At 36.0% G+C, this 72,089-nt stretch overlaps 2 protein-coding genes across 3 annotated transcripts; both read right to left on the bottom strand.

Moving 5' to 3' along the window:
* Positions 1-19,479: 19,479 nt before the first annotated feature.
* Positions 19,480-40,256, bottom strand: LOC131159620 (putative pentatricopeptide repeat-containing protein At3g15130). Of its 2 annotated transcripts, XM_058114658.1 has the most exons (7): positions 40,111-40,256; positions 37,614-39,803; positions 36,558-36,613; positions 36,305-36,426; positions 36,188-36,229; positions 20,005-20,106; positions 19,480-19,848 (listed from the first exon to the last, which is right to left on the bottom strand). In XM_058114658.1, exon 2 carries the CDS (start codon positions 39,749-39,751, stop codon positions 37,928-37,930), a length of 1,824 nt encoding a protein of 607 aa, XP_057970641.1. In that variant the 5' UTR covers positions 39,752-39,803; positions 40,111-40,256; the 3' UTR covers positions 19,480-19,848; positions 20,005-20,106; positions 36,188-36,229; positions 36,305-36,426; positions 36,558-36,613; positions 37,614-37,927. The 2 variants fall into 2 exon arrangements, with proteins under 2 accessions (XP_057970641.1, XP_057970640.1); XM_058114657.1 differs by having other exon boundaries at positions 20,050-20,106; positions 37,614-40,237.
* A 29,222-nt stretch (positions 40,257-69,478) lies between these two features.
* On the bottom strand, positions 69,479-70,582 carry LOC131159619 (probable calcium-binding protein CML18). The gene has a single exon (XM_058114656.1). The coding sequence runs from the start codon at positions 70,351-70,353 to the stop codon at positions 69,736-69,738; it is 618 nt and encodes a 205-aa protein (XP_057970639.1). The 5' UTR covers positions 70,354-70,582; the 3' UTR covers positions 69,479-69,735.
* Between the last annotated feature and the right edge of the window lie 1,507 nt (positions 70,583-72,089).

Below are 72,089 nucleotides of genomic sequence, written 5' to 3'. Positions count from 1 at the left end.
TGGACTTATTGCCAAAACTAGTAAGAAAAGAATTAGTAAAAGACATGCCTAAAATGTCATTTGTAAAAGATAAAATTTGTGACGCATGTCAAATGGGTAAGCAAAAAAAATCAAGTTTTAAGAAAAAGAAATTCATATCTACCACTAGACCACTTGAAATGCTTCACTTGGATTTGTTTGGTCCTAATTCTGTGCAAAGACTTGGTGGTAAATCATATGCTTTTGTTATTGTTGATAACTTTTCTAGATTCACATAGGTGTTATTTCTTTCACATAAAAATGAATCATGTGAACAGTTTGCTAAGCTTTGTAAGAGAATTCAAAATGAAAAGGGCTATAGATAACTCATACAAGAAGTGATAGAGGCACGAAATTTAAAAATGAGGGCATAGAAAATTATTGTGACTTAGAGGGCATATCACATAACTTTTCTGCACCTAGGACACCTTAACAAAATGGTGTGGTAGAAAGAAAGAATATGTCACTACAAGAAATGGGTAGAACTCTGCTAAATGAACATAACTTATCTAATATTTTTGGGTTGAGGCCATAAATACTGCTTGTTATGTCATGAATAGGGTGTTGATTAGACCGTCTCTTAATAAAACCCCTTATGAATTGTGGAACAATCATAAACTTAATATTTCCTATTTTTATGTGTTTGGTTATATGAGCATGCATGTGTGTGTGATATGTTGAAATGCTAGTAGGAACGTGGTTTCGAAATTGTTCCAGATACTGAGAGTGTCCAACTCTATATTCGAGAGCATGTATTTTATCGCCTGCCATGTGGGCAAGAGTGTCCGACTCTATATCTGAGGGCGTGAGCCTATTCCGGCAGATCAGGCCGAAGGGTGTGGATCCACCAGTTATGTGCCGGTACGATGCCATGGGAGTCAGGGACTAGCCATGTGCCGGTGGCGCCGTGTTCGCAGGTTGGCTACGGGCCAACACCGTATGTCGTGGGCCGGCTTCAGGCCGAAGGGTGTGACAACACCGGGATTGCTGATCATGTGTATGTGTATGGGTGCGTGTATGCACTGTGGAAATTAGTACTGGAATGCATTTAATTGCATGTATGTTGTATCATGATAACACTCAAATGCCACACACCGATATAACCTGTATTCTTCCTTACTGAGAGGTGTCTCACCCCTTATGTACGTACATTTTTATAGGTCCTTCGAGTAATCGGAACTAGTGTTCTGGTGTAGGGAGCGTGGTGGTTGGTGTATTGCGTTTAGCGTTTGGGTAAGTGCTAGGATTGTATTTTTTATGGGTTGCCATTTTGAGATGTGTTTGGGCACCCGTTGTACGTTTTGATAGAGCCATGTTCTGCTCTTGTATAGACTCTGGTATTGTACTGCATATGTTGTTATAGAATGACCTTTTTCCGCTGCATATATGTTTGTGATTGGATGTGTTTAGGGTGCCTAGGAACCCCACGGGGTTGGACCCTCATCCATTGTACTGTATCTGTGAATGTTTTATCAGATACAGGGACATGTTAGATTACATTTTCACCTTTGAGTCCCAGTTCGGGGTTCGGGGCATGACAGCTTGGTATTAGAGCTAACCAGGTTACTAGATTTTGTAGACTTGGTTAGGCTTAGTTATGAGTACATACCAAAGTATAGGATGTGGATATGGGTAGAGTTGTTTGGGGGTTGTTCGGTTGCTAGACCTGGATTTGTTGATGGTATTCCATGTTTTTCTTGGGATGACGATTCCAGTAAAAGCAGGGCACATCATTGATGACTTTCATGTCGGTGTGATAGGACAAACCTAGACCTTGCAGGGAGTAGTTAACACGATTAGTGTAGATCATTGTGTTAACTGTATGTGTTGTAGGGATACTGATAGATTCCTATTGTGCTACAGAATGGAGCCCAAGGATAATAACCTAGGAAGTGGCTTCGAGGAGACTTCGAGTGATGAGTCTCCTTCTGTGCCTCAAGGTTTGACGAGGCAGGTATTGCGGGAGATCAGACGGAGTGTGAGGAGACCCGAGCGCTCTCCTATCGCTGCGGGGTGCACCATTGAGAGGTTCACATGCATGCATCCTCCGACGTTCTCTGGAGGACCTGGCCCGATGATAGTAGAGGATTGGGTGGAGAAGACTGAGAGGATATTGGAGGTCCTACACTGCACGGATAGGCAGCGAGTCCTCTATGCTACTTTTCAGCTGTCTAGGGAGGCGGGTCGATGGTGGACTGCAGTGAATCTGCTGGAGAAGCAGAGGGGTGGTCCTGAGGAGATGACGTGGAGCCGTTTCAAGGAGGTGTTCTTTGACAGATACTACTCGGCTTCAGTACGTGATACGAAGGCAGATGAGTTTTTTGCTCTGACGCAAGGGAATTTTACAGTGCAGGGGTATGCAGCTCAGTACTTAGAGCTGTCCCTCTTTGCACCATGTATGATCTTGAGTGAGTATGAGAAGACTCAGAGGTTCGAGAAGGGTTTGAGGAAGGATATCCACTGACTGGTGGGTATGCTTCAGATTCGCGAGTTCGGTGTTGGTGGATAAAGCCATGGTGATTGAGACCGGTATCTGAGAGGACGAGGTGGATCGAGAATCAAGGAAGAGGACAGTACCTTCTGGTTCTTAGACAGGATCTCGTCAAGGATCGTGGAAGAAAAGGAGCAAGAGCTCGGGTTATCGCCAAAATACCAAGCGCCAGGATTCTTAGATGAGCCAGACTGGTGGTCGTTGTACCAGATGTCACAGGTGGCACGAGGGTGAGTGTTGGTCATTTGGGGGTAACTGCTATAATTGTGACCGGCCATGCCACATGTCTCGTGATTGTCGTGCACTGAGGCGAGACGTACCTGCAGTTAGTAGGGACCGAGGGAGTAATCAGATACCTCGGGGAACCATTCAGACGAATACAGCTCCTGCCAGAGTATACTCTCGTACTCCAGCGGATGTTGAGCATGCAAGTAACGTGGTGACAGGTACCTTATTATTGCTTTTGAATAAAGCTTCTGTTTTGTTTGATTCGGGTGCAACTCATTCCTTTGTGTTTGTGAATTTTGTGGGACGATGTGGGGTTGATACTCGATACATGAATGAGGTGTTATCTGTTACTATGCTATCTGGGAGTGTATCTTTCTATAGGAAGATGTTGGTAGACTGCCCAGTGGACATTTAGGGAAAGTTGCTACCGGCGAATCTTGTGGTATACGACATGTCGGGGTTCGACGTCATTCTGGGGATGGATTGGTTGTTCTCCAGTTATGCTGTGATCGACTGTCATAGGAAGGTGGTAGTTTTCAGACCTCCTGGGGAGCAGGAGTATGAATTCGTGGGATCGTGTGTGCATCCAGTGCCACAGATTCTGTCGGCACTACATGCAAGGAGGCTACTCTTGGACAAATGTCAGGGGTACCTAGCTTGTATAAGGGAACCTCCGCGGGATGAGTTGAGACTCGAGGACATTTGGGTAGTCAGTGAATTTCCGAATGTGTTTCCAGATGAGTTACCCGATTTACCTTCGGATCGTGAGGTGGAGTTTGCACTAGAGTTGCTGCCTGGTAAGGCACCGATCTCTAAAGCTCTGTATTGGATGACTCCAGCAGAACTTCGGGAGTTGAAGGAGCAGTTGTAGGAATTACTGGATAGGGGATTCATTTGACCTAGTGTTTCGCCCTGGGGAGCTCCAGTATTGTTTGTGAACAAGAAGGACGAGTCGATGCGGATATGCATTGATTACCGTGAGATTGACAAGGTAACCGTGAAAAATCACTATCCATTACCGTGTATAGATGGTTTTTTGATCAGTTGCAGGGAACGCGGGCCTTTTCAAAGATTGATTTGCGGTTAGGATATCATTAGGTGAGGGTTATAGCGGAGGATGTAACGAAGACTGCTTTCCAAACCAGATATGGCCACTATGAGTTCTTAGTCATGCCTTTTGGGTTGACGAATGCTCCGGCGGTGTTCATGGATCTGATGAACAGGGTTTTCCATGAGTACCTGGATCAATTTGTGGTGGTGTTTGTTGATGACATTCTGGTATACTCGAGGAGTACGGAAGAGCATGTGGAACATTTGAGGTTAGTGTTACAAATTCTGCGGGAGAAGAAGCTGTATGCTAAGTTGAATAAGTGTGAATTATGGTTGAGTCAGATTGCGTTCTTAGGCCATGTGGTTATTGGGGATGATATATCAGTGGATCCTAGCAAGATTGAAACTATGGTCGACTAGGTAAGGCTGAAGAATGTGCATGAGGTTCAGAGTTTTCTAGGACTGGCGGGTTACTATTGTCGATTCATAGAGGGTTTATCCAAACTATCTAGGCCTCTGACTCGATTGACCAGGAAAGGAGTACAGTTTGACTGGACTAGTGATTGCGAGCAGTGTTTTCAGAAGTTGAAGCACCGGTTGGTTACTGCTCCAGTGTTGACCATTCCTTCGAGGGATGGTGGGTTTGTGATTTATAGCGACGTGTCTCTGAAGGGCTTGGGATGTGTGCTTATGCAACAGGGTAAGTTAGTAATGTATGCCTCTCAGCAATTGAAAGATTATGAGAAGAATTACCCTATGCATGATTTGGAATTGGCTGCTGTGGTATATGCATTGAAGATCTAACAACACTATCTGTCCGAGGTGCAGTGTGAGATCTTTACTAACAATAAGAGCCTTAGGTATTTCTTCACGCAGAAGGAATTGAACATGAGGCAGAGGCAGTGGCTAGAGTTGATTCAGGACTACGATTGCACGATCAGTTACCACCTAGGGAAGGCTAATGTGGTGGCTGATGCGTTAAGTCGGAAGTCAAGGCTTATGACTATGTCTGCGGTTGTAACTCAGTGTCACATCAGAAAGGATTTGGAAAGCTCAAGTGTAGAGTTGGTGGTTGGCGATATAAGGCTTATCTTGCGGGTTTGGTGATCCAACCGACCTTGTTTGAGCGTATAAAAGCCGTGCAGGCTAGTAAAGCAGAGTTGGCAGAGGTTAGGGAAAAGGTACAATAGGGACTAACTACGGAATATAACATCTCTAAGGGAGGTGTGTTGAGATTTGGGACCAAACTGTGTGTTCCGAATGATGAGGAGATCAGAAGGATGATTCTGGAGGAAGCGCATCATTCTATGTATACGGTATATCCTGGTAGTACAAAGATGTATCGGGACTTGTGCGAGACCTTCTAGTGGTCTGGTATGAAGAGGCAGATTGCTAGTTTGTGGAGCAGTGTCTGACGTGTCAGTAGGTGAAAGCTGAACATCAGAGGCCGGTAGGGCCGTTGCAGCCTTTGCCTATTCCAGTGTGGAAATGGGAGCATATTTGCATGGATTTTGTGACTATTTTGCTGCCAGCGCTTCACGGGCAGAATGCTATTTGGGTGATTGTGGATAGATTGACGAAATCTTCTCATTTCATACCGATGAGAGTTGGCTATCCTTTGAGTAGGCTAACAGATTTGTATATGCAGGAGATTGTGAGAATGCACGGGGTCCGGTGTTTCTAGTATCGGATCGGAATCTGAGGTTTACTTCTCGATTATAGATGAGCTTGCAGAAGGCATTGGGGATGAAGTTTACTTTCAGTACAACGTTCCACCCCCAGACTGATGGACAAATCGGAGAGAACGATTCAGATATTGGAAGATATGTTGCGAGCTTGCGTGTTAGACTTCGGTGGTAGTTGGATACAGTTTATGCCACTTGTAGAGTTCGCTTATAACAACAGCTTTCAGTCTAGTGTCGGGATGGCACCATTCGAGGCTTTGTATGGTCGGAGGTGTCGATCTCCTTTATGTTGGGGTGAGGTTGGTGAATGTCAGGTGTTAGGACTTGAACTTGTGCAGCAGGCGTCTGAGAAGGTGGGGATTTGATCTGGGAGAGAATTAGATCAGCTCAGAGTTGGCAGAAGAGTTATGTAGATGTTCACCACCGTGAGTTAGAGTTCGAAGTGGGAGGTAAGGTATTTCTGTGTATCACTCTGATGAAAGGGGTGATGAGATTTGGGAGGAAGGGCAAGTTAAGCTTGAGGTATATCGGACCATTTGAGGTACTTGAGCGAGTGGGTCTGGTAGCCTATAGAGTTGCATTACCTCCAGCACTTTCGAGGGTCTATGATGTGTTTCACGTATCTATGTCGAGGAGGTACATGTTGGATCTTTCACATGTTATTAGTTATGATGAGTTGGAAATTGGGGATACTTTAGCGTATTGAGGAGATACCTATTTAGGTTCTGGACCGTAAAGTTCAGACGCTTCATACCAAAGAGATACTGTTAGTGAAGGTATTGTAGCGGAACCACAAGGTTGAGGAAGCTTCTTGGGAACTGGAAACGGAAATACGCTCGAAGTATCCACAGATGTTTTTGAGCACTTGTACATGATCCTACTATGGGTTGGTATAGGTGGTTATTCTTCGGGAGTGTGTGTGTATTATGAACTCCTGAGAAAGTTGTATATATAACCACGATATTCCTCTGCCATAACTGAGGGTATGTATGTGTATGTGTATAATGGGACTACGCTGTAGTGGTTGCCAATTTGTCTCGAGAGTGGTATGTATGTGTTTGATTGTATGTATGTCTTGGTGAATGAGAGATGGCAAATTTCGAGGACGAAATTTTTGTAAGGAGGGGAGATTGTAAGAACCCGAAATGTGATAACTGGGTTTAAATAAAAAAGAGAGGGGCAAATTGGGAATTTGGCAGGTATCGTCGACGAAGCCAGATTTCGTCAACGAAGCCTTTGTTATTCTCGTCAATGAAATTCAGAGACTCGTCGACGAGGAGAAGCCGAAGAGTCTTCGAAAAATTGGTGATCTCAGATTCGTCGACGAGGCCACCGATTCGTCAACGAAGTCAGTGGAAGATTCGTCGACGAAGGCACCATTTCCTCGACAAATTGGACCGAGTCAAAGGGCTATAAATAGGATTTTTCATTACTTCCTCACTAAGAAACTAAAATTCTATCTCTCTCTCTCTCTCTCTCTCTAGATTTCTTCACTAATCGTTGATGGAATTGGAGATTTGAAGTTACCACGAGGATCGTGGAAGGATTCTCTACAATTTCTATGGATCAGAATCTCGTTTCGGAGATTTTTGGGTTTTGGCAGAAAATCGAGGTAAGGCTCAGTTTTCATTTCTGATCCGGTAGTTTTGTTGGTAACTGTCTTATGAGTATATTTTGTACTATGATTTGTAGGTTTGGAACTTGGTTCGCTGTTTAGGGACCTTGGAGTTCGGGATTTGCTTTCTAGGGAAAAAGGTAAGGGGAACTATGTTTATATTGGTTATTTTTGAAATTGGACTCGGTGGAACTGTGGTCCACAGTCCTGTGTGTGTTTTGGCTACTCATTTGGAGGGATCTAATGAGGAAAACTATGGATTTTTCATTATTACAGTTTTGGGAAAATGGGGCGACGGGCTGCATCCCTGGTTTTGTTGAAAACCGTGGGTATATGTTGATTTATACTGTGATATTGGAATGGTCGTGCTTAGACTTGTTTAAACTGTATTTTTTTGGAAAACCGTGATTTAGATTACCAGATGGGTGTGGTTTGTTTGGTTATATGAGCATGCATGTGTGTGTGATATGTTGAAATGCTAGTAGGAACGCGGTTCCGAAATTGTTCCAAGTACTAAGAGTGTTCGGCTCTATCCGGGGGCGTGTATTTTACCCCCTGCCATGTGGGCAAGAGTGTCCGACTCTATATCAGAGGGCGTGAGCCTATTTTGGCAGATCAGGCCAAAGGGTGTGGATCCACCAGTTATGCGCCGGTACGATGCCATGGGAGTCGGGGACTAGCCATGTGTCGGTGGCGCCATGCTTGTGGGTTGGCTATAGGCCAATGCCGTATGTCGCAGGCCGGCTTCGGGCTGAAGGGTGTGAGGACACTGGGATTGTTGATCATGTGTATGTGTATGGGTGCGTGTATGCACTGTGGAAATTAAACTGGAATGCATTTAACTGCTTGTATGTTGTATCATGATAAAACTCAAATGCCACACACTGATATAACCTGTGTTCTTCCTTACTGAGAGGTGTCTCACCCCTGTTGTATGTACATTTTTACAGGTCCTTCGAGTAACCGGAACTAGCGTCTTGGTGTAGGGAGCGTAGTGGTTGGTGTATTGCGTTTAGTGCTTGGGTAAGTGTTAGGACTGTATTTTTGATGGGTTGTCATTTTGAGATGTGTTTGGACACCCGCTTGTACATTTTGATAGAGCCATGTTCTGCTCTTGTATAGACTCTGGTATGGTATTGCATATGTTGTCATAGAATGACCTTTTTTCGCTGTGTATATGTTTGTGATTGGATGTGTTTAGGGTGCTTGGGAACCCCACGGGGTCGGACCCTCATCCATTGTACTATATCTTTGGATGTTTTATCGGATATAGGGACAGGTTAGATTACATTTTCACCCTTGGGTCCTAGTTCGGGGTTCAGGGCGTGACAGGAGGGGTAGTTTGAGAATCATTTTTGCTTCAGGTTTATACAAACAGAGAGAATAGGTTAGGGTTCCATTTTCGTTAGATAGGTGAGTGAGAGTAGGAAAGAGGGAGTTCCCCGCAAGAGTAGAGAAGGAGAAAAGAGGAAAGAAACAGAGAAGAGCTGGAGTTGACGACGAGACCTTCAGAACAAGCTGCCGGACAAGATCGCCAACGATGAAGATGCCACTCGATGTGGAGTTTAAAGAAGTTCTTTTTCAAAGCCGAAGATCTGAGGTTAGGAAGGGTGACTCGCAGGGAGAAGAGAAAGAGAGTAGAGGAGAAGGAGAAAGAGTGCTGCGGGACTGGGAGAGCAAAAATAAGGAAGAAACAAAAAAAGGGGGGTGGGTTTGGCTTTGAACCAATGTTGACACGTGGGTTGCTCCTCATCCACACGTGCAGAGGGAGGCATGTTACTCCCTGAGCCCTTCGATCAGTGCCTCCGATCAATGGCCGTGATCAAACCACGTCCTCGATCCCCTTTAAATGCTCTTACCCACTCCGGACCTGACACTTGTCAATGTTCTTGACCATATTATTATTATTTTTATTGAAGTTATTTAAAAAGTTTGAATTTTAAATATTATTTAGAGTGTTTTATTATCATTACAGCTTTTATTTATTTATTTTATCAAGTAGTTTTATAGGTAGATTTAATTAGCAGTTCAGTGTCTAATTAGCTTGGTAAAGCCCGATTTGATTCTAAAAAAAAAAGAAAGAATAAAATACAAAAAGAAAAAAATTGTTTTATTAAATCAGTTGTCTCTCTTTCTTAAAATTTGATTTTTGGTTGAAGCTTGATTTAGTTTAGGGTCCCTTTTATTAAAGTTCGTATTTTTATCGTGTTTGGTTATTGTTTAAGTTTTTAAGGTATTAAATTTTTGCCTGAGTTCTTGGTTGCCTTTTAATTTGGATTTTGGTTTAAGTTTTCAATTTTGTTAAAGATCCGGTTTTTATTGTTCGTGTATGTGTTTGTGTGAGTTCCATTATTGCATGTTTTAATTACATGTTTAAAGTTACCGTCTTTAGTTAATGTGTGTTTCGATGTTTGCCTGATTAGGTGTAGGGTTTCCATTTTTACTATTTAATTCAGTGCATGCTAGGATTAGGGTTTAAATTGCATGTTCATTTAATTTGTCAAAGTAATCTCAATCAATCTTGAAAACCTCGAATCTGAACTGAGTTTAATAACTTTTTAATTTTGATTGGAAAAATGTAAAACTTGAGATTAAAATGCATTCCCTGAGGAGACGATCTAGCCTTTGGGCTGAATATTACACGACGTAACTCCTATACTTGGGATAGCTTCCGAGCTGCTCATTTTTCGAGTAAGTCACTCGGGTGGACCTGAGTGAGTTTTTGCGCAGTGTGACAAAACGCATGTGGGGTGAGTGTGTTAGCGGGTTTTGGTCTGTTTTTGGGCTTAAGGTCATTTAGGCCTCGGGTTGAAATTAGACACTGGGCCAGTTTCTTTTAAGAAATGAACTAGGTTGGGATATTTTAAAATTTGAGTTGGATTGATTTTTAAGGAACAGATGGGCCGGTTGGGTTGATTTTTAAGAAATGGGCTGGAGGTCAATTTTAAAATGGGCTGGCGTGTATTTTTGAAAGTGGAGTTGGGCCTCAATTTTAAAATATTTGGATGGGCTTTTGCTTTAAAATGTTAGAGGTCGGGTGTTTTTCCAATAACAGGATTTGGGCTCTAAGTTTAAAGGGTTGGTTTAAAATTAAAAACGGGTCAGTTTCATTTTAAAACAAATGGGCTTGTGGTGAGGATGCGAACGGGCCAGGGGTTAAATGACTTTGAACTTGAGCATAGGTTTGGGTCAAGGGAGGGTCAGGTCTTCGGGTTATGGGTTCGAGTTTAAGCTCAGGAGCGGGGGTTTAAATTCGAACTTGGACTCGGGTTCGGGGAAGTAAGTTTGGGTCCAAACTCAGGTTCAGAACTTGAGAAAGAGGGAGAACACCTACATTCCTACTTACACACACATAGATTGAACAATTTTAAGAGTAGAGTTTTAGATATTTACCCTCTTACTTTCCTCCTTCGGTCTTCTTTTCCAACTCTCTGGGTCTGTCTATGCATGAGTCTAAGTGTGAACTGTTGCTCTATTGCTTCCCCTCTACTCTTCTAGTATGTCTGTTCCACTGGGGATTTATGAATTTAGCCTCTTTGCCCCTCTGGATTTTAGTTCTTTCTGCTCTCAATTTGGCAGAATCGTCCCCTCTTTCTCTTTGATTTTCTCTCTTAAATTCTACAGAATCTCCATATCTTTCTTTCCACTTTTTTTTTTTTTTTTCTGTCTATTGTTATGGGGTGTTCTTATGCTTTTTCCTGTGTTTGCTACAGTGTGGGAATACCCTATTTATAGGGAGCTAGGGTGGCCTCTTGGCGCCAAAACTTGCTCCCTCTCAACAGAATTCCCTGCACTGGCAGGGAATAATTTTGTTAACCAATTTCCCTTTTCTACACATGTGATTTTGTTTTTGATTTATTTTATTTTTTTGAATTTCTGTTAACTAACTATGTGCTTCCTGTGCGCAGATGAACCTGGTGATCCAGGTGGTAGCTATGGAATGGAGGACATGGCATCTTTCCCCCTGTTATTTCATTTTTTTTACTTTTGTATTTTTCTTTTTGCTATATTGTGATGTACTCCTGAGTTGCTTCACCCTGTAACTCTTATTTGTACCAGTATTTCATTTTCATTTCCCTGTGCTTGGTACTTTATTTTCGTATACTTTGTATGTACCCCCGTGTAGCTTTCCCCTGCAACTATAATTTGTACACCTTTTCTTTTCTATCTTGAAACATTCTATTTTCTGTACTTTCTTACTTCCCTTATGATATTTCTTGTATACGCACATTCCTCACCTTGAATAAAATTGTGATGTGGGCTCTTTTAATTTTGACTTTGGGAGTTGACTAATTTTCACCAAAACAAACATGGTTAATAGAATATGACCTTAATCCCCAAACAAAACAGGTTCTAACATTAAGACTTGATTTAAAACCAAAAACTCATTTTGAATGACTTTAGTTAACAAATCCCGAGACTTCAATTTAGAAATTGAAAAGTTCAATTTTTCCAAAAGATAACATAACTTTTTTAAAAAAAGAAAAATCAATTAGAAGACTTGATTGGAAAAATTTTGAAAAACTCAAAATAATCCTAATCTTAAACTAGAATACTCAATTTTCAACCTAATCAAAATGGAAGGACTGAATCTTTGGAAAACAAAGAATCTAACTAAAGATTCAAAGAAACTATTTTCAAAATTGAAACTACGGACTCCAATTTGATTTCAAGACTTAACCCTAAACAAGATTATTGCGGAGGTCTCAACTAAAGGACCATTAAAGGGAATTAATTTGCAACTACAAGGATCCATGATAAGATTATAAACAAGAATCAAGAAGACTTGATTTCTCTAAAATGATTTAGAGACTCTATTTTTTGGGAAAATTTTTAAGGAGCTAGACTAATTAAAAGGACTCAATTTGTTGAAGTCATGGCTACTTGGGGTCTTAATTTTAAAACTCAGGATCATTTAGGGCTCAAAGTCGAGTCTTATTTCGCCAACCTTCTCTGGGGTGACCTGGTTAAAATTGGGGTGTCTACAAAGATTATCTTAAATGTGGTTTAAAATGTATGTCTAAATTCTGAAAGAATGTGGTTCTAAATGAATTTATGAAATTTTAAAGTGTGTACATTGCTTTATCATTCCAGTGGTAACTTGAATTGTAATTATTATTATTATTTTTTTTGGTTGATGGCACAAAAAGGGGAGCACTTCAAACAATTTTTTTTTTTTTTTTTGAATTTATGAAATTTTAAAGTGTGTACAAAGATTGCTCGTTGTTTGATTGTCATCTACTATATTATACTAGCACAAATTGGAAGTTAACATAATTTTCACAATTATCATCCTTTATGAAAAGATAAGCACTTGGCTTAGTTCATGCTTTAGAAATCAAGTTGCCTTTGAACCCAAGTTTGTTATCATGTTATGAACGTCAATCAGTGTTCATATCTTTCAAAGGAACTCGGTCATTATGCTTGCTAAAGTTAAAATTTACAAAATCAAAATATAAACCATAAAAATAAAACTAGGAACAAAAAATATTTCTCTTTGGCCTAAAACACATGGTTCAACATCTGCTAGGTTAGTTTGCAGATAAGATGTGTATACTCTTTCTTATGAAGGTTGGATCACAAAAAAAGTTCCATCTTGAAAGATAAGAATGTCTTTTAAAGGAATTATGAAATGAGAAGAAAGTAAAGGCAAAACTTTATACCTCTTTGTAGTTGACAAACATTTTATTTGCACACAAATATCTTTTTATCATGGCAACTTAACATAAACAAAAAATGTCATGTGAACAAATAAAAATATCGACTAATAATCAAACTATAATGCACTTCTATACTCCCAAAGAAAAAAAGCTAAAGAAAAAAAGAATGAAAAACAACCTATATGCACAATGATAAAAAATTCTAATGAACTCAATTTTATTTAAACATAGGAATTACAATAGAGCTAAACAAACTTGGCAACGCCACTATGCTTCCCCAACATTTGGGTCACAATTAAGACTAAGTTGATTGCTGTGAAACTGATCCACAATTTCCCTAATAGCTCGAATCCAACAACGCCATGCAAAACCATGCTTATGGGCTGTAGAAATTTCCAAAATCTAACATTAGAGGCAAATCAACACATTAGACATGCAACAAGGTGTTTGAAGGGGATGTCTTTTTTGAATGTATAAAGGGACCAACGAACCCTTTTCATTGATTATGCTTTCCTCTCTAGTTTTTTTATTTTTGTATTGTTTGAATGATTTCTTCTCCTTCAAATGTCTTTCTTTTTCTAAAAAAAAATTATATGGGGAATTCAACTATTATAAAGTACCATTAGTATAGGATGACAAACAACAACTAAATTGACCAAGGAAAATAAGGCGATCTCCTTGGCCTAAGGATCAAAACAATGAACTTCAAACAAATGTTAAACAAAAGATGTTAGCCTAACAAGGTTTTGAATTTTATTTTGATGATAACAAATCAAAGGTGTAACGCTCCAAATTCGTCAAGTGGAGTTTGGGGTGTTATGTGTTCCATTTACCTATCTCTGATACCATAAATATCATCCAAGCAGTGGAATATAATTAAACATCCTCAAATATAACACCAGAGTACTATATTACACGTCCAAAAAGGAATTTTCGTCTGTCCATATTACATAACCAGAATTTAAAACAAAAACTTATATGTTCCAGTATCTTCCATTCACTCACAGACAAAAAAAAGAAAAAAAACTAAACCCTGCCCAAGTTTTCAAGCTCGATCTCCAGAAGGACCTATAAAGTTAATAAATCACTAAAGTGAGACACTTCTCAGTAAGGATGGAATAAATTATCTCAGTGTGTTGCAGATGAATTGTAATGTAGTCAAAATATAACAATTTAATTATTCACCAATAACTGAACAGACACTTGCAAACAATACTCGCACAAACATCCTTATCCATAACATAGAAATCTGCATACACATATATCACACGTATTACCATAGTACATCCACCATCACAGATCACCCCACAACATATCCACATTCACAATGCATTCAATTCACATGCACTATTATTTATATAAAGAGTTTCCCGAGGATTGGGGAGTTTACACGCCCATACATATAACACCCTTTGACTCTGATACCTTATGTAACTTTACCTATTTAGCTTGGGTGCAGCTACAACTGATAGCTATCTTGCCTCACTTCAATTATACATAATGTCACATTATAAAATTACATTTAATACTTTGCTATAATCAACTTTCATTTGCCAACTAGAACCCACGCACATTCAATATCAACCATACCACAGAATCTGCATACATGCCTACCACATCACATGACAATTACCATACATTAAATTCATATTCATGCACGCACAATCATAATTGAAATGCACATCTCTACATCACACCTTTACTTTTTGGCCTCCTTGTTGCATATTGAGCATCCCTCCCCATCGTTCTCAGTATGTGGCCCACACATGGACTTTTACTCTGCACTTCTCAGTACGTGGCCTACACAAGGACTTTTACTGTGCACTTCTCAGTATGTGGCCCATACAGGGACTTTCATATCACACAACTACGCACTAAGCATCTCTCCCCATCGTTCTTAGCACATATTTCATAACCGACATCCACTGTTATACTTTCACAATGACTTATTCATAGTTATTTAGTAAATTGAATTCCTTAGACCTGTCAACGTTTTACCCCCATTTATATAAATGACAATATAACGAACTCCTCAGGCTTGCCAATGTTATGTTGTGAAATACCCGAATAACCACACAAAACAAATCACCTAATCATATCAATTCATTTGCCACAGTAATCACAACCAGTTTATTTTGAAGAATTAATCTCATGCCACACGGTTTGAATGTCATATCATACCCTAATAATTTCACCAGAGAAATTATATCACACAATACTCAGTTTCAATCGGTTGGATTTTGAAAATACAACTAGCATAACGTTTCTATATTCATAAATTCAAGTTTAATCGGTTCAAATTTAATAAAAAGTTGGTATAATTTATTCCCCTTACCTGTTTTCCCAAAAATGACTTGAAATGAACGGGAAAGCAAAACCCTAGCTTTCCGAAACTCGCCGAGGAACGCGAGCCTTTGCTCCGAGAGGAGGAAGAGAGGATCGGAGAGCACGGAGAGTGATCCGAGAGGCTTAGGAGAGAGAGAGAGAGAGAGACGAAGGAGAAAGCCAAAAATTTGAAACCCTAGCTTTTTAGAGAGAGAGGAAATCTATTTTTCTAAAAAAAAAAAAAAATGAGTTCACTTCTATTTATAGAATTGTTGTCCCGCATGAAATCGTCAACGGTTTGGCCTGTGCCAAACCCAAATCCCCCATGTATTGCTCTCGATAGTTTGAACCTGCAGGAAAATCGTCAACGGTTTTTTTTGGGACTCCTCAAACCGTCGACGGTTTGGTCCTTTCCCAAATAGTTTTCTTCCTTTTCTTTTTCTTTCTCTTCTCTTTTATTTATTTATCCTATTTTCTTGGTTCAGGTTACTACAAAGGGTACTGAATATATTTGGTTAAGTGAAGTTTTAGGGCTAACATGTTTTAATAAAAGGATCAAGATCTCAGGTGTTTGAAGAGTGTTATCAAAAACTTGGACTTAAAGATAGAAGATCTGATGAAGCTAAAGTTTAATGAAGAAAGAAGTCAAGATAGACACAAAGAATGGAAGCAAATGCATGAAGACTTAGTGTTTAGAAAGTTATAGTCTTTAAGAAGTCTCATGTAAGTACTTCACGATTTCAATATGGATGTTTGAAGCTCTCAGGAAAGTTTAAGTGACTTAAAGATCTTATTCCAAAATCATGGAAAATGTTTTTAAAGTCTCACTTATGTTTTTCCAAGATCCAAGTAAAGTTTTGAAATCAAAATTTGAAGAATCACTTAAGCTGAATGCAGGACAGGCGATTGATGAATTATTGTCAGGCAATTGACATTTTTATATGTTTTTTAAGAAGACAAACATAACCGAGACAGGCGACTGACCTTCAGGTCACGGGAGGCTGACTTAGTACTGTGTTTCAAAATATGCTAAAATTTGAAGGTACAGACGACTGACCCTTCGGGCTTAGGCGACTGAAGTTCGTATTTTAAACTTTAAATCAGCGTTTGGAAAGTTTCCTAAACTGATTGCTTGGGCTCCAAACTCTTTCAAAACTTAGGAAATACTACAAGTAACTTGGGGAAAACGTAAAGTAACTTTATTACTTTTTAAATACTTAGTATTTTCAAAGATTAAACATGACTAGCAAGCACATAGGAATTGAAAATTTAAAATTTTCTAGCTGAAATATTTTTGAAGCATTGTTATGCTATTGCTAACACAATCCACGGTTGACTGATAAGTTTATACTGAGAATCTCAATTCTAAATCAAAATTATGGTGATAATCATCTGAGGTTCATCTTTCTATATTGATTATTGATTGAAGTATATTGATATTCAACTATACTAATATGTTCTTACTGAGAGTTCTAGTACAAAAGTTGTTCCTTGTTTTTCTTGTTGTTGTTTGATGATTTAGAGTTGTTGGATCATTGCCTAACACGAAGGGGTATTCTGGTTAGAGAGGAATCTCCACCTGATATGGAGAGGTTGTAACTTGGCCTGTAAAGAAGTTGGAAAGGAAAATCCTCACCGCGGTTGCTTGAGGCAAGGACATAGGCTACTGGCCGAACCTTGTAAGAAATCGGGTGTTTTTCTTTTCTTCCCTAATCACTTTAAATTATTGCAAACATATTAACTGCATGATTGTTTAAATATTTACTGAGAACTTGCTAGAAGTTAGGATATTGTTGAATACTGATTTGAATCAAGAAGATTGATTGAATTGAATATTCAGTTAAAGCTTTGAAATCTAAATTGTTGAGACAAATAATTGATTTTGAAATTTGGTTATGTATTGAAGTATTAGATTTAAATACTGAATTGCTGAGTATCATAACTAAGTTTAATCTTGTGAAATAGACCATTCTATTAAAGCAAAATTACTTAGTACTTAAGATAAATTTCTGAAGCTAATATTGTCTTTGATATATTGAAAAGAAAATATGATCCGGAAGTTTTATCCATTGACGTACTGAAAGTTGAATTGGTAATATCATCTTTACATTACATTAATTGTTGGTTAATATAAGTAAGGTGGTTGATAAGAATTGTGTTGATTGGTTGGATAGTGTGATTGCAATCAACTTAGATTAAAAAAGGGTTATACTAGACTAAAGTTTTGTAAAGAAAATTTTAAAATCCAATTCACCCCCCTCTTGGGAGTACATCTTTACTCTCAAACGAGATTATTTTTGTAATTTGTGTGTATTAAGCAGTTGCAAATGAGCAAAATAGAAGAAATACAATGACATCAAGGATTTCAAAATTATAAAAAATAAAAATAAATAAAGAATACAAGATAGTTCCATACTAATATAAAGGATGAAAAAATCTAATATTGAATGAAAACATGCTATGATCGAGTAGAAATTCTCATTCTTATTTTTATGTAAATTTTTTTTCCACTAAGCAAATAAGGATTGCGGAATTGAACTTACTATGAGTGTGCAATACTAAAGTACCATATCATGATCCAAACATTGGATTGTTAGAATTTTAGTAGGTTCACCATGAAAAAAAATTTGGACCATAACAAGATGAACTCATCAACATGTAAAAGAGAACTTGAATTCTTCCCAGAGAGCCTAATCCTTGGGCAAGAACCTCTTGATGCAAGATCAACTCATTAACATGGAGAAAGAAATTGACAAGAAATGCTTGATAAAAGCTTCATTGCTATTTATTTGTTTTTTTTTTTTTTTTGAAAGAAATGATAGTAAAACAAACTAACAATGGACAATAAAGTTAACCCATTGTTTCATGAAGAAGGTAATGGTTCTTTCCACCATAAACTGATAATAAATGAATCAAAAGCCATTAGTAGAATACTTGACTTCAAGAAAAGTAAGTTAATTGGCATTACAAGGGAGAGCATCTATCACTAAAATTACTAAATATTTGGTCATGTTTAAAACTTGAAAAACATAAGAAAAAAAAAGTGAAGAAATCTACTTTTCTATTTTTGGTTAGGAAAGTGAGAAAGAAAATTAAATATATAAAATATTAATTAAAATTTTGAATTTTACACATTATTAGTATTTGATTGTTCTTAAGTTTTAGTTATATTAATATAAATTTTTATTTCTAATAATATTTAATATGGAAAGAACATATAATGAAAAATGAGTTTCCTTGAATAATTCTTGATCCAAACGGAACGGACCCAAGTAGTTTGTGGCAAACATCTTAATTTCATCCCAGAACTTCAATTTCAAGAAGCATTTTTAGAGTTATTTATGCAAAGCACGTTACAAATTCTCTCACGGCCATTAGAACCTTTTATAAATATAAATATATCACGTTCATTAATGTGGTGAGGAAATTAATATATGTCAAACTAAGTAAGTATGAAAAGGAATATGCAAAGTTACATAAGGGCCACCAACGATTAAAATCCTAGTGACATGAACTAGAATAGAATCTTTTAATTGAAGCAGAAGAGTATAGGTTGTGTTTGAATGCATGAATTTTGAACTTTGAATATGAATTTAGTGAATCTAAACAAAACTCAATAAATTTTTGTATTGTGTAATCAAAATCTATATAAATCCAAATATAAGGTTCAAACTCTAAGCACCCAATATCACCCAAAATAGCAAAATCAACTGTAAACCCTATTTATTTTAATTTAGCATTATGCATTGAACTCTAGACTTTGTTTCAATGTCACCCAATTTGTAACAAGTGTGTCTAGTTATGACAAAAAGCGATCATCTCATTGAGCCCTTATGTCTAACCAATGTATGTTCATGGTGTTTTTTTTTTTATTAATCACAATAAGATCATCACAAGAAAAACACAAGTATTGTGGCATTCCACTCAATAATTTCTAAGAAACAGGGTTCGGAGACAAGGATTTTATTAAGTAATAACAGGGACAATAATGCTTTTGAGAAATGTTCTCCTCTTTTATGGCCACAATGGCAGTTTGGGATGGTTATGCAGGGTTTGGAAGAACATTCATTCCATCAGTTACAGGAGACAATTGTTATTCATTAAATAATATTGAAAATATATGCAAAGTTCAGCAAATAATATGTTACAAAATTGAAATTCAGTTACCAATTTAAAACTACTATTTTCCATTCATAAAGTTTATCCTACAAAATGCCCAAGGGCATGACCATTTACAAACAAGAAGACATAATTTCTCCTTTTAAGTCAATGACCAAGAAAACAATGATTTGATCAGAACGAATGGGAGAAAACCCCAATAGAGACAGAACCATATCTTGGTTACAAAGAAAAAAAAAAGAGAACCACTAATAGGATAACATTTTAAAAGAGTATAAGATCATCCTGGATGAAAATATTTTTTCCCAAAGAAAAATAAGAAATTATGTGAGTTAATCCACATGAGGCTGTTACAAATATTTAACAAGATTCCTCTAGGACTGCAAGCTGACAAGAAAAAGTAAGCCAATAATAGAGATTCTTTTTTTCCATGAGTTGGTAAGAAGTATTTATCTCAGTTTGACACATCACCACGCTTTGTCCTTGAAGAAGAAGAAGAAGAAGATACAAGCTCACTGCAATTCAAACTTTGTGCATAAAAGTTTATCCGATAATCAATAAGTAAAAGATAAAAAAATGACATTTTTTCCCATTCATTAAGTTTCTTCACTTTCAGCAGTTGAAGATTATACGAGACCGACTGGTGATATAAGCTCACTGCAGTTTAGAAGAAGAAGAAGAAGATATAAGCTCACCACAATTCAAACTATGTGCATAAAAGTTTGTCCAATAATCAACAAGTAAAAGAAAAAAAGAATGACATTTTTTTTCCATTCATGAAATTTTTTCACTTTCAGCAGTTAGAGATAATACAAGACCAACTGGCGAATATTGCTGTTAGAAGAGAAGGGAACGGACAAGAACAAGCTCATGTAACTTGCTCAGCTGTTGAATTTGATCCACGGCCACTTGTACCTGCAATGCCGGCCAAATATCTTAGTGTTCTCTCCATAAGGATACACAACTTTTATATTTTGAACCTTAAGACTCCAATTCGCTATTTTCGATCACTAAAACAGAACCCTAACCCTTGAAAATTCACAAGGCAAGTCTGAACATTGTTGTGTTTATGTGACTCTTATACTTGGTGGAGTCCATAAACAAAGGAAGAAAAGCATATGTGTGAAGTTATTGGTGCTGTGCAGCAGGCATTCGTGGACGAGTGGGCCTCATTCATCGACGAATGGAGATACTGAGAGCAGATAAAATTCAGATATTCAGACGTCATCGACGAAAAGGCCTCATTTGTTGATGAATGGACCAGTAATCGTCAACGAATTGACCCTTTTCGTCAACGATTGCTCTCAGGGCTGCGAAAATGATTTCAGATTCTGAATGTGAATGTTAGGACGGTTGGGGATTTGGAGGGAAGCCTCTATGGGGTTATTAAATATGTCTTTCTGGGCATATTGTGATGTAAGAAGATCATTGTAAACCATTGTATTATGTACTTGGTTTTTCCATAGTGAAACCTTTGTCGATTGCACCCCTGGATGTAGACTTTGCTGAACCACGTATATTTTCATGTTGATTCTTGTTGCTTTCAGATATACTGTGTGTGTGAATTATATTTTGATTCTTCATTGTTTGCTGCATTTATATATTCCGCTGTGCAATCTCATACTCTTTTCACAACAAACATCATCCTAGAGAGAGAGAGAGAGGAGAAAAGAAGAAAAGATATTGTTGCAACATTAACAATCAAATTACGCAAAGATGTGCAAAAAAAAAACAAAAAATTAAAAACAAAATAATCTTTAATACTCAGACAGAACCCACTCTCTGACCTCTCTGATCAAACAAGGGCTTTATTTTTGGAACTGAATTTCTAACTCAACTGTAATCTTAACAAGCACAACCTTTAGTCAGAAGAGAAAAATATCCAGTTTCGCAGTTGTATATAATTATACATCAAATTGAAGGTTTTTTTTTGTTTTTTGTTTTTTCGGGTTTGGGAAGCTGTTTCAAGGATTAACATTCAAATTCCATTCTCACGGTCAGAGAACTGGCACCAGAAATTGCGGGATTAGTTTTCCAGAGCAGCTCTCACATGCTGCTCTCAATCTGTATTACATAAAATCCTAGAAATAAATTGGAGTAGCATTTTTAACAAAGCCTTGGGGTGCCCAACCACAATATATTTTTGAAACTATTAGAGCATATAAGGACAAAATTGTATCATTAAGTTCAGGGTGTGAGTAATAATGAAGATCTGCTTCAGTTTACTCTCATGTTTGTCTATGATATTTGATCCATCTCAGTCCCTAAATCTATTGGAGGTTGTAGTCTAAAATTGATAGAACTTGAACAAAAAAATTCATCCATCACTATTCACTAATGCAAAATGTAAGCATTTAATACTTAGGACAAGTGTGAAAATATTTTAGTGGGCAATGATCTAGCAAAAAAAAAACTCAATCAATTAATAGATAACCATAGTTATCTGCATAAAAAAATAAAATAACAATAATAGATAACCATAGTTATATGCATAAAAAAATAAAATAACAATAAGTTCACCATTCAAAAATAAAAAACAAACAAATTCAAATGTAGTGAACCAAAAATATAACCCTAATTAAACCTTTTTAGTTACTACAAAATAGAAATTATGTTTGTAATTATATGCTAAAGCAGGTTATATATTTGTCCTGTACCCTGGTGACTGGAGTCGTCCATTTTCTTAGGTCTAAAGTTTTATTAAAAATATAAGATTCAATGTCAAACTTCCTTGTTTTGTTGTACTTTTTTTCATCAACTGAGTAAGCATGATAAAACAATGAGAAAAGAAACTACAGCACAGAAATCTAAGAAATAGACCAAACATTAGAACTTCCTTGTCAGGCCAATCGGATGCTTTTAACCATTGATATTTTTCATATCTCTGCGGTATATCCATATAACCCTGTTATTAGTTGGTTGATGAACTAGGACTACTTCTTCAATCAAGAATGATGCATATATATATATATATATATATATATATATATATATATATATGTTTTGCTCATTTGCTGTAAATGATTAGAAAAATTATCTAAACAAGGCTGATTTTCATACAAATTTAAATTTAGTTCAAAACAGCATTCTTATTTTGAATATTTCAAACAAATTTCAATAACAATTTACCCAAAATGCCATCTTCACCGCTTCACCTCTTGCAAACAATGGTATCTAAAGCACAAATTGCATGCAACCACTAAAAATGCAATAAAAGCAACATTATATGACTATCCTGGTCCTGCCTTTTCATTTCACTTTAATCACACACTTACACTATTACATTGAGACTCACAAATTCATTGATTGAAATACAACTTCCCAAAAACAGCTAACAATAGCAAACACTAATAATAGTAATCTAGAAAACTGAAGAGTTTCTGGAAAACATAAATTAACTTGAATACTCCTTAATTTGTTTTTCAGCAACTCCAAGCATTGATCTGAAGAATTGAAACTTGTCACAAGGGAGTGCTTTTGTTTGCAGAACTTCAATGCAATTTCTCCATTTGATTCCACTTCACGCAAGAAATGATATTTGATTGCAATATGTTTAGTTCTACCATGCTGGACAGGATTTTTGGCAATTGCTATAGCTGATTTATTATCTGAAAAAACTGCAGTAGATCCCAATTGTTTTTCCCCCATATGTTCAAGTATCCTTCTCAACCAAATGGCTTGGTTTGCACAACCTGCAGCTGCTACATACTCGGCTTCAGCAGTAGATTGTGCCACATTTGCTTTGCTTTCTCGAACTCCTGGAAAACATAGCAGATCCTAGGCTGAAACAATAGCCTGAAGTGCTCCTTAAATCATCACATGAACCTGCCCAATCACTGTCTGTAAATCCCACCAGTTTTGTATTTGATGTTTTCTTATACCAAATACCAAAGCTGATAGTTCCTTGTAGGTACCTCAGAATTTCTTGGCTGTTCCAATATGAATTTGACTAGGACATTACATAAATCTTGAAAGTAAACTAGTGGCATACAGGATATCCGGTCTGGTATTACACAGATACAACAAGCTTCCCACAAGACTTCTATAGATCGATGCATCCACTTTTTTTCCACCATCATCCTTTTTCAATTTCCCATTAGGAATTAATGGAATAGCCACTGATTTGCAACCTGCCATGTTGAATCTTCTTAAAAGATCTTCAGCGTACTTTCTCTGAGAACATAAAATTCCCTCAGCTTCTTGACTCACTTCCATGCCTAGGAAATAATGCATATTTCCTAAGTCACTCATCTCAAAACTTGCCATCATGTCCCTTTTAAATTTTTCAATCATTTCAATGTTACTTCCTGTAAAAACTAGATCATCTGCATAAAGGGATACAATGACTAGATCACCACTGTCTTGAGACTTTATGTACAGTGTAGGCTCACTTTTGCTCCTCCTGAAGCCTTGCTCAGAGAAATATTGATCAATTCTCCCATACCAAGCCCTTGGTGCCTGTTTTAATCCATACAAAGCCTTTTTCAGTTTATAGACTTTGCCTCCTTCCTTTTCAAACCGCTCAGGTCGATCCACAAAGACCTCTTCTTCCAACACCCCATTTAGGAAGGCTGACTTGACATCTAATTGCAAAACTTTCCAACCTTTTTGAGCAGCAAGTGAAACCAAAGCTCTAATGGTGTCCATCCTTTCAACAGGAGCAAAAGTTTCATTGTAATCTATTCCATGTTGCTGCACATACCCCTTAACAACCAACCTTGTTTTATGCTTCAAGATAGAGCCATAAGGATTTAGTTTAGTCTTATAAATCCATTTTACTCCAATAACATCTTTATTTGCAGGTAAAGAAACCAACTCCCAGGTTTCATTTTTCTTAATTATTCTGATTTCTTCTCTCATAGCTTTCTGCCAAACTTCTTCCTTTGAAGCTGCTTCAAAACTGTTTGGTTCAAGCATAGCATAATTACAATGCTCATAGACTTCACTAAGAAGTCTTGTTCTTCTTATTGGTGATTCAGGAGTTGACTCTTCTTCACTGTCATCAGAAAACACTCGTGTAGCTCTAGGACTTTCTGTGTGAGTTTGTTGAGTATTACTTGCTTCAGTTTCAGCTTCTTCTTCTTCTATCTCAGTTAATGGTGAATTGATATCTCGAACTTCTTAAAGGTTCCAAGACTTCATATTTTTCTTGAAGGAAATAAACCCAAATCATTCTAGTAAAATCATCTATGAAAAGAATGAAATACCTGCTGTGATTGCGGGTTGAAGTCCTCATTGGTCCACATACATCAGTATGGACTAGTTGCAGCTTTTCCTTGGCTCTCCAGCTGCTCTCTGATGGAAATGGAAGTTTATGCTGTTTTCCAACCATGCATCCTTCACAGACTGCTGTCTCCTTTTCTAAGAGAGGTAGGTCTGTAATCATTTCCTTGTGATGCATTAATCTCAGTGAATTAGGATAGTAGTGGCTAAATCTTTGATGCCACAATCTGGTTTCATCCACAGTTGCCACCATGGCTTTAGGAAAATTCTATTGAATAGGAAAGTTCCTACTTCTCCCCATTTTTATTTCAGCTAGCTCCATCTTATTCTTCTCATCATAAATTCTGCATAAGTTATTTTCAAAACTTGAGGAGTAAACATTTTCCATCATTTGGCCTACACTCAATAAGTTTTGATCAAGAGATGGAACTAACAGCACATCTTTGATAAACTTAGTACCTTTCTTGGTCGAGAAGGCCACTATCCCTTTGCCTTTAGCTTCAACAAGGTCACCATTTCCCATCTTTACCTTTGTTTTGACAGAAGTATCCAAACTGGATAAAATAGCTTCATCAAATGCCATATAATTGCTACATCCACTGTCTATAAACCAGAGTTTATCTTCTCGGGTGAGTGCTTGACATGCAAAGAATAAGTGCTCATTTTCCTCTTTTTCTTCTGAATAATTTGTTTGCTGATTGTTCTTATATCTGCAATCCTTTTTGATGTGCCGAAATTTTTTACAATTCCAACATTGTGGCTTCCTGGCATGATAACAATTTTTTTCTAAGTGGTTTGTCTTCTTGCAAATACCATAGGGAGGAAATTCACCCATCTTACTATTAGGAATCTACGAGCAATAAACACATGCCAGCAAAATATGAGACACCAGAAATTACGTGGTTCAGTCTAGATTGACCTACGTCCACGGAGCACACCACAATCCACTATGAAATTGGGAGAAAATACAAACTCTCTTCTCAGCTCTCTTTGCACTCTTCGTCATGCTCTTTTCTACACATCTTTTCACTTGCACACACTTCTCTATTTAAAGATGGCTGGAGAAATTACAACAAATGGCATACTAAATTTTAATCAATTTCAGCTTCAATCAATAGCCGCGGACAGCTGCAGATTACAGCTCAACGCGGCTCAGTAGCTCACATGCGACACCAGCTCACACTCGTCTCTAGCTGCAGCTACTCAACAGTCTCCTACTTGGAGACAGAGACGCCTCCTCAACCTATGATAAATGATGTGTTCAAATATGTCTTCAGGCATGAAGACCAACTGAAGTTGAGCACAACTTCAGCTTTTCTGTAGTTAACACCCTTGTTAACAAATCTGCTGGATTCCTGCTACTTTGGATTTTTTCAAGTGTCAACACGCCGTCCTCTAACAGAAATCTGACGAAGTGATAACGAAGTCCAATATGTTTGGTTCTGGAATGAAATGTAGAGTTCTTTGCCAGATGTATTGCACTCTGACTATCACTATGCAAAACATTTCTCTCTTGCTTTATTCCGAGCTCTGTTAACAAACCCTGAAGTCAAATCATCTCTTTACTTGCTTCTGTCACTGTTATGTACTCAGCTTCTGTAGTGGATAGAACAACAATCTTTTGTATCTGTGACATCCAACTAACAGTTGTTGTGCCAACAGTGAATATATACTCGGTGGTGCTTTTGCGATGATCAATTTCACCTGTAAAATCAGCATCTACATACCCTTGAATTTTCAAGTCGCTTTTGGTGAAACATAGACACTTATCAATAGTGCCACATAGATATCTCAAAATCCACTTCACTGCTTCCTAGTGAGTCTTCCCTGGATTTGACATGTACCTGCTGGTAGCTCCCACTTCTTGGCCAAAATATGGTCTAGTACCAACCATAGCATACATGAGACTTCCAACGGCTGAGGCGTATGGTACCTTTGTTATGAAATCTTTTTCTTCATTTGTCTGGGAAGATTGATCCTTGGAGAGACGGAAGTGACCTTCCAATGGTGTATTTACCGTTTTGGCGCTGCTCACGTTAAACCTCTGTAAAACACGGCCAATGTACTTTGATTGAGATAACCGCAACGTTCCTTGTTGCTTATCTCTAGAGATCCGTATCCCAAGAATCTGTTTTGTAGGACCCAAGTCTTTCATGTCAAACTCCTTTGACAATTGCTGCTTCAATTTTCTGATCTCTTCTATATCTGATCCTGCGACTAGCATATTATCAACATATAACAATAGGATAATATAGCTAGTATGATACCTTTTGAAGTAGCAACAATGGTCGGCATTGCACTTCTGAAAATTTTTCCTCTACATACAGCTATCAAACTTCTTGTACCACTACCTAGGAGCTTGTTTGAGACCATACAAGCTCTTCTTCAATCTGCACACAAGATTCTCTTTACCTTTAACTAAGAAACCTTCTAGCTATTGCATATAAATTTCCTCATCAACATCACCGTGAAGAAATGTCATCTTCACATCCAACTGCTCAAGATGTAAGCCTTCTGAGGCAATAATACTCAAGACAGATTTGATGGTTGTCAGCTTCACAATTGGTGCAAAAATTTTAGTGCAGTCAATTCCTTCTTTCTGCTCGAAACCTTTGACTACTAACCAGGCTTTATACCTCTTGGATTCATCATGCTCTTCTTTGATCCTATACACCCATTTGTACCTTCTTACCTTTGGGCAACTTAGCTAGTTCCCATGTTTTGTTGGACGTAAAAGACTTCATCTCGTCTTTCATTGCAAGTTCCCACTTGCTTGAATCTCCTTCCTGACATGCTTCAACATAGCATTCAGGTTCTCCTCCATTTGTAAGAAGTAAATGATTCGCATACCTCCTATTTGGTACATGCTACCATGAAGATCTCCTAAGCTCTGGAGTTGGAGTAGGAGATAGTGGTGCAACAATCTGCTCCACAGGTTCCTATGCTTGAGGATTCTCGATGTTTCGTTGTCGTGTCCCTGCACCTTCTAGGACATCATCCACATCTACATAGGTTGTTTCAAACTTTGTAGGTTCTGTTGTGTGACTATCTTTGTACATTACCTTTTCATCAAAAATCACATCTCTGCTTCTGATCACCTTTCTGTTTTCATCATCCCAAATGCGATACCCATATTCATCTCCATCATAACTGACGAAGGTGCATTTCCGGTATTTTGGATCAAGCTTATTCCTGACATGATCATTGATATGTACATACGCAACACAACCAAAAACTCTTAAATGTGAAAGTCTTACCTCTTTACCGCTCCATACTTCTTCTAGTAGTCTATAGTCCAATGGTATTGATGGACTTCTATTAATCAAGTAAGCTGCTATGTTGACTGCTTTTGCCCAAAAAATCTTTGGTAAGCCTGAATGCATACACATGCTTCTGGCTTTTTCTGTCAACGATTTGTTCATCCGCTCGGCTATGCCGTTGTGCTGAGGTGTACCTGGCACAGTTTTTTCAATCCTGATACCATGCTCATAGTAGAATTTCTTGAATCCGGTGTCATCATACTCACCACCGTTATCGATTCTCAGCTTCTTAATTTTCAAACTAGTTTCATTTTCAAACATTGCTTTCCAAATCTTAAAAGCATCAAAGACATCAGATTTGTATTTCAGGAAGTAAACTCATACCTTCCGAGAATGGTCGTCAATAAATGTCACGAAGTAATGCTTCCCAGTTGTGAATGAAATGGTCGTTGGTCCCCATACATCTGAATGGACTAACTCAAGTCTCTCCTTCTTTGGGGTATTGGTGTTCGTCTGGAAACTGACCCACTTCTGTTTCCCAAGTATGCAATCTTCACTGATTGTAAATCACTTAACTTTCCCTTTGAGTACATCACCCTAAGTTCCTTCTCACTCAGGTGTCCGAGTCGTTGATGCCAAATGTTGCTATCATCATTTCTTGTAGCAACTATAATAGGCGTGTATGCATTAGGAGTTACATAAAGACAAGGTCTTAAATTTCGATTTCAACTCAAATTTCGAAGCTCCAAAAGTACGGAAATTTCGACGGAAATTTCGATTTCGATGTCGATTTCGATTTCGATTTGAAAAAATAACAGAAACTAGTAGTAAAGCATGGAATTCTTTGTGAAACTTTAGAAATGGTTAACAAACATAAAAATATAAGTTTTAAGACTAATATATTACAAATTAAATACATCTATGTTTTGTATGAGGTGGAAAAGTTGTAAAATAGTATGTGTATCAAACATGTTTGTAAGATAATGTACATTAAACATATTCAGTTAATGCAAATGAAATTCATAAATCATTTAAATATTATTTATTATAGAAATATTGATAATTTAGACATGAATGGTTAAATAAAATATTACTATCAGTTTATTTTTTCATATAATTTCAAAAGCACTTGTGATAACCTTTTGTTTCAATAAAATAAATTAAAAGAAAATTTTCACTTCATTCTCGAGGTTTCGACAAATTTCACTAAAATTTCGAGGTTTCGATAAATTTCGTATGATTCGTTGAGATTTCGACGGAAATTATGCAAGATGGAAATCGACTACCATTTCGATTTCGGGGGTGACGGAAATCGAAAATTTCGAAAGTTTTGTGGAAATTTAAGACCATGCATAAAGAGTTCCATTTTTCTTACCTCGTGCAATCGTCAGTACGCCCTTCGAAATCTTCCATTCATTACCAATGAATGTTGTGTTATATCCTTCATCTACCAGTTGATCAACTGAGATCAAGTTCTTCCTCAGATCTGGAATATATCTGACATCTCTCAACTTTCATACTGACCCATTCATCTTGATCTTCATTGTCCCATTGCCGGTTATGCCGCAAGGTTGATCATTGCCAAGGTATACTTTACCGAAGTCACCTGGTGTATACTTCTCTAGGCAATATCTACTGCAAGTGGCATGAAACGAAGCTCCAAAGTCTAACACCCAAGACTCCTTTTTGCTCTCCAAAGAACAGATCAACATATCATCATTTTCTGAAGCAACATTTACTTCTATCTTCGCCTTTGTCTCATATTCTTTCTTCGGACCTTTGCACTAGTTTCTGTAATGACCAGTTTTTCCATAGTTCTAGCATTCTATATTTTTTGTGCCCTGAGAACCTGTGTCCCGAGAACCTCTGGGATTTCTAGATCTGGACTTGGATTTGCCACAATTGTTTAATCGTCCATCTCTGATTCCTCTGCCTCGACTTTCTATGTTCAAGGCTAAATTCGAAATGGAACCATGGTTTGACTACATTCTGATTTTTTCCGTCAAAATCATGCTAACGACCTCATCGTATACTAACTTTGATTTCCCTGTGGAGCTACTAATTGCAGTAACAATACCATTCCAACTTTCAGGCAACTGACTGAGAATCAGTTGGGCACGAATCTCACTATCAAATGTAATCCCAACTGAAGTGAGTTGATCCGAAAACTCGTTGAAACTATTCAAATGCCCGTTAAAACTTTCACCCACAGACATGGTCATAGTAAATAACCTTTTCATAAGATGTACCTTATTAGCGGCTGACGGCTGCTCGTACATGTTAGAAAACGCATCCATTAAAAACTTAGTGGTTGATATGTGCTTGATATCAAATGCCACAGACTTTGACAACGTCATTTTGATAGCTCCGAGAGCTTTTCGGTCAAGTAATTCCCACTCGTCCTCATTCATAGATCTTGGCTTTCCCTTCAATGGTAAGTGCAACTCCTTCTCAAACAAGTAATCTTCAATCTGCATCTTCCAGAAACTGAAATTGTTGCCGTTAAACATCTCAATCTTTGAGCTCTTTTCGTTCGACATGTCGATTCGCTAATTTAGAGATGGAATTAGCTCAAATGAACAGCATGGTTGGATCCGAAACGGTAGAAAACCTTTGAAATGGTTTAAATCTTTCGAAAAAGTGGCTTTGAAATGACTCTAGAAACTTGGTCAAACTTCTAAGTCAAAAAGGGTCAAACTTAACGGAATATTCCTAAACATAACGGAATATACCTACCGTTAGTGACGCCGTTACTAACGTCGTTTGCTAATGTGGCAGGAATGGGGTTCACTGTTGATGTGGCACTGTGGGGCCCACCTGCTAGCAGATTCTGTGGAGCCCAGCTATTGACGTGGCAGATGACGTGGCGTGGGCTCGAGGTGACGTGGTGGCTGACTCGGCCACTGATTGGGCGATGACGCAACTGCTGACTGGGCTGCTTACTCAGCGCCACGTGGCGCTAACGTTGCTGATGTAGTGCGCTGACCCAGCACTGACGTGGACAGGTGACGTGGTGCTGACGTCATGTTGTCTTCAACCTTCCGCTACTTCACCGGGCATCTTTCGGTGCGTGGGTGCACGTGGGATGACCTGCCGACTATCTGCCAACGCGTGAAGGAGCGTGGGAGCATGTGGACACGTCGCCTAGACGTTGACGACGTGTGCAAGAGTGTGCGGTGTCGTCTAGGCTCCTTTCGAGCTTCGGTTTGCACTGTCGGCTTTGTCTTGATGAGAGAAACACAATGGTGCTCTCAAAATGCAATTTCGAGACACTGGATAGGGCTCTGTTTTTCGGTGAATTTCTCCAATCTGACGTTTCTGCTCCGAACTAGGCTCTGATACCACTAGGTAGGAATCTACGAGCAATAAACACAAGCCAGAAAAATAAGAGACACCAGAAATTACGTGGTTCGATCTAGATTGACCTACGTCCATGGAGCACACCACAATCCACTATAAAATAAGGAGAAAATACAAACTCTTTTCTCAGCTCTCTCTGCACTCTTCCTTACGCTTTTTTCTGCACATCTTTTCACTTGCACACACTTCTCTATTTATAGATGGCTGGAGAAATTACAGTAAAAGGCGGATTAAATTGTAATCAATTTCAGCTTCAATCAATAGCCTCAGATAGCTGTGGATTACAGCTCAACGCGGCACCAGCTCCAGCTACTCAACACTTACCTTTCATCTTGCTTTCTTTTTGAACATGATCAGAATTCTTGTAATCCTTTTGAGGCTTCTTTTTGTAATCTTTTACTTTTCTTTTTTTCAGATTCACTTTAGATTGAAATGCATGCTCCAAGGAACCATCATTCCTTCTAGCCGATCTTTGTTCATGGGCTTGGAGAGATCCCATTAATTCAGTAACTGGAAGTGTTTGCAGGTCCTTAGACTCTTCAATGGCTGCTACTATATGATCATACTTCTCGGGTAAGCTAATCAACAATTTTTGAACCATCCTTTGATCAGTCACCTCTTCACCATGAGCACGCATTTGATTGACAATTTCTATTAATCTAGAAAAATACTCTTTTAAATTCTACAGAGTCTTTCATTTTCAAATTTTCAAACTCTCTCCTTAGACTTTGAAGTTTGATGAGTTTTACCTTGGCATTTCCTTGAAATTCTGACTGCAGAATCTCCCATGCTCCCTTTGAAGTATTGGCCCTCATCAATCTTGGAAAGATTGATTTAGAGACTGCCTGCTGTAGGATGAATAAAGCTCTTGCATCCTTGGTGCTTTTTTGCTTGCTTTGAGTTGAATCCGAGACTCCTTCTGCTGGTATTGTCACTCCTTTTTCCACAACATCCCATAGATCTTGAGATAGGAAAAAAAGACTTCATTTTAATGCTCCAATAATCGTAGTTTTCACCACTGAAAATAGGAACTGATATTGTTGCTCCAAAGGTAGCCATTTTCGACCTTCAGTTGAACCTGGTTGCTCTGATACCAATTGTTGGTTTTAAACAAAGAAGCAACCAGAGAAAAACAGAGGAAATTCTTGAGAAACCTCAACCCAAGTGTTCACCGGATTGATTTCATGGTTCTTCCTTTTCATTTCACTTCAATCACATACTTATACTATTACATTGAGACTCAGAAATTCATTGATTGAAATACAACTTCCAAAAAACAGCTAACAATAGCAAACACAAATAATAGAAATCTAGAAAACTGAAGAGTTTCTGGAAAACATAAATTAACTTCAATAAACCCATTTGTTCTAATGAAATTTTGAGGTTAGCATGCATTTTGTTTACCCATCAAGTCATCCTCGTGTTAAAAGCCCTTTCATGCATATTGGTTATTTGAATGTTTAACTTGCGTTTTTTTGCATTTTGATACATATGATATGGCATGAGAAAAATGCTTGTTCCAATGGAAGGTAGTTCCCTAGCATGTATTCGTTGCCTCTCAATTCATGCTTGTGTTAAAAGCCACTCAATTCATATCGTTTATTTGAATGGTTAATGTGGTGCCCTACATTGAGATGTGGATAGTGGCTTTCTTGGGGAATAATACGATTTGATCATGCTAAATATCTCATGGTTAGTGGAATACCTCTCTTGGAATTTGTTGTTACCATAAGCGTGTAGTTACATTAATTATGTGAATACCATCACAAATATTGACGGCGTGTTCAAATTTGATTATGCTTAGGATCACTACCCTTAATGCTAGTTAATATTTACTTACTTATGTATGCATGCATGTTATTAATTTACCCTACTTATATTGCATGTTTGTCGAATACTCCCTTTTCTTTAGGGTCCCTAATGTGTCCTTTGTCATGTCTCCAAGCTTTGTTCAAAGCCCCTCAACTTGCCTAATCATGGGACAACAAGGGAGTCAGCATATGGTGTCCTCTCCCTTTTCAACCCTAGGCAAAGGACAAGTGCTCACCATTAAGCCCTTATGAGTGGAAGGGAGTCAACAATTGTACCACGGGATTGAAGCTACGGGTAAACTTGGAATTCCCTTTCTCAAAAATATCCCTTTAAAAAGAAAATCCATTCAAACTCTCTCCTTGAATGGTCGATGATGAGTTTAGCAGTCTTCAAAACCTTCCCTCATTGTCAAAAAGAAAAATTTTCCTTTTCAAAAATGTCAAATCCTTTTCATAAATGATTGCCTTAGTTAAGGATACAAAATCCAATCAAAGTAATTGAAACATCAAAGATGTGAAAGCCTTCAATCAAAGAGTTGTCTAAATCCCGAGCATTAAAATCTAATTGACATAGGGATTTTCAAATCCTCCATCAAGAGTTGACTCTATTTTTGCATTAAAACCTTGATAAACACTTAGAGATTTTCAAATCCTCCATCATGAGTTGACTCTATCTTTGCATTAAAACCTTGATAATCAATTAGGAATTTTCAAATCTTCCATCAAGGTTTGACTCTATCTTTGCATTAAAACTCTGATAATTAGTTAGGAATTTTCAAAATCCTCAATCATGAGTTGACTCTATCCTTGCATTAAAACTCTGATAATCAATCAGGGATTTTCAAATCCTTAATCAAGAGTTGACTTTATCTTTGTATTAAAACTCTGATAGTTAATTAGGGGTTTTCTAAATTTTCAATTAAGAGTTGATCCTATCTTTGCATTAAAACCTTGATAGTCAATGAGGGATTTTCAAAATCCTCCATAATTTTCAAATCCCGATTGCCAATTAGAGGACTTTGCCAAGTTCATTAATGACTGATTCATTTCCACTCTCCATTAAGGCTTGATGTCAATAAGGAGATTCTCTACTCCATCAACATTGATTTCTCTAATTTCAATCATTAGATTGGGACCACAATTCCCACTTATTTAAAAATCGATAAAAAACTTTATCCAATCCATGATTGAAATATGATGTTTTGATGTTGAGTTTTCCCAAACCTTAATCTCTAAGGAAAGAATCATATCTTTGAATCTAGGGCAATCATTCAAAACATTTTTCATCATCTCTTCTATTTTTTCAAAATTTAGGATATTTTGAGGCCAATTCCTTTTTTCAAACAAGAGTGCGTTAGGGCTTTCAGCTCTATTGTTTGGACTTTTGGACGGTGATACTTCACCAAATGGCCCAAAAGGGGGACTTGCTTTCTTTTCCTTCTTTTATTCTTAGTTAGGACACACATGCATAGCGGTAACCGTTCTTGGAACTGGTGTTAGTAGGGTGTTGGTGGACTGATCCTCCTTAGAATGATTATTCCACCACCTTCCCTATGTATAAATGTACTCCTGAACCCGTTTTCTCTCTATTGTAGACCTTTCTGGGGTTTTTCCTTTGTTTTCCCTAAATAAAAATAATAATAAATGGGGTGACTCTGCATTTTTAATCTTTATAACTCAAGTCTTATCCACCCCTGATTTAATTATTTTGTTTGGGAGATCGCCATGCAAACAATTTTCCTTTAGTCGGCACATCCCTTGGACCATAATCCTGTGTCGACAATTACTAATACAAAAATATAAGGACTGAAAGCATATTTCTTGATGTACACAATTGGAATTTCTCTAAACTCTCTGCTTATAGTCCTAACACTAGTCATTATTCATATCCTATAAACTCCTGTTTTTTCTAGAAGCCACCTTAGAACTTCCCTAAGTACCCTAGGGTAGGCTTTTCTATATGTTTAATAAAAACTATGTGCAAGTCTCTTAAGTCCCTCGTCTTTTTTCATTAATCTTTTAATAGATGTATAGCTTCTATAGCTAATCTCCCGAGCATAAAACCAAGCAGATTTCCTAAAACCTAGTTTCTAACTTCTAACCTTAACCTCTACACAATTACCCTTGCTCAAAGTTTCATTGTATGACTTATAAGTTTTATTCCATTATTAAAATTTTGATTATCTCCTTTATTTTTGTCTACGGCTATTAAAGCTCTTTTCCTAAATTTTGGCATTTTCTTAGATCTTATATTTGTGTTAAATAAATTAGTTAACCATATGATTCCATTATCACCTAGACACTTCCAAACTTCAATTGAATGTTCTTTGGGCCTAAAGCTTTTCCATTTTCAATTTTATTTAATGCAAACTTAACTTTATTGACTCCAAGTAAGTAACTGTATTTTAAAATAATAAATAAAACAAGACCCGTTTCAAGCTCTAAACATAGGAAACTCACTATTGACGAGTAAATTTTTATGTGAAGCTGAATAGACTCCAAAGAATGTTTTGGGCAATGAGTGGTGATTTACTTCAAAGTATGCAACTTGCCTTGGACATTATTAAGAAATCTCATCATAAATGAAAAAAGGACACATACTTCCCTGTCATAAATAGCAATACCTGAAGCTAAACTTCCAAATTTATTTTGAAGTGGCACTTGACATGATTAGTAAAAGGCAAAGAATGATATCATTGGACTAATTTGAAGTGCAACACATCAAAAGAAAGGCCTGAACTTCCTTAAGGCTTTGTCTTTACTCTGTGTGCATAAAATTGAATTAACCACCAAGTTGGAGTCAATTATTTATTAATGGACCTTGAATCCAAAAACGCAATTCCTGGATGTAACCAAGATTTTTGAATCCCACACAACTGAATATAAAACTAATTTGTGGCAACTAAAGGCAACCAACTTTGTTTGTGAATTGAGGTAACTATGTTTATTTATTGTTATCTACAACCAGAACTATCTCTGTGCATTTGATGATTGCCCGACATACACCATAAGGACATTGCAGTGATCAGAAGAAAATTTTCAATTGCTTGACTTAGCATCTTATGGCATTTTTTTTATGAAAATCAAACACTCAAGGTGCTATTGCAAGCCAAATAATGTGATGTCAGAGTGGGCCAGAAATTAACCTCAAAAAATGCCCCATAAATTGATTTTTTTCCTCTGGACAGAAGCCTCCTAAGTTGATGTTTATGCAAAATATATATATATATATATACATATATATATATATATATATTAACTCTAAACCAATATCTGAATTGCCAAATCCAACAATGCCAACATGTAACATTTGAAAGCTATGTACTGAAAAGAGAACCTTACCAGCAACAAGAAAGGCGAGACAATACAACCATTTTCAGTATCCTGTAACATGAAGTCACATATATGTCATCATTGAATTAAGAAAAAGAAATCTCAAATATACATGCCCATACGTACATTTTATGGTGAGGATTCAGAGCACAATCCAAACTGCTTTCACAAAAGTACTGATAAACTCCAGAGTTAAAACTCACAATCATCTATTTGAGAGAAGTGAAACCATCTCAACTCACAAACATCTATTTGAGAGAAGTGAAACCATCTCCACATTAGGTTGGAACCAAAATAAGAAAAGAAATGAAAAATAAAAGGATATGGACTTGTAGGGAGGATTTTATAAATTTATATGGAAGACACTTCCAATACTGACCTGGACAAAAAACTTCAGACATTCAGAAGACCTGCCAATGGAGTGATAAAGCTGACCTAGGCAACACAGAGTAGAACATATGCAAAGTCAGATATTTCATTGGGCGTGTCAAAGGAAGTTACATTCCTTCTTCTTCTTTTTTTTCTTTTTTTTTCCCCTCCAAGGTTTCAAACATGACCTGAAAGTGAAAGGTGACCCAATTGTCTATTGTTTTAAGTATTAATATTTTTTTTAAAAATTGCCAAGGGGCCGCAACATTTGTACACAAGATGAACTCAAAATGCATCACCACAAACAAAAGAAACAAAAATTACTGTCTACAATTCAGAACATCAAGAAACTCAAAAAAATACCCAACAGAAGAAAAAAGAGAAGGTGAATGGACATACAAAGGAGCAAAGCTTGCAAAAAGTTCATTTTCAGCTTATCCAAAAAGTTCATTTTCAGCTTATCCCAATAAGTCTACTTCTGGCTTGAGATGTGACTGTTACATTTAAACCAAAGGAAACACATCAAACGCAGATGGACCGATTGGTAAACCATAGAAGGACAGCACACTAAACCATCTTACACTTTGCATGTCCAAAATTTCCACATAAAATCTCAAAAAGACCCAAAACTGTCTTCAGCATTTACCAAAGAGAGAACACTTCCTTCCACATTCTCACAACCACAGAACAGTGAACCAACAGAGGCTCTGCTGTTTTATCATCATTCTTGCACAAGTAACACCAACTGACAACATACAATCTCGTTCCCAAGTTAGCCACACAGCCTAAGTTAATGTGTAAGAGAAGCTGTCCAAGAGAAAAAGCAATTTTTGAAGGAACCCAATAATTGACAAATAGACTTCCAAGGGAAATCTACTATCTCATTATTGAACAACTGCAAATAAGAGCCAACATCATTAAAGACCCCATTCTTACTAGAATCCAACAAATCACAACCTATCCATTCCTACAACTCAAGAAATTATAATTAGTTAAGCCAATTTATGTCTTTTGCAGTCAGAATTTCCCAAACCATTCATAGAGAGAGAGAGAGAGAGAGACTTACAAACTGCAGAGGGCTGACAGAAAGAGCTTCCTAGGACCAAGAAAAAAGAGCTTGTCTATAATGTCTTGACACGGGAGTTTCATCATTGCATTTTCAGAGTGCATGATAAGTAGACGAAAACCCCTCTCCTCTCTGGTCCTGCTTGCAATTGCTTACGAACAAAATGCCAAATTGAGTTCTTTTCATCTTACTTACCAACAAACTTGAGGCCTCACCTGCAGGTGGACAAGAAATCTAGATTCTCAGAATGAGAGTTCAAGCTTGTTATCCAAAATCTTGGCTCCTATTGCCAACAGCCAACATTTTTTTCTGCATCAAAATCTCTCCATAGCTATCCAACTGCATCCAGTGTCTTTCTTTAACCCAAAAACACCTAATTTTTCTCTTATTGCACATTTTCCTTCCCACAATCCTCTGTCAGCATACATATTTGCCAACGACACATATGGTCCATGCCTCCCTGGCTGTAACTCCATGATCTTCCTAGCTGACTTTTCTCCAAGTGCTATCTCTCCATGTAGCCCACAAGCACTAAGCAATGCTTCCCAAACCAATACATTTGACTCAAGCCCCATCACTTCAATAAATCTCTCTGCCTCATTTAATCTACCAGCACGACCCAACATATCAACAACACAAGAAAAATGTTCCACTCTTGGCTTTACACTATAAACGTCAACCATCATCCTAAATACTAGAACCCCTTCATCAACAAGGCCACCATGGCTACATGCAGAAAGGCACCCAAGAAACATAACTTCGTTAGGCTTCAATCCTTCACTAGTCGATTCTTCAAGAATTTCAAGAGCCTCTCTTCCCTTACCATGCAGTCCAAAACCTGTGATCATTGTCGCACAGGAGACAACATCATGTTTTCCCATTTTTATGAACACCATGTGAGCATCACCTAAGCTGCCACACTTGGAATACATATCCATAAGAGCATTGTTGACTAATACATTCAAACCATACCATGATTTTACAATCCTCGCATGAATTTGCCTCCCCTGCTCAAGGTTTGCCAGGTTACTGTGCACCTGAAGAATACTAGCAAAACTAAAATCATTTTCTTTCACACCTAACCTAAGCATGCCCTTGTAAAGCTCAAGTGCTTCCCGGTTCAGCCCTTTTTGTGTGAACCCACCAATCATTGCAGTCCACGAGATAATGTTAGGTGCTAAAATCTCCCTGAAGATTTTCATGGCGGATTTCATTTCTTTCCTACATTTTGAATACATGGTTATGAGGGAATTACAAATGGGTGTTTCTTGCGCCACACCAAATTTTATTGCACAACCATGGAGCTGCATCCCACGGTTCAAATCATTTGGTTCTGAACATGTCTTCAAAATGCAGGTCAGAGTGAATGCATCAAATCCCATGTTCTCTTGCAGCATCAGAAAGAATATTCTCAAGGCATGTTCTTTACTATTGTTACGTGCACAACCATCAATCATAATATTGCATGAAACCAAATCCAATTCAGCTATGTCACCAAATGCTTTAATAGCTTCTTCTAGCCTTATATGCTTTGCATAGCCCTCCACCAAGGAACTCCCTACAAACTCATTAGAACTCAATCCATATCGAACGGCTTGAGCATGAAATGCCTCTCTCAAATGTGAAGCTGTCAACAAATCCCCAGCACCAATTATGACAGCTAGCGTGATGTGATTAGGAACAGCTTGCTCCTTCTTCATGTTAGAGTAAAGATGCATCGCTTCAAGGACATGGTTGTTCCTAACACAAGCTGAAACCATTGTATTATAAGAAACAACATTTCTACTAGGCATTTTGTCAAACACGCGACAGGCATACTGAAATTGCCCACTTCTGCAACACAAACTCAGTAGCTTATTCCATGAGGATATGAATACATTACTGCCAAGTTTTATGAGACGACCATGGACCAATAAACCCATCCGGAAATCCTCAGCACCAACACACTCCTGTGGAACATTACTGAAAAACTCGGTGAAATTGTTGTGTTTATATTCGAGATTTTCAAATGGGTGTCTCTGAATTGGTTTGGCCAAGTTGTAAACAGTTCTGAAACTCTGCAACAAATAAGGATCACAGGGATGGTACCAGCAAACTGCTGATCTGCAGAGCCAGAGCCTAGCAAAAGCCTTGTGCATTGCAGCCTATGTTAAAATGAACGGTTTGATACGATCTGTAGTTGCATGGATACTGCAGAAATAGAACATTTAAAGTCATTTTACGTCATTGTTTGCATGACATGGTATTTCGAGAACAGAGCTGATCGGGATTCGATCTCGGTGCAACAAAAATAACGTAATGTACGCGAGAAAAAAAAAAAGAAGTTCGAGTGATAATAAAAATCCACAAGATTTTTCTAAAATTGTTCACATGATACAAATTTATCTCTCTCTCTTTCCCTTTTATTTTGGTTTGAATATACAAAACAATGGCATTACATTGCACGCAGGAAATGGAGAAAAAAGAACGAACAGAAGAAGAAAGAAAAGTATCCGACAATTTGAGCAACTGCAAGCACGGCTTTTCGCAGAAACTGAACTACTGTCGTTAAAATAGCCTTTCAAAATAAATTTGTGCTGCTACAGGGATTAGCAACCACCATTTTCACAATGGAGCGAGGGAAAGTCAGCAAATACTCCTCTCATCTAAGAATGGTTTTAATGGATGTTTGGTTGTAGATAATAAATTTTATTTTTTATTTTAATTTTTTAAAAATTACATAAAAAAAAATAACTAGCGTTACAATATTTGTATGAAATAAATAAATAACAGTAAGATTGTAAACTAACTAATTCATTTGTTTAATCTTGTTTATTATTGTATAAATAAGCAATTTTCAAGCTTAATTTTGCAACTCATTTAATAAAGGAGTTGAGTCTAAACATGATTGGACTCGACTTATTTCAACTCGTGAATAGTTCGTTTTATAGTTCGGTCTATGGTCGTTTAATAAGCTTGAATTAGAATCATTATGAACTAGTTTAATAAGGCCGAGTTAGACTTGATATACTACTATAGTCAACCTAAAAGTAAGGATTGTTTGTGTATAAGATTATTTAGTTCAAACTGTATAACCTGAATTTAGCGCTAAGCCTAATGTTCAAGGTTAATAGTTTAACTTGGTAGAGCGAAAAAAGTTCTAAAAGAGTATTTTTTCGTCTTTTAGTCTAACAAAAAAACCTTTTGTCTCTCATAATGAATCAAATCATTCATTTATATAATGAACAAGTTTGAGCAAAGTATATTGAAGTTTGGTTTGAAATTAGTTTGAACTTAATTTTAGTAAAAAATTTTAAGAACATGCTTGAGTATGGCAAAGTTCGGCTTGACTTGACTCATTTGCAACCCTAAACAACGATAAATAGTTCTAACACTATTTGTTCGTGGGAACAATATTATTTTTCATCTCTAATTTTTTAAATAATTACAAAAATGTCACCTTAATTTTCAATTTTCTAAATTTATATAGAAAAGTTGAAAAATATTTTTTCATTATTATTCTAGATTTCTAACTCTGACTTTATATCGAAAGTATTATATACACACGGTGATGATGAACCAAGTTGGATCAAAATTCCAAGTGATTTGTTAATTCATACTAATGAAGATCCAATTTATGCAATGACATATAATACATTGCCCCATCAATATAATAATAATTTATATTTAAAGGATGGAGTAATCATCACTCCAATAAATGAAATAGTAGACCTTATAAATACTTACCCTAATTCTAGGTGAGGAAAACAAACTATTTAACTTTCAACTTCATAAGTCAAGCATCAGGGAAAATTTTAATGGCACTCTAGGTCATGAAATAATTTTAAAAGTTAACGCCCCCATAATGTTATTGAGAAATTTAAATCAAGCTACAGGTTGTGCAATGGAAAAAGATTGTTAATAACTCAAATTGGTGCAACAATAATTAAGGTGAAATTATAATTGATAATAACATTGTGACAAAATCTTTATTCCAAGAATTACAAGTCCATCAAAGATTCAAAATTACCATTTGATAAAGTGTAAAGAATGTTGCTTTATATATATATATTCTAAAATAAGTTTTTACCAATGACCAATTTTGTGTAGTTGTTGCACCCTACTTTGTCTAAGGTCAATTCAACCAAAATTTGGAGTTACTCTCAGGTAATTGAGCAAATAGGGAGCAAAAGTTGAGCGAAGGGCACTCGAATAGAGGACCCTTATCTATTCTCGGGTTGTAAAAAACATATTGTAGGTTCATTTAAGTTTTAGTTCTGCATTTTGAAGCCCTTACACACTTGTTGTATTATAATAGGAAAATTTTCTTGACTAGCCTTTCTTTATTAAGAATAGGGAGAAAGAGTGCCCAATACTCTTTTAGAACAAGAAAAGGTAAATTCCTTGAACTTTAAGGGCTTTTAGAAAAAATTCTAGCTCCCAAAGATTTATGTAAAGGAAGCTAGCATTCCCTAGGGACACATGTTGAAGGGAAAGGAAGTATTGGCTTAAAATGACTTTTCAATCTTGCTTTGATCATAACAAATAAAAGATGATTTAATATGTGTTGGTTGAGTGATGATGTTTCAAGATTTCTTATAGACAAAGTTCAAAAGAAAAGGAATGGAAAGCTCAAGGACTCAAAAGCCACATTCATATAAAGAGTGACCCAAAAGAAGCTCAAGCAACACCAACATGAGTTATGTGCAAGTGGAAACTTAAAGCCAACTCAAGCTCAAGTCAAATGGGACATAAAGCAACATACATTGGAAAGGCTTGAAGATTAGAGTTTTAGACTTTAAAATCATTGTTGTAAGTACTTCATTTAAATATCTTATGAAATATTTTGAAGCTCTTCTAGGGTTATTCATTGACTTAGAGACCTTATTTAAAACCTTGAAAAATATTTATGAGAAATCAAAGCAAGAAAGAAAAAATGTTTTTGCAAACTAAAACTGAAAAAAACCAAAAAATGGTCTGTCACGACGACTGAGGTGTACCACCAGACGACTAAAGTATTACTTCAGAAGACTGAAATTTTAGTTCAGTCTACTGAAGAATTTCTTCAGAAGACTAAAAAATTAGTTCAGTTTGCTAAAGATTTTCCTAAAGGAACACAGAAGAGGCAATATACTCTCAAAAGACTAAACCCCCAGTTCATTCGTTTGACCTTGTGTCCAGACTGAATTTTTTAATGTATTAAGGTACTTCAAAAGACTGAACCTGATACTTCAATCTACTAAACACTGTTAACGACTAATTTTTTAAAAAGTTTTAAAATTCAAAGAATGGTTTCTTGTGCCCCAAAATTTATGAAAAGTTGAGAGATGCTACAAGTAATCTTGGGCCACACGAAATTACTTTTCTAAACTTATAAATACATGGTTTTGAAAATCAAATTATAACAAGAATTGAAAATTTTGTTTCAAAGCTGAAAGCACACTTACTCTTTCAATGCTCACTTTTGCTCACTCATTGCAAAATCTGATTTGCTGAGAAAACTGAAGTGCTGATCCATCCTACTCTGATTTCTATTGCAAATCCTCATCTAAAGAAGGATATTGGTGAAATCTTACTTGAGCTTTAATCTTATTTCAATTTGATATTTAAATATTGAAGTATCTAGTGCTTGAGATTGTACTAATCTGCTTTTTGTGAGAGTGTTTGTTGACTCTATGAGTCAAATCCTATTTTGATAATGAAAAATCACTTGATATTTAATCTGTGCATTGAAATTGTGAACAGGAACTATATTAAGCATACACAGAAGGATAACAAGTCATGGAAGCCATAAAAAATAAAGCATACATATCTTGGCAAGATCCATGGAACTCAAAGAGTACCAGAATGAAGATGCATGCAAGAAGTTCAAGAGCATCATGGGAATGGATACTTAGAACTCATATATTTACTTTTTCATATGATTTAATTTGAGGCTTAAATCATGAACTAGAATGACCTTAGGACTCATGCATTTCATGAACATCATCGGGGGACATTCATGGACTCAGATATATTTTCAAAACCCTGGAAAATGTTTTATAAAAGAGTCAAGAAAGGGAGAAAAGCAGATTTTCAAAATATAAGAAAAAATCCAGGAAATAGGAACTTCAAAAGACTAAAGTCAATGGTCAGTCGTTTGAAGTTGCCACTTCAGAAAACCGAAGTTAACCTCAGTCGTCTGAAAAATTTCTTCAGAAGACCGAAAATTAAGTTCAGTCGTCTGAAGAATTTATGGTGAAACACAAAATCTGACAGAAACACCTCAAAATACTGAACTCAGACTTCAACCCGACACTTAAGTCGTCTAGGCCTATAACCTCAGTCGTTTGACCTTGTGTCCAAGTTGATTTTTTGAAGCTCAAAGGAACTTCAGTCATTTGGGTGTTTATCCTTAGTCGTCTGAACGTGCGGGAAAACTTAAAAATTTATTTTTTAATGAAATAACTCGCGAGATATTTTTTGATCCAACGGTTGAGATTGATTCTAAGGGTAATGTTGAATTAGGTGTAATCCCAAGGGGGGGGGGTGAATTGCGTATTTAAAAATTCTTTGAAACTTATTTACCACTTAATCCTTACTTATATATTTACCAGTGAGTTCTTATGACTCAATTAATTATGTGCAATGCTATCCAACCTATACATGCAATATAAACAATTTAAATGCAGTGCTGAAAGTAAAGAGTAAAGCGAAGAGAGAAGACAAAACACAGATTTTACGAGGTTCAGCCGACTTGGCCTACGTCCTTGCCTTGAGCAACCTATAACAACCCGAATAATAATGGGATTTAAATAATAAGAGGAGGGGAAATGGAAACGGTAACAGAGGAAGAAAGTCAACTTCGTCGATGACATTGCATTTTGGAAGGAAAAACCAAAAAGAAATCATCAGGGCTTCATCGACGAATATAGGGGATTCGTCGATGAGGGCTTAAGAAAATTCATCGACGAAGACTGAATTTTGTCGACGAAATTATTGAAGGATTCGTTGATGAATCCAGTTCTATAAATAGAAAAATTTGAATTTTTAACTTCATTATTAAGCAACCTTCACCGTCTCTCTCTCCTCTTCGGTTCTCTTTCTCTCTCTCATCAATTTTGGGTCGGATTTATGCCAGATCCACAATCCGAAGTCACCACGACGCTCCTGGGGAAGTTCTCTCCAAATCTATCGGAGTGGATTGTTGGTGAAAGCAAGTTGGAAGTCATCCCTGAGTTGAGGTAAGACTTTTTAAGCCAAATTTGGTCTTGTGTTAGTTATAAGAAATGATGTACACGTAGAAATACTGAAGTTTAATACTGAGAGTTTTCAGTTTCAGAGTATTGATCAGGAAATCCTACGGGGGGTAGTCCAGGATATTTTAGGGGCTTTCTCAGTAGTCAGGTAAGGGAATAAACTAAAACAGTTACTTTTTATGCAAAATTAATATTATTATGAGAAAATTGATTTCCTGAAAATATTTACGATATTTGAATATTATGGAATAAATGCATGTTTGGGAAAAATACTGTTATTACGTTGAAACATGTATATATGTATGAGATGTTAGAAAATTATGATTTTAGAATTGGAAGTATGATTTTATGTAGCACATGTGTGGCATGAATATTATTTTACATGAAATGTAATATGATATGAAAGATTTTACAAGCAAAGCATGTTTTCAGGTATTATGAAAAGATGTGTTATGTTATGATGATTTTGACGAATATATATATATATGATAATTGATTTATTTTTAGAATGTATATATACCTGAAATGATTTCGGCGCGAGGTCGTGTTTATGTTTTTGGCATGAGGCCGTATTTATGATTTGGACGCGAGGCCGTATTTATGTATGATTTTGGCATGAGGCCGTGTTTATGTTTTTGGCACGAGGTCGTATTGATAATTTCGGCGCAAGGCCGTATTTATGATTTCGGCGTGAGGCCGTATTTATGAAAATGATCGGCACGAGGCCGCTATTTTATCATGCATTATATGTTATCAGAACCTGGATGTTAGTTTAGTTTAGTTTCAAGAGCTCGGTATCATAGCTATTTGTAGATCAGATATCTACATTCAGATAAGTGCTAACCATCCCACGAGGGGATGGGAGATGGATAGTTGATGTGGCTTTCAGTAGAGTGTGGACATCCACCTGGCAGTCCAGACTAGGGTGTGGTGGGCTCATCGTACTTACAAACATATTTGACTCAGCAGTGGTCGGCTAGCCATTGTTGGATCCCGCCTTCGGACTGTACAGCCCGTCATGGGGGGTAATACATGACACCGACTAGCTATTCATCCTGGGTATGTTTTCAGTATTATAGTTATAACATATGTTTTATGTATGTTATGATTTATTATAAATATGAAAGTATATGAGAATTTAGTATGATATGATGAATGTTTACAGAGTTATGAAATGTACTGTATATGTATAAGAGCCTTAAATATTCATGTTGCCACACAGCTGTATTTAGTTTATTTTCCCTTATTGAGAAGTGTCTCACCCTCGAACTAAATATATTTTTTAGGAGACCTTGAGTGACCGGCGAGTCGAAGCCGCCGTGGAGTCAGTGATATTACCCCGTTAGGAGGGTAAGATTTTGTACTAGGATCAGAATTGTTTTGATTATGGGTATCCTAGATGTATTTTGAAATGTTTTGGAAGAATGTAAATGATACAGTATTTTGGGAATGTAGATAACTCTGGTCTTATGCTTCTGGTATTATGCTTTATGGATGGCTGTTTGAGATTTTATTCTTGCTGCTGCTTAGGTTTCTGCTGTGATTGACAGGTGTCCCCGTTACCTATAGGTTCAAGTTGACCATTTTATCTATTATGTGACATTTTATGTTAAGAAATTGAGGTCGCTACACAACCACTCAAGGATTTCACTAAATCCCTGCTCCTTAAATTGGGACTGAGCTTCCCTTACAATCCGCTTCTTACAAGAGGCACAACTCCTTCCTACTCCACTGCTTACAAGAGATACAACTCTCTCCTCAAACAACGGTTCACACACCGAACTGTGAATACACTGAATCTATAAAAACACTAAAAAATGCTTCCAAACAAAAGCTCGTGAGTACAATTCAAATTCCTAATACATTAACATATAATATAACTTGAAGCTCGGAATGTATGAAAACGATACAATCGTTTTATGAATGATTATGCTTCAACAAACAAATCCCTTTTTATCAAAAACTCCCAAGTAAAGAAATATTTGAAACGCTTTGGAGTATATTAGGGTTCTAGTTCACTTTGTAAAGATGCACAAATATATCAAATGTAAACTTGTTAAAAGCTTTATCTTGAATATTTTATCAATCTATATCAAAAATCTTTCTTTCAAATATTTAACCACAACTCGAACTTTGTAATATGCAAGTATATATATGATATGTAATTCAAATATCAAAATACTAAGTATAAGGTTTTCCAAACAAAATATCCCTCAATAAAATAAATATTTATAAATACCAAGGATATATATTCAAGTGTTTTAATATATCTAAAATATGAATCATTTAACTGAATACACACTTGAATCAAACTATTCAATCAATGACAAAACCTTAATCAAGTAGTGAGATTATCCAAATGATTTATGTGAAAATATACTCACTATCAATCACCCGACTTAATTCAATAATAGATTTGGAATGAGAACTTCTTTGAAAAATAGATATACTCTTGAATCAAACACTATTCAACCAATAGCTAAAACCTTTCTCAAGTAATGATCTTATTAAAAAAAATATATTTATATGTATATGCACATTCAAGATCAATTTCTCTAATGATATTCAATAACAAGTTATGAGATGAGAAGCTCTTAAAAAAAATAAATTGAATCACCAAACCTCAATACCAAGATGAAATACAAAATGTATACGTGAGTTCCCTTCTGGTTTTCTGAATTGATTTGCTAAAAGACGATGTGTAGAATGAAGTGCAAGCAATCGTATATCAATCAGTTCAAGTTTCTCTATTCTTTTTCAATAAGATGTGTTCTTCTCTCCTTGTGTGTCTTAGTTTGGTTCTAGGGTTTAGATATTCAGTATATATAGTGTCTTACCCTTAGAATTGATCTTAACCGTTGGATCAAAGAAATAGCTCGCGAGCTCTTTTAATAAAAATCAATTTTTTAAGTTTTCCTGCAAGTTTAGGCGATTGAGGTTGAAGCCCATGCGACTGAAGTTCCTTAAACCTTTGAAAAATTAACTTGGAATACAAGGTTAGGCGATTGAAGAGTGGTTCAGGCTCCTGAAGTGACGAGTTTAGGTGCCTAAAGTCTTGAGTTCTGGTGACCAAAGTGCCACGGCCAACTTGCTGTATTTCCCTTTAATTCTTCAGGCTACCAAACTTAATCTTTAGGCTCCTGAAGAAATTCTTCAGGCGACTGAGGTTGAGTTCAGGCTACCGAAATCCCCTTTTTCTCAATGTTTCTTCTCTTTTTTTTAATTTAAAAATATGTTTTACTTTCTTTCTTAACTCTTTTGTAAAAACGCTTTCCAAAGTTTTTAAAACTATTTCTAAGTTCATGAAAGTCCCCTAATGATGTTCATGAAATGCATGAAACCTAAAGTCATTCTAGGTATATGTTGAGCCTCAAATTAAATCATACGACAATGTAAATACATAAGTTCTAAATACCCATTCCCAAGATGTTCTTGAACTTTGCCGCTTGCGTCTTGATTTTTATACTCTTTGATATCCATGGAGCTTGCCAAAATGTGTCAACTTTACTTTATGACTTCCATGACTCGTTATTTTTCCATGCATGCTTAATATAGGTCATGTTCACAAACTCAAAGCACATATCAAATACTAAGTGATTTGTCATTATCAAAACAGGTTTGGACTCTTAGAGTCAACAATCTCCCCCTTTTTGATTATGACAAATGCATAAGCAAAAATACATTATGGGTTATGCCTAACAAGGCTCCCCCTCAAATAATGCATCAAATATTTAATGAATGACAATATGTTCATGCTCATGTTTATACACAAAGTGTTTACCCTGAATCCAAATGAAATGTGAAAACAAGTTTGTGTGTGCACTTTTCCTTCTCCTCCTTTGCATGTCTCAATAACAATTTTACTCATTCTTCTATTTCAATGACAATTTTATTTTTGCTCATTCTTCTCCCCCTTTTGACAGCAACAAAAAGGTATAAAATAAGAAGTCAAGAATCGACATAACCTTATGTTCTTCTCCCCTTCGAAAGTTTAGAGTTTTAATCTTGTTCAACCATTAGATTTTGGAAAAATTGTACTACTCCCCTTTTTACATCAAGCATTTCCCTTGCTAATTCATAAGTTTCAGTGATTATGTGAGAATACCAAATATTGATTGATGAGATACCAACTGTGGACTAATGTTATGTCGAATGCGCACACAAGTTGTTAAGTGACGTTGCTCCCCCTGAATTATGTTATCTAATATAATTCTAAGCAACTTCTCGACTATGCATCAGACCTAATTCACGCCTAATTTGGATAAACCTATCCTCCACAAGTGGTTTTGTGAATATATCTGCCCATTGTTCATATGTGCATACAAACTCAAGTGTCACATCCCTTGTTTGTACATGATCACGAAGAAAGTGATGTTGTATCTCTATATGCTTAGTTCGTGAATGTAATATGGGATTCTTTGAGATACTTATTACACTCGTATTATCACATCGTATAGGGATTGTTTCATAACTTAATCCAAAATCCTTCAGCTGTTGTTTCATGTATAGCATTTGAGCACAACAACTACCTGCCGCTATGTATTTAGCCTCAGCTGTGGAAAAAGCAACTGAATTTTTTTTCTTGGAAGATCAAGAGACTAAGGAATGTCCTAGGAAATTACAAGTACCACTCATGCTTTTTCTATCCACTTTACTACCCGCAAAATCAGTATCTGAATAGCTGATAATCTCAAAAGATGTGTACTTAGGATACCATAATCCAATTTCCACGGTTCCTATAAGATATCTAAGTATCAATTTAACTGCTAGCAAATGGGACTCTTTTGGTGCAGACTGAAATCTTGTGCACAAATATACGCTAAACATTATATCAGGTCTACTGGCAGTCAGGTATAATAAGCTACTTATCATTCCACGGTATAGCTTGACATCTACTGGTATACCTTGTTCATCTTTGTCTAATTTCAAAGAAACGCTCATAGGTGTACCTAGTATTTTTCCATCTTCTATATTAAACTTTTTGAGTAAGTCTCTAATATTCTTTGATTGATTTATGAATATTCCATGTTTTGCTTGTTTGATCTGAAGTCCTAGGAAGAAATTTAGTTCACCCATCATGCTCATCTCAAATTCATTTTGCATGGTATTGGAAAATTCATTACACAATTCTTTATTTGTAGCGCCAAATATGATGTCATCTACATATACTTGCACTAGGAGAATATCATCTTTCTTAGACTTTATGAACATGGTTGTATCTATCTTTCCTCTTATAAATCCATTTTCTAATAGAAAACCGCTTAGCCTTTCATACCAAGCTCTAGGAGCTTGCTTTAAACCGTAGAAGGCTTTTGTCAGTTTATAAACATGATCAGGATTTTTATGGTTTTCAAAACTTGGGGGTTGTTCTACATACACTTCTTCATTTATATAGCCATTTAAAAATGCGCTTTTGACGTCCATTTGATATAACCCGAAATTCTTAAAAGCGGCATATGCTAAAAGCATTCGTATAACTTCCATCCTAGCTACAGGTGCAAGGTTTCTTCAAAATCTATACCTTCTTCTTGATTATATCCCTAAGCTACTAATCTAGCCTTATTTCTCACAACTACTCCATGTTCATATTTCTTATTCTTATATATCCATTTGGTCCTTATGATTGACTTATCCTCAGGTCTGGGAACTAATGTCCATACTTTGTTTCTCTCAAATTGATTTAATTCTTCTTGCATAGACAACACTCATGATTCATCTTCTATAGCTTCACTCACATTCTTAGGTTCTTCTTGAGATAGAAATGCGAAATGACTAATCATATTCCTAAGTGAGGATCGAGTGGCTACTCCACGTAATGGTTCACCTATTATTTGATCTATGTGATGATTTTTTATATATTTCCATTCTATAGGTGGTAGATTAACCTCATTTTCAGTTTGATCAATTTCAATGGATGGTTCCTTAAATTCATTTTTCTTTTCTGAATCATTCTCAATTGATAGTTCTTCAAATTCCTTGTTTAATTCAATTTCATCTTCATCCGTTCTTTTGGAGAAGGGATTTGACTCATCGAACACTACATGAATAGATTCTATGACCATCAATGTTTGTTTGTTATATACTTTATAGGCTTTACTATCTAAGGCATACCCTAGGAAGATACCTTCATCTGATTTCACATCAAACTTCCTAGATGCTTATTGTCTCTAAGCACAAAACACTTACAACCAAAGACATAAAAATATGATATGTTTGGTCTATGACCATTCCATAATTTGTAAGGAGTCTTATTAAGTGATGGTCTAATTAATACTCTGTTTAGAACATAGCAGGCGGTATTCACTGCCTTGGCCTAGAAGTACTTAGGTAATTTATGTTTGTTAAGCATAGTTCTAGCCATTTCTTGTATAGACCTATTCTTCCTTTCAACTACACCATTCTGTTGCAGTGTTCTAGGAGCTGAAAAATCATGGGCAATTCCTAATGGATTACAATAGTCTTCCATGCCTTGTTTTTTAAATTCTCTACCCCTATCACTTCGAATTTTAGTAATTGTATATTCCTTTTTATTTTGGATTTTCTTGCACAAGTTTATACATTGTTCATATGCTTCATTTTGTGACCTAAGAATAGTACCCATGTGTATCTTGAAAAATCATCAATTATGACAAAGGTGTATGATTTTTCTCCTAAACTCTGAATTGGGTTTGGTCCAAATAAGTCTAAGTGTAGAATTTGGAGTGGCCTAGTAGTGGAGATCTCTTTCTTCTTCTTAACACTTATTCTTGCTTGTTTTCCTAGTTGACATACATCACAGATTTTATCTTTCACAAATTTAGTCTTAGGCAGTCCCTTAACTAATTCTTTCTTAACTAGTTTTGAGATTAATTCATGTTTATGTGTCCTAGTCTCCTATGCTAAATCCAGCTAATTTCATTCATAGCAGAGATGTATGTCATACTCTGTGAGGTTAAGTTATCAAAGCTTGTGGTATATACGTTTTCATGACGTTCAGTAGTGAATAGTATCTTGTTATCACTTTTGTGTTCAACTATGCACTTGTCATGTTCAAACGATACTTTGTAGCCTTTATCACATAGTTGGCTTATACTTAGTAAATTGTGCTTTAAACCTTCCACCAGTAAAACATCATCAATGATTAATGAAGAATTATTACCAACTTTTCCTACACCTGTGATCCTTCCCTTAGCATTATCTCCAAAGGTGACAAATCCTTCATCCTTGGGTGTGATGTATGTGAACTTTGCTGTAATGATAAAAAAAAAAAAAAAAACTAAAAAAATAATAATTAAAAATTAAAAAATTTATTATTATTATTAAAAAAATTAATTAAATTAAGAAATTTGAGGATTGTGGGTATATATAAAGTTATTATATATAAAGTATAAAGGAAGAAAAAAAAAAGAAAAAAAAAAAAGGAAAACTTAATGGTTAAGTTTCCAAGAGCAAGTAGAAGAGGAAAGAAGAAAAAAAAAAAAAAAAACTTCTTCGTCTCACGCGTAGATAGGAAGGAAAAGAAAGAGAGAAAAAAAAAAACTCTCTTAGCTTACGCTCTCCACTCCTCCTCTCTCTAAGATTTTACGGCGGATTCTCACCCAATTGAAAATCTGAAAATACCACAGGACTCCATTCTCTACCACCGACATATCTACCGAAGTGGATTTGTCATAAGAGTAATGTAGACATATCTCTTGGGGTAAGGCAAATTCTCATTCTGGCCTCAATTTTTCTTAAATTTTAAGCCAAATTGACGATCGGACACCATCACGAGAATCTAGGGATGATTCTCTACAAATCTAGCGGAGCGGATTTCTCATAAGATTATCGTAGGAATAGCCCCAAAACTAGGATAAATGGGTTATTTAAAAATTAATTGTTATTTAATTATGGTAAATTAGGAAAGGTTAAAATAATATTTTATTTGGGTTGATTTGATTGAATCAGGGTTCGGGTGAGCGTCGCGGGTATAATTTTGAGAACCCTGCAGGCGTGGTTCAGGAAATCAAGTAAGGGGGAATAAAATTATATCAGTAGTTTTTTTTTTTTAAGATAAACCGATTATTTACGAGGGTATGAAATTTATTATTTATCTATATGATTTTTAGAACCGTCTGAGTACTAGAAAATGATGATATTGTTTAAGGTTTATATTTGGGATAATTGCATATGATATTAAATTCATGTGACATGGGAGTAATTTTTCCTAATAAATTGAATATGAATTACTGTGGTATTTGGTTTTACATGTGGGGGTGTTTGGAATGATTATAACATGATGAATGAATTGTTATGTTTGACTCCTGTGTGAAAATGTATTGATCTGTTGGATTCCTATGTGGAAATACATTGATGTATCTATGTGAATTAATTAGTGTGGTTATTCGTATGCATCTCAATATAACATTGGCATGAGAAGGTTGTTATATTACCTAGATATAAATCATGTTATGACACTGGCAGGTCGAGGAGCTCGTCATATTATCATTTATATGGGATAGGACATTGGTAGGTCGAGGAGTTTGTTCTATTGATGTATGACGGGTACGTCATGGGGATTGGATACTAGTGAATAGTGGTGCCTGTGTGGGCCATGTTATGTACCCTGTGTGGGTAGTGGTGCCTGTGTGGGCCACGTGTAGATAAGAAGTACATAGGTGCCTGTGTGGGCCACGTACTGACATGTACGCAGTTGCTCTGTGTGGGCCACGTACTGAGGACATTAGAAGATGAAGTATGAAATGCATGATTCCTGTGTGGATGTGTTGTGCGCATGTGAATTTAATTATAGTATAAAAATAATGGTATAGCATATTGTGAATGCATGTGTGTGCATGCGGCGAGGTAAACATACCATAGGGGGCTTGCTGAGAAAGGCGAGTGCTCTGCTAGGTAGTTTCTTGATATCAGTGCAAAGAGATGCTACTTGTATGGGCGGGTAGACATCCTGATCCTCGGAAACTTTTACCTTTAAAATAATTTAGATGTGTGTACTGGCGGTGAGGTAATACTTCACTTGAGGGCTTACTGAGTAAGGTGAGTACTCTGGTAGGTAGTTTTTAATACCCTCTGCTAGGTAATTTCTTAGTATCAGTGCAAAGAGATGCTACTTGTATGGGCGGGTAGACATCCCGATTCTCGGAAACTTTTACCTTTAAAATAATAAAGATGTGTGTACTGGCGGTAAGGTAATACTTCACTTGAGGGCTTACTGAGTAAGATGAGTGCTCTGGTATGTAGTTTTTAATACCAGAGCAGAGGGAAGCTACTTTTATGAGCGGGTAATCTTTCCTATCTTCGGGGACTTTCGCCTACATAAAAATTATGTACTTGTGTATATTGGATGTGTGTATGATATTAGATGTCGGGGATGTTATTAATGATACATTTTCTCAGTTGTTATTGATATTATGTGAGAAAAAGTTTATTTTGATATGTTGATATTAAAACTCGTTTGTCATACACTGTTATAATTTATTCTACCCTTACTGAGAAGTGTCTCACCCTAATGGATTAATAATTTTTCAGGTTCTTCTGGAGATTGGGTTTGAAGGCCTAGGCTGGGATTGTATTTGGTGGTTTCTTTTTGGGGTATTGTGAGATACTGGTATATATATACAGATATATTTGTACTAGGTTATGTTTTAAATATTGGTTGTGGATACGGATATTTGGATGTTGTAGTATTCGTTTTTGGGTTGTTATATAGAACTTTGGTATTTATTTGATGTTATTTATTTATATTCCGTTGCGTGCATGTTAATTATGGTATCAAATACAGGTGATTGGAACACATCGCACCTAGGCCCCACTTGGCGAGTTTCGAGGCGTCACATTTGCTTTATCCCAAGTCATGTGACGTGAGCATCCGCTATCCATATACCATCTATCTTTTGAGGATGTTGATCTTAAACATATCTACAAAACACAATCAAATAACAAGCTTTGGTACCCAGATTTTCTTGGGTCCAGGGGGGGTTAGTGCTATGTTCTCCTTTGACTTTTCATACTTTCTTGATTTTGACATCTTTATTTTTGAAAGGACAGTCGAATTGTATGTGACCCAACCTTCTACATTTAAAGCATGTAGTATTTCTATAATAATTCTTAGTTGGAACAAATGACTTTGACTCTCTTCTAAAATAACCCATGTAAAGATGTCTTTTCTTTAGATTTTCCTTTCCATTAAAGCCAAGCCCTTCCTTTTCTAGGGAATTTCTTTGAGATCCTAAGAGCTTTTCAAAATTATTTTGTCCTTCAGTAAATTTACAAATAATTTCAGATTTATCTTTCATATCATTTTCTAACTCCTAAATTTTCAAATATTTATTTCTTATGAAAGATGCATGAGATTCATTTTGACGTTCAAGTAAGCTTGAAAGTTTTTTGACTTTACTTCTCAACTCAGAAATTTTCTTTATTTTCTTCTCAAGCATTTTAATAGTGTACAGGTATTCTTGTTTCAGTTCATCATATGAAATCATATCATTTTCATTTTCAAACTCACTAAAATAATATGAAGATGATGAAAAAGATGATTGTACCTCAAGGTCATCATGTGCCATTAGATACAGATTGGCAACCTCGTCGTCGCTGGATTTAGATTCTGAACCGCTAGTGCTATGAGTATCTCAACCGACTTTCAGCACCTTTCTTCTTTTTCTTTGAGGCTTTCACGAGCTTGGGGCACTCAGGCTTGATGTGTCCAACTTCTCGGCAGTTGTAGCATGTTGGTGGATCCTCCTTCTTTTTCTTCATGCTAGTCTCTCCTCTTTCCGATTTAGAGTTCCAGAATTTTCTGTTGAACTTCTTGTTCTTCTTCAAGAACTTCCCAAACTTCTTTGTTAGCAAGGCCATGTCATTATCCATTTCAGAATCACTTCCTTCACTTGAGTAGCTTGATGATGTCTTAAGTGCAGTGACCTTCTTTGCTTTGCTTTACTCATTTTTCTTCTCATTTATTGCCAGCTCATAGGTGATGAGCGATCTAATGAGTTCGTCCACCGACATCTCCTTGAGATTTCTCCCTTCTACTATTGCCGTAGCTTTCACTTCCCACACTAGAGGTAATCCCCTGAGTATTTTCCTGATCAACTCATAAGTGGGGTAAGTCTTTCCAAGTGCATTTAAAGAATTAATGATGTGTGTAAATCTAGTGTACATGGATTGTATAGATTCATCAATTGTCATTTTAAATGCTTCATATTCACAGGTGAGCATGTCAATCGTACTATCCTTGACTTCCTTAGTACCTTGATATATAACTTCTAATTTTTCCTAAATTTCTTTAACCGAGTTACATGTCATTACCTTATTAAATTCATTTACGTCTAATGCACAGAAAAGTAAGTTCATAGTAATGGCATTGATTTGTACTGACTTCCAATCTTCTTCAGTATATTCATCTTCAGATTTAGGTACATTAATCTATCAATTACTTTCATGGGAATGTGATTTCCCTTAGTCACTATTTTCCAGACCTTCCAATCTACGTTCAATAGATATATGCTCATCCTACGTTTCCAATAGATGTAATTTACACCACAGAAGATGGGTGGTCTAGTGGATGAGTGTCCCTCACTGAATGGAGTTACACCAATGTGTGCCATGTGATCTTTTTACAAATTAACTATCAAGTCTATGTAAACTCGCTCTGATACCAATTGTTGAATCAAGTGTAATCCCAAGAGGGGGGGGGGCGAATTGGGGATTTTAAAAGTTCTTTAAAATTTATTTACCACTTAATCCCTACTTATATATATTTGCCAATGAGTTCTTATTAATCAATTAATTATATGCAATGCTATCCAACCTATACATGCAATAAAAACAATTTAAATGCAGTGCTGAAAGTAAAGAGTAAAGGGAAGAGAGAAGACAAAATACGGTTTTTACAAGGTTCAGCTGACTTGGCCTATGTCCTCGCCTTGAGCAACCACTTAAGGATTTCACTAAATCCCTACTCCTTAAATTGGGCCGGAGCTTCCCTTACAATCCACTGCTTACAAGAGGTATAACTCCCTCCTACTCCACTGCTTACAAGAGATACAACTCTCTCCTTAAACACCGATTCACACACCGAACCGTGAATACACTGAATCTGTAAAAACACTCAAAAATGCTTCCAAACAAAAGCTCGTGAGTACAAATCAAATTCCTAATAAATTAACATATGATATAACTTGAAGCTCAGAATGTATGAAAACGATATAATAGTTTTATGAATGATTATGCTTCAACATACAAATCCCTTTTTATTAAAAACTCCCAAGTAAAGAAATATTTGAAACGCTTTAGAGTATATTAGGGTTCTAGTTCACTTTGTAAAGATGAACAAATATATTTAATGTAAACTTGTTAAAAGCTTTATCTTGAGTATTTTGATAAAAAATTTCTTTCAAATATTAACCACAACTCGAACTTTGTAATATGCAAGTATATATACGATATGTAATTCAAAGATCAAAATACTAAGTATAAGGTTTTCCAAATAAAATATCCCTTAATAAAATAAATATTTATGAATACCAAGGATATATATTCAAGTATTTTAATATATCTAAAATATGAATCCTTTAACTGAACACATATTTGAATCAAACTATTTAATCAATGATAAAACCTTAATCAAGTAGTGAGATTATCCAAATGATCTATGTGAAAATATACTCACTATCAATCACTCGACTTATTTCAATAATAGATTTGGAATGAGAAGTTCTTTGAAAAATAGATATACTCTTGAATCAAACACTATTCAACCAATAGCTAAAACCTTTCTCAAGTAATGATCTTGTTAAAAAAAATATTTATATGTATATGCACATTCAAGATCAATTTCTCTAATGATATTCAATAACAAGTTATGAGATGAGAAGCTCTTAAAAAAAATAACTTGAATCACCAAACCTCAATACCAAGATGAAATACAAAATGTATACGTGAGTTCCCTTCTAGTTTTCTGAATTGATTTACTCAAAGACAATGTGTAGAATGAAGTGCAGGCAATCGTATATCAATCAACTCAAGTTTCTCTATTCTCTTTCAATAAGATGTGTTCTTCTCTCCTTGTGTGTCTTAGTTTGGTTCTAGGGTTTAGATATTTAGTATATAGAGTGTCTTACCGTTAGATTTGATCTTAACCGTTGGATTAAAGAAATAGCCCATGAGTTCTTTTAATAAAAATCAAAATTTTAAGTTTTCCCGCAAGTTCAGGCGATTGAGGTTGAAGCCCAGGCAACCGAAGTTCCTTAAACCTTTGAAAAATTAACTTGGAATACAGGGTCAAGTGACTGAAGAGTTGTTCAGACTCCTGAAGTGACAAGTTCAGGCCCCTGAAGTCCCAAGTTCAGGTGACGAAGTGCCTTGGCCAACTTGTTATGTTTCCCATTAATTCTTCAGGTTACCGAACTTAATCTTCAAGTTCCTGAAGAAATTCTTCAGGCGACTGAGGCTGAGTTCAGGCTACCGAAGTCCCCTTTTTCTCAATTTTTTTTTTAATTTAAAAATCTATTTTACTTTCTTTCTTGGCTCTTTTATAAAAACACTTTCCAAAGTTTTTAAGAATATTTCTAAGTCCATGAAAGTCCCCTAATGATGTTCATGAAATGCATGAAACTTAAAGTTATTCTAGGTATATGTTGAGCCTCAAAATTAAATCATACAACAATATGAATACATAAGTTCTAAATACCCATTCCCAAGATGTTCTTGAACTTTGCCGCTTGGATCTTAATTCTTGTACTCTTTGATATCCATGGAGCTTGCCAAAATGTGTCAGCTTTACTTTATGACTTCCATGACTCGTTATCTTTCTATACGTGCTTAATATAGGTCATGTTCACAAACACAATGCATAGATCAAATATCAAGTGATTTGTCATTATCAAAACAGGATTGGACTTGTAGAGTCAACAGGTAAGACACCTATATATTGAACACCTAAACCCTAGTACGAAAGGAAGACTCTTGAGAGAAGAAGAGAACATCTTGTTGAGAGACTTGAACGTATTGCTATACGATTGCCTACACTCCAACCTATATTCATCTTCCTTGGGCAAATCAACTCAGAAAACCAAAAGGGATCTCACTTATACATCTTGATTTCAACTTGGTACTGAGGTTTGGTAATTCGAGTTAATATTTTCAAGAGTTTCTCATCTCATCACTTGTTATTGAATATCATTAGAGAGATTGATCTTGAGTGTGCATATACATATAAAGATTGTTTTTGATAAGATCATTACTTGAGAAAAGTTTTAGCTATTAGTTGAATAGTGTTTGATTCAAGACTATATCTATTTTTAAAAGAACTTCTCTGTCACGACCCGCTCATTTTCACATATTTTTTTTATATATATAATAATATCAACATCACACATCTCACATTCCAGCTCAGCGGGTCACAATCTACCTGGACTCGTGGGTACCAGGGATATAACAGAACATACAGTAGAAGCCCACGCAGCAGAAAGTATATAATCATATACGTCTCATCATAATGTGTCATACAACATACCAGAGTACTTCAATCACTATCTCTCAGTATATACATTCCAAAAATGGAATCTAGGGACAATTCCCACAAAAACCTAATTGTCCCTACCAAAAACTTACCCTTCTAAAAAGGACTGATAATCCACACTATGTCAGTGGGGCTTTTTCCGCTCTCCTATCTGGAGCTCCTGAAAAGTTAATGAAATTTAGGGGTGAGACACCTCTCAGTAAGGGAAATAAACTAATACTAGTGTGTGGCAACATGAGTATACCGTGTTCTACGTATACCATACATATCATACTCAGTACTGTTTATCAAATCTGGGAAAACATATGTATATCAAAACATGGCAGAACATACTGCATTTCATAAATATATCTCATCTTATATCATAATAATAATATAAAACAACCCTGGTAGGTTAGCTAACTGTTGTCGTGTATTACCTCCACATGATTGGGTTGTGTGGCCCGAAAGCGGGACCTGACAATGGTTGGCCGACCACTGCCAAGTCAATAGTCTAGTATGTAGGTCCGATGGGTCTACCCAAACTGGTCCATACACCAGGGGCGATAACAGCACACTTCTTGAAAATAACCACATCGACCACCCAATCTCACACCACTCCGTACAGCGGCATTAACACAGATATCATGATCACAAGGACCATGGACACATAGCAACGGTACCATGCAAGTGCTAGCCTAGACCAAGCCAACTAGGTTCTGATATCATATACATATACTGAAACCGTGATACATAAATATCTCATATCATTTATTTTCACATCAATCATATTATTTCACATATATACGTGTATCATGAAAATTATCGGCCTGTACGCCGGTATTACACATTTTATCATAGCTCGGCCTGTATGCCAACTACATATAGCATAGCCCGTACGCTGGAAAATCGTAATCACATAGCACGACCTGTACGCTGGCAAATCACATCTCATAGCACGGCCTGAACGCCGGAAAATCACATCACATAGTATGACCCATACGTTGGAAAATCACATAAAAATCTCGACCCGTACGTCGGTTTTTCCATCATAAAAATTCATATCATCCATATTCCCAGAAAACAGTATCTCACAACATTTTACTCATGCCACACAACAAATTTTCCACATATTCAACATACGATCATTTTCACATTATTTTGAAAATATAATACATATATATAAACATATACATTTTCCATAAATCAAATGATAAATATATATATATATAAAAGCATTTTCTCAAAAACAGAAACTAGCTTAGTTTATTCCCTTACCTGGTTCCTGAACAACCCCTAAGAAAGTCTTCCCCGCCCCCACAGGGTTCCTAATTCAACACCCTGAAAATGAAAACTCACAGAATTAAACTTTAGTATTTCAACATATATAACATTTCTTTTAACTATCATTAAGTCAAATTTGGCTTAAAAGCCTCACCTCAACTTAGGGATGATTCCCAATGTTTCCAATCAACACCTCTAGAAACGAAAACTCCCAATATTAAAATTTAATATTTTAACGCATAAAACACTTTTCTCAACTGTCACAAATCCAAAAATTAAGTATTAAGCCTTACCCTAGATTTGGGATGGTTTCCAACTTCGTTTTCCAGACGATCTGCTCCAGCAAACTTGTAGAGAATTTCGCCGGGAACGTCGTGGTAGCCTCAAATCTTCAATCCGGCGACTGGCGGGGCCAAAATAGAAGAGAAAGAGAGAGAAAACCGAAGAGAGGTGAGAGAGAGAGAAGTTAGCTTAATTAAGAAGTTAAATCCGGATTTTCCCATATTTATAAAACAGCGGATTTCGTCGACGAGCCCGATCTTTGTCGACGAGTCCTTCACAAATTTCTTCGACGAAATCCACTCCTCATTGATGAAATTTAGTTGGCTCAAAAACCCCTCTCGGTATTTTCTTGTCGACGAAACCCTGTGTTCGTCGACGAAGCTTGGCAGCTTCCTTCTATTTTCTTTTTCCTATTCTTCTTTCTTTATTATTTAAATTTCATTTAAAATCCGGGTCTTTACATTCTCATTCCAAAATCTATTGTTGAAATAAGCTGAGTGATTGATAGTGAGTATATTTTCATATAGATTATTTGGATAATCTCACTACTTGATAAAGATATTCGTCATTAGTTAAATAGTTTGATTCAAGTGTGTATTCAGTTAAAGGATCTATATTTTAGATACATTAAAACACTTGATTAGATATCCTTGGTATTCATAAATATTTATTTTATTGAGAGATATTTTGTTTGGAAAACCTTATACTCAGTGTTTTGATCTTTGAATCGGGTTGTGATTGAATATTTGAAAGAAAGCTTTTTGATATAGATTGATAAAATATTCAAGATAAAGCTTTTGATAAGTTCACATTAGATATTCATGCATTTTTGCAAAGTGAACTAGAACCCTAAGTTCTCTAAAGGATTGATTCATATAAATATTTTTGGGAGATTTGATAAAAATGGATTTGTGTATTGAAGCATATTCATTCACTAACAATTGTGTCGTTACATACATTCTGAACTTCAAGTTTGATCATATGATTATGTGCTAGGAATTTCAATTGTACTCACTAGCTTTGTTAGAAGCAACATTGAGTGTTTTGCAGATTTGATATTTGATTATAATCACGGTTCAGATTGTGAATTGGGTTTGAGGAGAGAGTTGTATCTCTTGTAAGCAGCGGAGTAGGAGGAAGTTGTGCCTCTTGTAAGTAGCGGAGTAGGAGGAAGTTGTGCTTTTTGTAAGTAGAAGATTGTAAGGGAAGCTCCATCCCAATTTAAGGAGCAGGGATTTTAGTAAAATCCTTGAGTGAGTTTCTTAAGGCGAGGACGTAGGTCGGGTTGGCTGAACCTCGTAAAAACTGTGTTTGCATTCTCTCTTCCCTTATCTTTTTAATTTTTGCAACGCACTTCATTTCTTACACTGCATGTATGTTTGTTGAATAATCTCACACAAACTTGATAAGTAATTCGTTAAATCTAGACATAGGGACTAAGCGGTGAATAAGTTTCAAAGAATTTTTTAAAATACCCAATTCACCCCCCCTCCTGGGATTACACCTAAATCAACAGTGTTATTGTACGCAGAGATTATTTCTTGTATTCTTGCAGTGTATTAACAATTCCAAGTTGTTGGATCGTTGGACCGAGCATGGGGTATCACTTGGAGAGGCGTTGCTCTAGGTTACTGAAGGAGTGTCTAAGCGTATGGTATCACTTGTAATGGTTTGTTCCACTCATAAAGGAACGGTATAGTGGAATCCTTAGGTGGTATTGGCCTAAGGTGAGGACGTAAGCTGGGGATAAGCCGAACCTCATAAAAAACGTGGTGTCATTCTCTTTCCTTACTCTCTTTAAATTCTAGCAAATATTAACTGCGTGGTTCAATTTTAATTTTTGATCATAAACACTGCGTGGATTGGATATTAAATAAACTAAATATTAATTTGATTTTGGGATTTGTAGAAACTGAAATGAAGTACGTTGGTTGATCAATACAAATTACGAAAACCGTAAGAGAGTACGTTGATTGGTTAACACCCAAGGCTTATTAACTGAAATTTTATTTAAAGTTCAAGTTCTTGGAAGGAGTGTTGGATTTCATATTGTGCATCATATTGAGAAATCAAATCCATTAATACAGGGCTTACATATATTCACAGGGCTATAAACAAGCAAATATCTTGAATTCTTGCAAAAGCTGAAATTGCCAAAGAATTGCATATTATATCCTGATTTGGTATTTTGTGATTGATTACTTTAAATTGGTTTTTGGTTGATTGAGTTTTGATTACTTGAATTATGTTGAAGTGTTGGTTTGTGGATTGAATAAATAACTAAGCTTTTACTGTGTGTTTGATAAATCAACAAAAGATTAAGAATTCATAGAAAGAATTAAAAGAAAATTTTAATAACCCAATTCACCCCCCTCTTCGGAAAACTCCTTAACTTTCAATTGGTATCAGAGATAGGTTGTAGAAAATCCTAACTAGAAGCTACATAAAGATCTATATGGCACACCTAGGAGTAGCTCCCTTTGGAGAGGGTCAATCTTCAACTAGGCCTCCTATCTTTTGTGGACTTAATTATACCTTCTGGAAACAACGAATGAGAATTTATCTCTAAACCATGGATTGGAAAGCTTGGAAGGTTGTCACACATGGTGACTTAATTCCTACAAAACTAGTAGATGGAAAAGAAGTTCCTAAGGAAGAAAAAGAGATGACTGAAATTGATAATAGGATGTTGCAAGTAAACTCTAGTACCATGAATGCACTATATTGTGCCTTAGATGTTAATGAGTTTAATAGGGTCATGACATGTAAGTTAGCCAAAAAAATTTGAGATAAACTTGAGGTAACATACGATGGTACCATAGATGTTAGAGACAATAAATCAAGTGATCAAAAGGTCGCTTGCTTTATGGCATGGGATGATGAGGAAAGCTCCTCATCCAAATCAATAAATGATTCTTGCAATGATTCATCTGACGAATCCAATGATGAAAGTATACCATTTTATGAAAAACTTCAAAAAGAACTATTCAAGGTGCATAAGATCTTAGTTAATGTGACTAAAAGATATACATCATTGAAAAATAAGAATGAAGGTGTAATGAAAGAGTTGGAATCTCTAAGACTTGCTAAAAGAGAAAAAAGATTTAAAAATCAATAGACTAGAAAGTAAGAATGAAAAGGTAATAAAAGAACTAGAAGATTTAAAGTCCAAAACTTCTATGGATAAAGAAAAAGACTTATATATTTCTAAAATAAAAAATAAAATTATCAAGATGTCTCAAAACCAAGAAAAGCTGTAAGAAAAGGATAAAAATACTCTAGACTCAAGAATCAGTGATCTTAAGAAGAAAAATGAGGATCAAGCCAAAATAATTTACAATTTCACTAAAGAAAAAGAGAACTTTGATAATTGGTGAACAAAGAATGTCCATAGGGTTCAATGGAGTTGAAAATATAAGGAAAAAGAACCTCTATATGGGGTACTTCACAAAAAGCCTCCAAAAACTATGCTAGCACCTCCCTTAATGCTTATACTCACACTACATGTTTCCTATGTAAGAAGAAGGGACATATAAAGTTTGAATGTCCATTAAAGAGGAAAATGTGAAAATTAAATAAGTTTGGGAAGTAAAAGAAACATCTCTTGTTAAACCATCCGGACCCAAGAAAGTATGGGTACTAAGATGAAAGACTAGTTCATAAACCAATGAATCCATAGATTTTAGGTATTCCCTTTTAGAAATTAAGAAAGCTACTTGATCCAATTCAATACAAGGAAAATGAACTAGGTAAAGAAAAACTTATGAGATAATTGACAAATCACAAAATGTCATTGGTAGCCTCAAGTCAAAAGAACCTTAATTGAACATAGCTTATCTTCAAAGAACAAGGAAGCTGCATGTCTCAAAAGGCAATGCTAAAAAGATTCTTGAAGCCTAATAATTTGATAAAACATAGTAGGGAAGTAAATTAAGAAGGTTTCAGAATAAGAATAGAATTTTTTTTTGAAAATTTATAGACTTTAGATGGCTGAACTTGTAAGATCAAACAACTAAACACTATAGCACTGAAGGCTCAGACGACTGAGCCTGGACCTCAGACGACTAAGATGCTACTGCCTGTTCAGTTTCCTGATTTTGAAAATCTTCAGAAGACTGAACTAAATCTTCAGATTTTTGAGGTCGTAGGAACTATTGACGACTATAACATTATGACAAATAAAAACTAAAATAACATTGTTGGCCAAAATCATAGGATGATTTGTACAAGGCTTAACCTAGAAGATTTGGAAAGCAATATGAATTTTGAAAATTCATATGAAATCAAAAGAAAGAAAATCTGAAGCACATTGAGCTTATTGCATGAGTATTTAGATTAAGAAAATATATTTGAACAAAATAAGAGGTAGTTAAGCAAAATGAGATGAATTTGAGAATGAAAGATACTTAAGCAATATGAGAACAATTTGAGCAAAACTGTAGCACAATGCACAAATGATAATAATATGCTCCATGCTTATATGATATGCTGATATGCTACATACTTACATGCTAAATGCTGATATTCTGATACGCATATGTGGTGAGATACTAATGATATGAACTAAATACTGAGCTATGACTATGCTAAAATGCTGACATGTATGATATCTTGATATTGCCAAAGACATGATAATGACTTAACTTATATTGATGATTTATGGCTCACTATACATTGCAAATTTGAGCATGAAATCATTGAGCATGATTATGAAACATGAATCTTGGTATGATATGATATTAGTATTGGTATCTATGAAATATATTAGTATCAATGAGTATGTTAAATGATATTTTAGCAGGACAGCATATCTCTATCCATGAGCATGTTGTAATATTGATATGATATTAGTATTATTCCTGATATTAGTATCCATGAGCATTTACATAAAATAAATTAATATTTGAAGCATGGCATGATAAATTTAAAAAGTACAATAGGTATCTTCATGAATACATAGTTCACAATTCACGAATGAAAGTCTGAATTTATTGAATATAAGATACATTTCATTCAGGGGGAGTTAGACTTGTTAAATAATGTTATCATGATTTCTGAAAATCATTGAAAATAATAATATGCTACTTTGGAAGCTTATTGTCTATTTTTTATGCATGTTGAATGCAAAGTTTTTGCTTTAAGCCTTCACTAGATCTATACTTTTGCTTATGATTGCTCATTGTCTTAGTATTTATACGTTTTTCTTGATATATTACTGTTTTTAATTGATGTCAAAAGGGGGAGAAATTTTGGGCAAAAGAATTGAGCATGATAGCTGAACTTTAGACTTTTATGATGTATTAAGAACTATTGATGTAAACACTTAAGTTGCTTATGTTGCCTTGAGTTGTTTCTATGCTTGTAATGACTCTTTGATGACTTTTTTCTTATACTATGACTTTTGAATGATGTCAAAGGGGGAGAGAATAGTGTAAGCAAAGATAAAATATACTGAGCTGTGTGTGTTCATATGCTTGAAATACTTGATTGGTGTTCATATGCTTTAATTGTGATTATTGTTTGAACCTTTTGATATCATCATTTTTCAAACTTATCAAAAGGAATGCTTATTGGATGGGGGAACCATTTTCTAAGGAACCCTCATCTTTGATCCCTATTTGCCTTCATAAAAAAGGAGGAGATATTTGGCCTAAAATGGCTTTTCAATCTTATTTTGATGATAACAAATAAAGGATGATTTAATATGTATTGGTTGAGTGATGATGTTTTAGGATTGCTTATAGACAAAGTTCAAAAGAAAAGGAATGGAAAGCTTAAGGAAGCCACATTTGTATGTAGAGTGATCCAAAAGAAGCTCAAGCAACACCAACATAAGTTATGTGCAAGTGTAAACTTAAAGCCAACTCAAGCTCAAGTCAAATGGGACATAAAGCAACATACATTGGAAAGGCTTGAAGATTAGAGTTTTAGACTTTGAAACCATTGTTGTAAGTACTTCATGTTTAAATATCTTATGAAATATTTTGAAGCTCTTCTAGGGTTATTCATTGACTTAGAGACCTTATTTAAAACCTTGGAAAATGTTTATGAGAAATCAAAGCAAGAGAGCAAAAATGTTTTTGAAAACTAAAACTAAAAAAAACCAGAAAATGGTCTGTCTAGACAACTGAGGTGTCCACACGTGTAGGCTTGTTTATTCACAATTCTAATTATTTGCATGCACACCTTTATTTAAATGAGATATGTTACACGTGTATGTTCACACTTATAGCTTATATATTTTACATATACGACCATAATTAAAATGAGATATGATATGTGGTGAATCGGCGAAACGTTTAAATTAGTCAAAAAGTTTTAAAACCCAATTCACCTCCCTCTTGGGATCACACCAATTCCAATACAAGTTTAGTACAAAACAAAGTCCTACAAGTGCGAAAGAAAAGGAAAAGATGAAGAAAATTCCTTATACTTCAGCCTTTGGTTCTTTAATGTATGCAATAGTTTGTACAAGACCGGATTTAGCTCATGTCATTGGAGTTGTTAGTCGGTTTCTCTCTAATCCAGGAAAGAAGCATTGGTTAGCAGTAAAATGGATTCTTCGATACCTTATAGGCACTTCAAAGGTGTGTTTGTGCTTTGGAAATGGTAAATCTATGCTCCATGGATTCACGAATGTCGATATGATTGGTAATGTTGATTCTAGAAAATCAACTTTGGTTTATTTGATGACTTTTGCAGAGGGAGCCATGACATGACAATCAAAATTACAGAAATGTCTTGCTCTATCTACTATGAAAGCCGAGTTTATTGTCATTATCAAAGCTTGCAAAGAATTTCTTTGGTTGAAGAGATTCTTAAAAGAGTTGGACATATAATAAGAAAAGTATGTTCTTTATTTTGATAGCCAAAGTGTAACTCATTTGAGTAAGAATTCTATCTTCCATTCAAAATCAAAACTTATTGATGTTAGATACTCTCCACTTTCCTTGGCGTTTTCATTTTCAGCTTCTCTTACCTGCAGTAGCTCAAGTCCTTGCGCACAATAGCCAGCAGTCCCTTCATTTTTCTTTCTCCATTTTCTATTGCACCAGGTTCCTCACGCCTGCGGAGTTGCTTGCAGCCATTTCTTCGGTGTGTTGTTCGCTCCTGCAACTCCAGTTGCGTATTATTATCAGCACATTGGGATTTGAACCGTAGTGTCCCGTGGACGTACCTCAATATTATAGGGAACTACATTAAATTTCTTGTGTCTCATTTATATTTATTATTTGCATTACATCATTGATTTACTTGTGAGAATCGTTCATATATAATTTTTTCCCAACACTTTTTTCCCCTGCTAATACTTTTGCCAGTAAATATCGCAAATGGTGAATCAATAAACTAAATTTCATCGAGGCCAAGGAAAAAATTGCACGATGGCTAATTTCCATTTCATTACAATAATGTGTGTTCTATTTGTAATTCTAAATGTAACGTCTTGGGGTGACTAACATGTGCATTGTTTAATTTCCATGACATCTCAAACATCTGTTGCAATTTTAGGTAGTGGCTTCAATTATAATTATTTTCTATATCTTACATGACTTCTTAAATTTTCAGATGTTGAACTTTGTTCTTGGAAACCTAAGAAACTGGTAACCAATGCTAAGTATTTTTAACAATATTTATTTGTGAAGAAATTTTAAAATAATTTAATATCTAGGAATTTTTTTTTCAGATTATTTAATTATTAATAAAGTTCTAAATTAAAGTTTTTGAGTTGGAAACTAAATAAAATTACTCTAATTTCTATATTTCACTTTTTACATGGCTGTTTTTTTAGTGCTCTTTACATGTGTCTTGCTTAATTTATGGATGAAATTTCAAGATTTGAATTTACATTTACCTAGACAAAATTTAATATTTAATATGGTGACATATGTTTTAGATCCAATAATTTTATCATAATTTCACTATTTTTTTACTCTACTAAGTAATTAAATCAATAGTACATACCCTACTTTCCAATGTAATAAATAGATAGTAATTTTTTTTTTATTACATAAAAACTCTAACAACCAATGAGCCCTTTAGACCCCTTGGTGCGACACACCAAACGTGCGGATTAGCGTCCTCTACCTTCAGATCTTGTTGATTAGGATAAAGTCCGGAATGTGTACATATGTTTTAGATCTAATAATTTTATCAGAATTTCACTATTATTTTTTTTACTCTAGTAAGCAATTAAATTAATAGTACGAACCCGACTTTCCGATGTAACAAATAGATTGTAATTTTGCTTTCAAAGGTGACGTCTACGCTATTAGTGCACAATAAATACAAAAGTCTTTGCTCTTGAAAATCACAAGCCTTACTCGTTATTAAGTAATTACAATAATATAATTAATATAATGAGATAAATAATATAGTATAATGAGTTTATTTTTTTTCCCGGCCAAAGCTTTCTTGCGGGTGGGAAAGAAAAAGAATAGCGTGACTGCGACTGTGAAGCCGTTGAACAAAGTGGGTTACCGCGTGGGAAAAGCGCACATGCACGTCACGTGAGGCACAAGTCACTTTCAAACTTTCAGATAGACGCGAACGCCTCACGAATAGTAAGCAATACTGTATACAGATCAGACACACGCTAAAACTACCCAATCACATGCGAACATTTGATTCAGTTTCCAACGGGCCAGGCCAGTTTTTTCCTCTTTCCGCCCATGTTAGAGGCTAATCATTCCTGTTTCCTACCCATTCCGGCGATTTTATAATTATGTTAATATCAAAAACAGCAGCGGAAATAACAATTGCCCTGGAAAGCAGTCTACTATACTGTGCATTCAACTAAATCATAAACGCACGCAGCGGAGTTCAACATCACCGTTGATCAACCAACCTGGTGAGAAAATCAACGGCCGGACATCATCTTCTTGAATTCCTCGAAGTCAACGTTCCCATCCCCGTCCGAGTCCACGCTCCTGATCATCCGACGGCAGTCACTCAACGAAACCTTCTCCCCGAGTCTCTTCATTACCTCGTGCAACTCCTTCGCCGATATCAGGCCGTTCTTGTCCTGATCGAACACCTCGAACGCGTCGCGGAGCTCCCTGTTCCGGCAGCTTCCGGCAGAGGCGGCTGCGCCGCTGTGGAACTCGGCGAACTCCGCTAGATCGACGTAGCCGTCGCCGTCCTTGTCCATCTCGGACATTGCGTGCTGGAGCTCGTTCGGAGACATGTCGGAACCGAGCGCGCAGAGAATCGCTCGGAGCTCGTCGTAGGAGATCTTTCCATCGCCGTTGGCGTCGTACTTGTTGAACATCTTCTGCAGCTCCTCCATGTCGGCGTCTTCTTGGGGGCTCTGCTCTTTAGGCTTGTTGAGCTCCGCGAAGGAGGAAGAAGAAGAAGAAGAAGAGGTTGAAGAGAAAGAGAAAGAGGAGGATGAGAGAGAAACAGCGTCGGAGTCGTCCGTGGAAACGGTGGACGGTGGTACTTTGGAGCTCTTCTTAGCAGTGATCATCTTGAGCATTTCCGAAGAAGAAGATGATGGACGAAAAAGAGAGAGGGTAATTTTAAACGAAAAATTAATTTTGTTTTTTAGGTTGGGGTACCGATGGTTGCTTGGTGGATATATAAAGGGGGGTGGGGGGAGAGGATACGCGGTTTGGACGCGGTAGAGTGTGTGTGATGACTGAGTTGCCTCAGTGCCACGCGGAACCCCTAATATGTTGTACTTTATTAACACTGAACGATCCAGCGTCTTTTACCAGGACGAGAGAGAGAGAGAGAGAGATAATGGGATGGAAACAGAATGTGCAGTGTATGTGCCCCTTCCAAACTCTTCCAATTCCTGTCACAATTCACAGTCAACACACTCTAGTGCTCTACGCACCACGGCCTTTTCTATTTTTTATTTTTCTTCTTTAAAAATCTTTTCATTGGAAATATATATAGAATTTTTTACTTTAATTTTCAGCTAATAAGATTTCAGTATAATTTAGAGATATTAGCTAAGGAAAAGAGTTTATTAAATTTTTAGTATATAGTATCAAAATGGAATTATCTATTTGCTTATTGGAATCATTAATTTATATGTTTGATTTTATAATTTATTTTAAATTGGTATTATTCTTCATATACATATTTTAATATATTTTCAATTTAATAACACCTAATCCCATAATTTCAATTATTTTCTAAAAAAAATTTCAATGACTTGAGATAGTAAAACACAAATTAAAAAAATAAATTTCATGCTTTAAATGAATGAATCATTTGTTTGTTTATATCAATGAATAATTTTATATTTAATTTTAAATTCATTAACATACAATTAAAATTTTAACAAGATTAGTTTTGACTTAGTTCATCTCGATTTGACTCAATTAGACTCCTAATCAATTGTAGTATCTCTAAATTATATCGAAATTTTATTGATCGAACGCTCAATCTCAACTCCTAACACTACCTCTTATTATTTAATACATATCTCAAATTTTTTTTTTCTAAATTAAGTAAAAATTAAAACTGACCCAATTAATTGTATAATTGAAAATAACTGACATCTCATTCTATACCTATTTTAAAATTCGGTCTAAAATTTAAAAAATTAAAGTTTCAAGTTTGGAATGTCCCAGCATAAGAATTTTCCAATGAAAAGATTTTTAAAGAAGAAGAAGAAAAAAAAAACACAGTGGTGGGTAGAGCACTAGAGCGCGTGCATTGTGAATTGTGATAGGAAGTGGAAGAGCTTGGGAAGGGCACATGCCCTATCTGTTTCATGCCATTATGCTCATTGCTCATTCTCTTTGGGACCCCACTCAATCCTCCATCCATGCATTAATTACCTGCCCCACCCTTCCCTGCATCTCTCTCTCTCTCTCTCTCTCTCTCTCTCTCTCTCTCTCTCTCTCTTATCTTTTTACCATTCAACAAGTTTGAGGAAGCATCAAAGTAAGAAATAAAGTTTTTTTGATATCTTTATTAAATATTTTAATATTTAATAAAAATTTTTTTAAAAAAACTCGATTTTGTAGTCCCAGTCTCTGGCCGAAGCCACTTCCACTCCTACGATTAGGTTTTCGATGGCCCATACTAAGGTATACGTGGTGGTCATGCATCCTACTAACAAATTAATGTTTAAAAATATTTTATAAAAACACAATATTATAAGTGAGCACAAATATATAAAAAAATATTTTATTTACAACAAAATCTCTTTGTTATAGTAGGCTAGAGCCTTTCTCGAGTTAGATGCCAATCATA

Source organism: Malania oleifera, chromosome 7 (genome assembly GCF_029873635.1).
Source record: "Malania oleifera isolate guangnan ecotype guangnan chromosome 7, ASM2987363v1, whole genome shotgun sequence".
Lineage (NCBI taxonomy): Eukaryota > Viridiplantae > Streptophyta > Magnoliopsida > Santalales > Ximeniaceae > Malania > Malania oleifera.
The sequence above is the reverse complement of the archived record's forward strand: the minus strand, read 5'-3'. Positions and strand labels throughout refer to the sequence as shown.

Bases quoted from the DNA above. Each gene is read 5' to 3' on its own strand.
- LOC131159620 (XM_058114658.1), bottom strand. From the start codon at position 39,751: ATGCACAAGGCTTTTGCTAGGCTCTGGCTCTGCAGATCAGCAGTTTGC.
- LOC131159619 (XM_058114656.1), bottom strand. From the start codon at position 70,353: ATGCTCAAGATGATCACTGCTAAGAAGAGCTCCAAAGTACCACCGTCC.